The sequence below is a fragment of the Biomphalaria glabrata genome, chromosome 18 (assembly GCF_947242115.1).
Source record: "Biomphalaria glabrata chromosome 18, xgBioGlab47.1, whole genome shotgun sequence".
NCBI lineage: Eukaryota > Metazoa > Mollusca > Gastropoda > Planorbidae > Biomphalaria > Biomphalaria glabrata.
The window spans coordinates 23,238,622-23,310,710 of NC_074728.1; the positions used below are offsets into that span (position 1 = coordinate 23,238,622).

Below are 72,089 nucleotides of genomic sequence, written 5' to 3' on the forward strand. Positions count from 1 at the left end.
CTGGACTTTACGACTGCGTGTGTTTGTTCTGGCGTTTGGGGCGTAACTTTCAAATTTAATGTTCCTAGACTCAATGGCTGCGTACGTTTGTTTCGGCGTTTGGGGCGTAACCTGGGATGTGTGTTTATGGCCTACCTAGGTGTTTATATTCTTGCACTTCTTCCACGGTTTGGTTGATTATCTGAATTTCTGCCAGATGGCCTTTATGTTTTCTACAATCTATTACCATTTCTTTAGTTTTCTGAAAATTTAAAATTAGAAAGTTATCTATGCACCATAGGTAAAAGGTGTTAATTGTTGAATGGTACAGATTTTCGTCACCTGCAATAAGGCCAATGATTGCTGTGTCGTCACCAAATTTAATGATGGGAGTGTCATCTGATAGGATCTGAATGTCATTTGTGTATATGGTATGCAATACTGGTGACAAGCCCCCCGCAGTTAGCACTGTTCTCGACCACTTATAGCGAGTGGTATGAGAGCGGGGACGGTGCGCTGTGTACGCGGAACGGCCCGGTCTCGCCCAGTCAGCCGATATGGCCGCCTACCGTTGGGAGCCCTCAGACAAAGACAGGGGTGAAGAGCCCCATGTCCAGACCTGGTGGTTGGATAAAATCCTTTCTAACCATCAAATAACGTCTGTATTTTATAAGATAAGATAAGATAAGTGTTTTTTTTAGAGAGTCTTAGCAAATTATTAAGTGCATTTACATTAAAGCTTGGCGAGATTTGGAGCATCACAAAACTCCAGCTCGGGACCTCCACTTATTAAAATCCGGCACTAATATTACACTACTTTGCCCACCAAATGTTGGCACCTTTGTGCGCCGCAGCTAAAATAAAAAAAAACTTGTAGAGAGAAAATTGGAAGGGGATGGGGGAGATTCATTACTAGTAGAGGAGGAAAAGAAACTAATTATTCAAACAATGTAAACCTATCGTGAATATCGAATAATTGTAAACAGCTGTATATGGGACGGGAAGCTTAGGAGGCAGGACCATACCTCGGGTACGCTGTTCTGCCTCAACGTAGCACCCGGGTGGAAACGACCATTAGAGGAAGTGATTAGGCTAAATGAATGGCGAAACAAAACTCCCGTGGGAGTGTCAAAGGGAACACGAGAGTGGTCCCATTGCACGGAGCGGAGTTGAAAGAGAGATCCCATGTCCATGTCAATAATCCATGTGCCGTTCCTCAAGGGACAGTTATACTAATGACGAGTCCTGCACGGTTAGCTTGGTACAACATAGGAAAATGGCGGAGGTTCCCGGTGTACTCGGCCTTCGGCCATGCATTATAGTCCATGCGCCCGGAGTGCCAGATATATCGGAAATAGCAATGCTTTACATAGGCATTGATTTGAATCTCTTCCAGACAGAACGGTTGTTCAAACAGTTTTTTTTTTTTGTTCAAACCTAGAGCTAGAAGAGCCTTTGTCTCAGCTATTTGACGATCAAACGGTAGGGATCTACAGTAATTCGGTGACGGGTGCAGATTTAGCCAAGCTATGTAGGTTATTTAAAACAGAAAACTATGCAAAAAAGAAGAACTAGAATCTATTCAAGTTCTAAGATAATACAAAGTGAGTTGGGGGGGGGGGAAGGGGGAAAGAACGAAATAGCACTACATACCAAACATGTAAGACTTTCAACGGAAATGAAGGAACATCCGAAACATGTAAAACATTTTACAAACAAACATTTTACAAACACTAAATAGCAGGGCCGGACTTAAGCATTGTGGAGTCCTATGCGAAACGGATTTCGCAGGGCCAAGTTTGGGTAGGGAAGCGGATAATAAGTGAAATTTAAGAGTTTGTATAGAAAATAAATTCGTCTAAGCACTTTATTCATTCTTTACTACGTACAGAATTAGGCTACTTTACGAGCTTTAGTGTAGCAAAGTCATACAGTATATCATAATAATTCTGTTTCCTACATAGATCCCGCTCAATAGCAAAAATTACCAAATGTTTCAATCTATCTTTGAGAATTGTTAACCTCAAGTAATTCTTCATTAGTTTGAGGCCCGAGAAGCTTCTACCACCTGATTACACCATTAAGGCAGGCTTCGCCGCCGGTCTTCTAGTTAACTATAAAGCTTGTCTTCGAGTCAGAAGATTAATGAGGAGTGCAGTGTTTCCAGTGTCTACGCAGCCCAAGCTGTGACCTACATATTTTGCCACAGCCAGCGCATCCTTCTTATAAACTTAAAAAAAGGAAAACTTTCCAAAAAAAAAAAAGAAATAATTACCTTATTTCCTAAATTTCTCATTGTCATATTCTTTTCTGCAGGTCAGTAAATTTGTTTTCACTGCAAGTGGTCAAGGTCTCAATAAGTATTTTTTTCTGACCTACTTTGTTGACTGGACTGAATGTGCAGTGTAGCGTGAACGGCAGCATTGTCATTGTGTCTTCCGTGTGTTCCAAACAGAGAGAAATGGAGAACGACGGTCAACTGATCTTGTGTGGTGCCCCAAAATCTCAATATAAACCATTAAACAGTCCTAACCAGAGCTAGAGATTATTTCTAATGTAATGTACCAGTCAAATCTTTATACTTTTCATGAGTCTTCATTTTGATTATTTGAGTATCTTTTTTGTATATTATTATTATTATTATAGCTTTTATATAGCGCTACTTTCATGCTTATAGCATGCTCAGAGCGCTTTGGTCCAATATCATTTGTGGAACGGTGGGGGGGGGGGTATCTAGGAGTTGGCTTTCCGTGCTGCCTTTAGGCGCTCATTAAACACAACTCTGCCCGAGTCGGGTGTCGAACCTCGAGCCCCCTTCTAGGTAGCCAAGTTCAAGCGCACTTGGCCTCTCGACCACGCTTGCCACACTGTTAGTATGTGTAATGACTGCCTTTGTATCACTTGTGCTTTGTGGCAAAACAAATAAAATTGTTCAATTGGTCCAACAGACTGAGGCGAAGGCTCACAACTTCATGAATCTTTTCAAATGGCAGATTTTGTTTTTCAATCTTGCTATCTAACTGAACTGGGTGGTGAGGTTTTAGTTTTATTTCTATTTTAAGTCGCTGTTGCCCAAGAGAGCAGTTTCAAACTTGGAGTCCTGATGGATACGCGGACGTTTAGTCTAATGATGGATACGCGGACGTTTAGTCTAATGATGGATACGCGGACGTTTAGTCTAATGATGGATACGCGGACGTTTAGTCTAATGATGGATACGCGGACGTTTAGTCTAATGATGGATACGCGGACGTTTAGTCTAATGATGGATACGCGGACGTTTAGTCTAATGATGGATACCAGGACGTTTAGTCTAATGATGGATACGCGGACGTTTAGTCTAATGATGGATACGAGGACGTTTAGTCTAATGATGGATACGCGGACGTTTTGTCTAATGATGGATACGCGGACGTTTAGTTTAATGATGGATACGAGGACGTTTAGTCTAATGATGGATACGCGGACGTTTAGTCTAATGATGGATATGCGGACATTTAGTCTAATTGAATTTTTTTTTTCCACAAATGTTTTGTTTGTCAAATGTTTCAAACGTTTCGGATGTTCCTTCAGAGTTGAATTGAAGACAATCTACATCCTAGTCCAAACCTTCAAAAAGGACGACGCGGTATGGCAGCGGGCAGGCTTTGAACCCGGGGGCATCGAGTCGACTGTACCACAGCCCAGTGCGCATACCGCAAGACCTGGCAGCCACGTCTAACTTGGAGATGACAATCAACTGACGGTTGCCGTGTTACTATGAGTGTATGAGTGTGTGTGTGTGTGAGTGTGTTAGGATCCACGAATTAGTTATTTCTATGGATTGATCACAGTATCCTCCCTTTGCTTCTGCAACCCTTTGGGAAAAAAAAAACATAATAAAAGGACAAAAAATAATATATATATATATTTATTTATCTCGGTAATAGTTTACTTGACTGTCATCCCAAAACCTCAAACAACCATTTTTTTTTTCAAAGATTTAAAAAAAAACATTACAAATAGTTGCTATTCCATTTTTAAAAATAAGAAACATACTTAGAGATGCCTTCATAATGTGTAGTCTCTGTTGTGGAAATATATACATTTTTAGTTTCTATGTGTATCTCATAGATACTAGAGTCATGGTGTGCATTTGAGGTAATGTTTTATTCTTTTATTAACTGTGCTTAAATCCTCATAAACAGAGCCTGGAATATACAGGCCTATTTGCATGTTTAGTTGACATTTGCTTACTAAATAATGGCTTTTGGAAAAAAAAAGGGGTGGGGGTATCAGTTGTGTTGCTTTTTTTCAAGCACTATTTCTTTTTCAACTATGTAGTTTTCCTGGCCGAAATCACTTTTACGGACTTATACTTTTCCCATCTGCGTGCGAATTATCTTCACTGAATCTACCGTAAATCTAGACTCAAGATCTATAATTCTAAGTCACTAAAATTCGCGGACTTTTCACGATGTATTGAGATCATTAAATTGGCTAAAATTCACGGAGTTTTCTTGTTAGGTGCGAATTATTGAGTTACTAGATCTAAATTATATCTAAATCTAGATGCTATTTCTAGCTAGATGATTTACGGACTTTCCACGCGAAGTAACTCTTACTGTTACAACAAGATTATAAGTTAGGTAGGACCCCCGGGGGGGGGGGGGGGGTTGCCTACACATTACTAATTAGGGTGGTAATTGCGCTAATTATAGACACTAGTCACTACACACTAGATCTACGCTGCCTTGTGCCTTCACAAAAATGATACCAGGTGAGATGCTAGCTTGAGCCAAGGTCATCTTCAATCACGAGGTCGCGCTTCACAAGTGGGTGAAAGGCGGTGTAGACGCGTCACTGGTCAGCTCAATAACACAGCCAGCCCGTAACGTCATGCGATCAGAATACCTAGTTAGTTGTTGTTTCCCCCCCCCCCCCCCCCCATTTTTAGCAAGACATAAGCAAAATATATATTTTGTTAAAATATTGGGTGAAAATTTTAGGAGAGTGGACAAAATTTAAGGAGAATTCTGGCAATTTTTAGGAGAATTTTAGGATTTTTGGAGACTTTTCAATTTTTAGGAGCGCTACGAACCCTGTAAAAAATAGAAATGTCGAATTAAAAATAAGACAGGAAGTTACATGCGCTTATTTCCGGACTTTCGCTTTATTTCAAAAACGTCAACAAAATTTAGAAACAAATCGTATGGCCAAGGCCTAAGACGCCTAAAAGTAAGTAGATCTAAATCTAATTCCAATAAGTTTGATCTGCCGGCATAAGAACTTATCTTCTTAAAAAATCATTTTAAAATGTAGAAACAGAGTTTGAGTTTTTGGCCATGTCGTGCCTGTAAAATTAATTTATGAAGATAGGATTTTAATAAGTTCTTAAGGATTATCATCATAGTCATAGATTTAGAATTAGAATAGTCACAATGATTTGATAGACAGATTTGAGATTAATAAATAGATCTAGTCTACTCAGACTACTCTTTTGCTGGCAGATCAAACGCTACCACATCATGATGATCAATCATCAATGTCATGTTCTGAAAGACACAAAGATCAAGGCACATTCCTCCTATCTCCTTCTTCCCTAGTGCTATTTTAACTATTTAGAGCATGGAATGGGTGGCCTGAGCTAGCCAGGAAAACCAGTGACTTGGCAGAATTTAGGTCATTGGTTAATATGCATGACTAAATGCATGACGCGTAGGACGTAATCATCTTCTTTTTTGAAGTAACGTCTGTATTATATTTATAAGATGTTGAAGTTGAAAAGTTTTACAAATTTTAATTAAATTTTTTAGTTTGTTACTTAAAAAAAGTTAAATTAAACTACGATTTTAACTAAACGCTATTTTTTTCTAGTTAAACATTGGCCTTAATTATTTATTTTTTTTGTTAAACTAAAAGTTTCGCCCATCACTAGTGCAGAGGTCGCAACCTTTTGAGTCGAAAGAGCCAAAAATTACAATTTACAAAATTTTTAAGTTTTTAAAGAGCCACACACTTTTTTTTTCTTGCCAACAATAAATAGTAATTTTAATTTGTTCATATCTGGTTTTGTTGCCTAACGTACATAGTTTTTCTGGACCTCCAACTCTTCCAACTTGCTTTTCAACTCTTTAAATTTTCCAATCCACAGAGCTTTACTTTTTAAATTGAATTGCATTTCTAGAGATCTAGTATCAATTTCAAATGGATCAATGTGAATTTCCTTACTATTTGTCTTGAGAGCATTTACTATGAATGCTACAATGGTTTTGTTGATTTAAAATAGTTCAAATCTGTCAAGAAATGTATCTTTCATTTTTGCTTACAACTGAGATGAAGTAATTCCTGTCAAAAGTTGCACTGGTTTTATTGCAATACTGAAAAAGAAGTAACTTAGCAGTCTGAATATCTTCTGAAAAAAAGGATTGGTTTGTTTTTTAACATACCCATTCTTCTACCAAAACATAGATGGGTTTACCTTTCCTTGCAGTTTTAGATTCAGCTCATTTAATTTCTCTGTTGTATCCACCATAAAGTAAAATTTTTTGCAACCATTAGTTGTTCTCTAATTCAGTGTGATTAATGTCTTTTTTTCCATTTAGCAATGTATTTATTTCATTCAAGCACAAAGCAAAAGTTTCAACCTTTAGAAAGCCATCGCAGTTTATTGTGAAGAAGGAGCTCGGAATACTGGGTCTCTGTTTCGTTCTATAATTCTTGAAACTGACAATGGTAGAGTGCTTTTGACAAAATACTACTAACAATCTTGAGTACCAAATTCATGGCTTTACTATTTTGACCGGAAATATTTGGGCACAAAGCCCTTCTTGGCGTATTAGTCAGTAAAACGTAAGGATTTGTTTTGCTCCGAACAATCATTGTTGCCCTTTTATTTTTTTAGTCATACTTCAGGCTGCATCATTTGGTATTTAAACAATTTTATTTAAATCAATCTTATTGTCTTCAAGGTGTTTTAGCATGGCATACATCTTCCCTTCTTGTCTGTCACGAGAGCACTAGCAATCCTATGAGTTCTTCTTTTGGACCTTGCGAAGTCATATATCTGACAAAAGGGCAACTTGTGCGTGTCTTTTATGTCGCAAGACTCTCATCTATAGCAAGTGATAAAACATTTTAGCTATTCTCTCTTTCCTGTTTTAGTGGATAGTGGCAATTTTTTTGTAAAGATTTCTGGTTTGTTTATAAAATCATGAAGCAGTTCTTAAGATGCCGTAGGAAGCCATCTTTGAAATAGTCAACATCTGTGAATGGTTTGCCTTTTTGAGCAATTTCTAGTGGTACAAGAAAGCTTTCCAGATTAGCATTACTTGTAGATTGCTTCTATCTGTTAAAAGATTATTAACTTCCAACCTATTTACTTGAAAAAAAAAACTATACGTCACAGTCAAATCACTGGAGAAGATGCCATTTCGTCTTGTGTGGAAAGCGAATTAAAACCTACATAGAAACATCTGACGAAGGCCGAGAGCTTCCCACGAACTGACGACACATGTAATGTGGGAGGGCTGTGGTAAAAAAGCGAGTACAAGTGGCTAAGAGATAGATCGGTGCCTAATCCTGGTTAAACAATTCACAACTAGTGACATTTTTTTCGATAAAATAAATAGTATTTGCCTACGGAACTAAAGAGCCGCAGCTTCACATCCAAAGAGCCGCATGTGGCTCGCGATTCGCAGGTTGCCAACCCCGGCACTAGTGGACGGTAAGGCTTTCGGTAGTCGCACTGCCGTAAATCCGGAGCAACATGTACATATTATTATTTATGACTCATGAGCATACAAAAAAAGCGGGAACTTTTAATCACAACAATGTTGCCAGCCGACGTAAGATTCAAAGTGTAGGTGGTGAAAATGGGAATAAAATGTTTGAAAAAAAAAAGTTACTGACCCGTCATAATTCGGTTATATTTTATATGTTTCTATTTTTTTATGGAGTCTATAGCCCGGCCTGATCTCCCTTAAACCCGGCCCTGAAAACAGCCCTTACATCAGTGATGCCCAACCTACTTCAACCTGCGGGCCATTTTTATTTCCGACACTCGTATGGCGGACCATATGAACAAAAACGTGGGCCTACAAAAACGATATCGACCTGAAGCCCGTAGATCCTGTGCTTCATTCATTAATGGGATAGTTGAAATTTATCTTTTATCCCCGCGTCAGAAGATGGCTTCATTTCTCTACTTTAAATATGAGCAACATTGTAGCTAGCTTTACAACCGAGTCATTTTCCTGTCTCTTTTTGGTAAATGTTCCCATCAATCCTCCAATCTCTAGGCGTAGTTTAATAACAATCTTTTAATCGCGGCTCAAACCAAGAATGCCGTATTATTTGTTTCATAATGTCGTCTATATGTTGTTGTTTTTTAAATAGGCACACTTTCTGTAAAAAAAAAAATATGTTAGCTTATTATCATGTTCCACAAAAGTAAAGAACCGTTCACTTTTCACTGGCCGGATGGACTCACGTCGCTGGGATGAATCTGGCCCGCGACGTGAGTCCACCCGGCCCAGAAAAGTGAACGTTTTTTTTTTTAAATACTACCAATGAGTAGTTCCACAAAGTCAGTTTTTTTCCCCCAGTCTAATTATGCTTCCTAACGAGTTTCAATGTTTTTTTCTTTTGTTCTCCCGTTGTAACACAAACCAAGTTTAAACCTGACCTTGAACTCTCTGAGATCCAGCTAGGCGCCCACTATCTCGGGGACTTTAAACCAGTCGTGCAGACCGACCTCCGTCTCTGTTTCGTAGGTGTTGACCCGCACCCTCTTTTTTTTTTCCACACGCAACTGAAAAGATGGGGCGAGTGTGGATAAGTAGGCCTATTGCAACCGTGGGTTCTGTTCATTAGCAGCACGTCAATCTCTGGTCAGATGTGTTGTGGCAGCGAGCAGTGACCAAAGGTTACATCATACGTGATCACAGGCTGCTTGCTTCATAGTAACTTCATACATACTCATCTCTTTGCCTTTGATTCCGAAGAGCATGTGACTAAGGATGAATGACGTGGCCAAGCAGACCCAGCTGCGACCTGCATAATTTGCGACAGCTTATGCATAGAAAGCAGATTCTTTAGGGTCTAAGTTGTTTGTTTTTTTTCGTCGACTGCTCCTGTCTTATCTGATGAATTACAGACGTTACTTCAAAAGGAAATATAATTACGGCCTATGATAATCCAGTTAAGCTAGTTAATTAGTGATTTAGTATTTGCCAAGTCATAGATTTTCCTGGCTGATTCAGGCAACCCATACCATGCTATAATAGCACTAGGGAAGAAGGAGTACTTGAACACATTTGTCCTAGCATATGGAACGAGTAATATGCTTTACCCTTTTGTCTTTGTGAGTATTTTATTTTGTTTTATTTTCAGACAAGATATAGTATAACAATAGAGATGCAAATGCGAACACCATTCACACACGGAACACATACACCCTAACAACCAGCGTTTTAAAAGTTAGACTTCTATAGACTTCACAACCAGCGTTTTATAAATTAGATTTGTATAGACTTCACAACCAGCGTTTTAAAAGTTAGACTTGTATTGACTTCACAACCAGCGCTTTAAAAGTTAGACTTGTATGGACTTCACAACCAGCGTTTTATAAATTAGACTTGTATGGACTTCACAACCAGCGCTTTAAAAGTTAGACTTCTATAGACTTCACAACCAGCGTTTTATAAATTAGACTTGTATAGACTTCACAACCAGCGTTTTATAAATTAGACTTGTATTGACTTCACAACCAGCGCTTTAAAAGTTAGATTTCTATAGACTTCACAACCAGCGTTTTATAAATTAGACTTGTATAGACTTCACAACCAGCGCTTTATAAATTAGACTTGTATTGACTTCACAACCAGCGTTTTAAAAGTTAGACTTGTATGAACTTCTCGATGACGACAGATGACCTTTCGTGTTTGTAAACTATGGTACAGCTAGTGTTATGTAATATTGCTACTTTATTTTTTAGCCTTCTGAGTGATTTTGATCATTGTGCTACTCCAATCAAATGTGTTCTTTTTTTGGCAGTTGTTTTTCTCTGTCCGCTCTATCAAAATGGCGCCTCAGTTGATCTTTATAGCGCATGGGGAGGGGGGGGGGTCTCTGTTACGCCATCCTCCATTACGCTTGGATTAAAGATCGCATTTGGCGTGCAGTCATTCCAATACTCATAACGCAAATGTAATATCATAATTTTTGGATTATTTCCAACTAAATGACAAATGCGTGTTGTTATAACCGAGTGCTTAGAAGAAATAATCAAATTCCATTTAAAAAATGTTTAGATTTCAACAGCAGGACAGGTGAAAGAAATAAGTGTTTATATATAGGCCTATATTTGTGTTTTGTCTCGATTTTGAACGAAAACATTTATCTCGAGATTATTTATTAAGAATCACTTAGTGCGCAAACTATCCTGAAAGTACTTGAATTTTATCCAGTAATCTTTATCTTCGCACATTTTAAGAATTTTTAATTGAAGTACAGAGAGAGAGAGAGAGAGAATGTCTATGATTCAGATATTCTGCCCTATGACAAAGTTCGTTCGCACTTCTCGATGGTCCCTGGTTCAAACCCTGTCCACTCCCGTCGTCCTGCGGGAGGTTCGGACTAGGAAGTAAATTATCTTTAACTCTGAAGGAACATCCGAAACATGTCAAACATTTGACAAACATTTTACAATTATTGAGTGACAAAGACATTTTATTGCGCAATATTTTGTGTTCGACATGTCTATAAGTGTTATAGAATATGTCGGCACATCTGGGAAGCGTGGCCGAGAGGCCAAGTACGCTTGAACTTATCTCGGCTTGGCTACCTATGAAGAAGGCTCGAGGTTCGACACCCGGCTCCAGCAGAGTTGTGTTTACTGAGCGCCTCGTAGTGCGCAGAAAATAAAACAATACAAATTAAATCCTAGCCGGCCAAGTCCTGATTATGTCATTGCTAAATATGTTTTGGGGTTCTATAGGGCCTATAATAATGATAATAATAATAATAGCAATAATTTTATTTATAAATCGCTGTTAACAAACAAAAAATCAAGACGCTGGGATAGCATTACAAACATAAACACGAAAGCTAAAATGACAAACTAATTTTAAAAATGTTAAACAGATAGCTCTTAATGTTCTACTTCAATGTAGTGTAGCAGGTTGTCTGAGATCAATGGGGAGTGAGTTTTGGACCGTGCACAGAAAAAAGCCGCAGACCGTAGCTTTTGAGGGAGTTATAACATGTGTTGCCTATATGTAAATCCGGCCCTGGTATAATTACTAAGTTTAATTTGATATAGGACCCCAACCCAAAACACAGGTACCGGTAGTCGCGATATTGTACTTTAAAATCCTATATCTAATTATTTCAATGAAAATGTCTTCAGGGCTATTAACTCTGATCAAACTTCAATTTCGTATGTTTATATTTGTCTCTTTTGGATGACGAGTTTGCTGACCACTGGCTAGTAGATTGTGTGTATGTGTATTGCGGGGTCACGGGTCAGAGTAATTTAAGCGATCTATTGTGTCATTGCAACTAAACGTCAAAGTGTGTACAACTAGGCGTAGGTCTATCTAGTCCCGGATGTAGCACAAGCAATTTACATGTCTCAGAGAAACTGACCAATCAAAAGACTTTTAGATCCAATCTAGTCTAGATCGAGTTTTGGCACAGACGTCACTGGCGGTGAAAGTGAACAGAGCTCAGTGTGTTGCAAGCACGCTTCAAATATCTGTCTCGTTGTGTCCCTTGCGCGTCATCTAGATCTAGTCATAGTGTCATCTTTGTCTGCAGCCAGTGCAGGTCTGTTTGCTATTGCATCGTCTTCCAGCTAGATCTCATACCTACCATCTTACTATCTAGTCAATATTTAATCATTTATTTGCTTTATAGTAAAAATTAAATATTAAAACATGTTTCTAGATATATTTTCTTTGATCTGCTCGAACCTTCCACCAACCCGATCGAGCTTACTAACTGGGGAAAAATCCGCTCGAGGAAAAGTACGCTTGTCGATACTTACCCTACACCTCTTTGACTTCGTACTTAATTTTAACCAAGCCAGCGGGCTTAATGCGCTCGAACTTCGCACTTTACTATAGATCTAACTCTTTACTTTATGGTCATTTAATATTAGATCTAGATTATCTAGATCTAGATTCTGGATCTAACTCTAGTAACTCTAGACTATAGAAATAATAGATTTATCTGACTACATAGGACGTCTCTGCATTAGAATCTGGTTTAGATCTATCTAGATCTATAATTCTATTATATTAATCATCAAGATTCAAGATCTAGACTAGATGAGAAAGGCTTAGATCTAGAAATAGCTGTCTGCTCAAATTAACAACTCATTAAAAAATGTTATCCTTTGAAGGCTTTGTTAGTAAATCAGCTTTTGTGCTTAAACCAGCTCAGAGATTATGCAAAACTTGAAATTATTTATTATTCCTTGTTACAGTTAGGCTTGTTGACTTGTAGATTTCGATTAGATCTAGTCTATCGAGATCTTGAGATCTTATATGGCTTGCAACAATCTAGATCTTAATGATAAATGTGTAAACAAAAAAAAAGTTACTGAAAATTATTATAAAGCTTATTTGTGACTATTTGTGAAAAGAAAAATGCTGCCTTAATAGCATAACTAGATAGTTACTTAGTTTAGATTTTAGGTCCTAAGTTGTTCATTTGTGTCGAAATATGCATTACACAACTTGGTCTGCATAGTCGTGTGAAATACTGTAGGCTACACATTCTTAACATTTGTATTAAAGATGGTGTCACTCATCGATAACCTAGTATTAAAGATGGTGTCACTCACCCATAACCTAGTATTAAAGATGGTGTCACTCATCCATAACCTAGTATTAAAGATGGTGTCACTCATCCATAGCCTAGTATTAAAGATAGTGTCACTCACCCATAACCTAGTATTAAAGATAGTGTCACTCATCCATAACCTAGTATTAAAGATGGTGTCACTCATCCATAGCCTAGTATTAAAGATGGTGTCACTCACCCATAACCTAGTATTAAAGATGGTGTCACTCACCCATAACCTAGTATTAAAGATGGTGTCACTCATCCATAACCTAGTATTAAAGATGGTGTCACTCACCCATAGCCTAGTATTAAAGATGGTGTCACTTATCCATAACCTAGTATTAAAGATGGTGTCACTCACCCATAACCTATGTATTAAAGATGGTGTCACTCACCCATAACCTATGTATTAAAGATGGTGTCACTCACCCATAACCTTTGTATTAAAGATGGTGTCACTCACCCATAACCTATGTATTAAAGATGGTGTCACTCACCCATAACCTATGTATTAAAGATGGTGTCACTCACCCATAACCTATGTATTAAAGATGGTGTCACTCACCCATAACCTTTGTATTAAAGATGGTGTCACTCACCCATAACCTACTATTAAAGATGGTGTCACTCATCCATAACCTACTATTAAAGATGGTGTCACTCATCCATAACCTAGTATTAAAGATGGTGTCACTCACCCATAGCCTAGTATTAAAGATGGTGTCACTTATCCATAACCTAGTATTAAAGATAGTGTCACTCACCCATAGCCTAGTATTAAAGATGGTGTCACTCACCCATAACCTAGTATTAAAGATAGTGTAACTCATCCATAACCTATGTATTAAAGATAGTGTCACTCACCCATAGCCTAGTATTAAAGATGGTGTCACTCACCCATAACCTATGTATTAAAGATGGTGTCACTCACCCATAGCCTAGTATTAAAGATGGTGTCACTTATCCATAACCTAGTATTAAAGATGGTGTCACTCACCCATAACCGAGTATTAAAGATGGTCTCACTCATCCATAATCTTTGTATTAAAGATGGTCTCACTCATCCATAATCTTTGTATTAAAGATGGTGCCTACACATCCATAACCTTTGTATTAAAGACTGTGTCTACTTATCCATAACCTTCAAAGTCCTTTGTATAAAGATGGTGCCTTGTTAAGCTAGAAATATAACTTCCATCTAGTTCTTAAACAAAATTTAACAACCAATTATATTTTAAACAGGAGTGTTTTAATAATTAGTTTTTAACTTGCAGATTTTTTTTTTTTTTTTTTTCAGATGAAAACACAGATCTCTTCTTTGTAGTATAAAAAGGGGAACATCCTACAGATTGCTAGAAATTACTGTTGAGAAACAGACAAGAAATAAAAACACTATAAAAATTGGTGTATCAAGGATGCCAGCATTCTTTAAGGCAAGTAGTCATTCACAAAGCTAGAATTTAACTATTTTGAATTTAATGTCATTGTGTCATAACAATTTTCTTAATAAGCAAGGGCAAGCAATGAAACCACTGATCTAGCTAAGCAAGTATCTTTACAAGTTTCATTCTTTTTTTTTGTGTTATTGCATGCAAATTAAGCATGTTTTGTAATTAAAATTATTTAAGAATAATTACTAATTTTGCTTCATAAAGTGTTTATAGGTCTAGTTAAAAAAAATGTTTTAATATGTGAGTTGAAATTTTATCCTCAAAAGACTTAAACTCAACAACTCATAGACAAATGTTTTATGTACTCATTATCATAATTACATTTTGGAACATTTTCAGATCGTCTAGTTATCAGATGATTAGAGCCATCACTTGTGATGAGGAACTGGTCAGAAGTTGAAACATGTGTAAAGTGCTATGCCACAAAGTGTTATTTAAGGCAAGTAATCTATTCAATAGGATTTAGGCATTTTACATTTAATTTCATTGTTTCTTTTGATGTATGCTAATTAAGAACAGGAAAGCTTTGGAACTACTGATCTAGCAAGGCATGTATTTTTTTTTTGTAAGATTCAGTTGTTGTTTTTTTTGTTTTTTTTTTGCATGCAATTTGAGAATACATTTTCAATGCTTATATTTATGTGATGGAAAGTAGTCAAGATTAGATGATCTTTTTTTTTTTCAAAGACAAGTATTACTTCAAATGCTATGATTTTTATAATTTAGACTTAAGTTTCCTTTCATGCTTGTTTAATAAAGAATAGGCAGGCAATTGGTATATATCGATATAGAGCAGCACAGCAAGTAAGCTTTCAATAGAATAGTTATCTTTTTACTTTGTATTGTAACTGCATGCTAATTAAACCTGTTTTTAATATTAACATAACACTTCGTATATACTTTTCTGTTATCTTCGTTTTTGGAAATTAGTTTTAAATATATGCATATTAAAAAGCCTCATTATGATTGATGTATTATTTATTGAGATAGGTAAACTCAGGTTTAGCCTTATTAATTTAATAATAAAGTCAATATTTTCAAAATAAATTCTTTTTTTGCAGGGATAACATTCTATCCATATTCTTATATTTTATAACCTTTTCAGTTCCAAATACAGTTTACAGCCGAGTGATCAAGTAATGTAGCATGAATACAGATTATGAGAACTTTGACTAAGAGACATCTGAGAAATAAAAAGTGCATATAATCAGAACTGTAGCAAGCTTGTACCAAATTTTTCTTAAGGCAAGTGGTCCTTTCCAATGTTACATTTAACTTCTTCAAATTTAATTCATTTCTTTTCATTTATGTTAAATAAGAACCAGTTTCTTACTACAGATCTATCTAAGCAAGTATATTTTTTTCTATGTATTTGTATATTTTAATTGCTTTTTTTTTTATTGCATGCTAATTGAAAATGTTTTAAATATTTTCCTAACAATTTAAGAATACATGTTTCTGTTATCTCTTAGCCTTATGGTTATTAGTTTCAAATGTATACATAACAATAAAACTTATTTTCTTCACTTTAAAATTTAGAGAGCTAGATCCTATTGGGGATTATCCCATTATGAAGTTAGTCAAAATCCCACAATCTTCACTAAGACTTGTATTTCATTTATCAGCCTGTACACATTTTATTACAACTTTCAGGTTAAGATGCTGAGTACAGCTTAGTTCTCCTCAGATGTAGGTAATGAAAAGAACAACAAGTTATGAGGAACAGGAAAAAGCAGTGTAGCAAGCTTATCCAAAAGTTTTTTAAGTCAAGCCTATTCCATTCCTGTGGTTCTCTAGCCATTAAGAATTCTGGACCTGTTTCAAACTACTTTTCCATTCATCTATCTATTGAGCTTATAAGGCAAGTAGTTCATCTAAATGTTAAAGGTCAAGGCAAAGTTTATTCTCAATAAAACATCCTAATTAAAGCACAAATATTTCAAAACTATGAAACAACAGATATTGCCTTACTAAAGATATTTGAAGTATTTTTAAACTAGCTATCTTTTTCTATTTAACTTTTTTTTTTTTATCTATTTGTTTGTGTTAGATTTACATTTTTTAAAATTGGTTATTATTTTAAAAAAAAAATATTTAATCTCCTTTTGTTTAATAGGATAGCAAGTTGGAGCTGTTGGGTTGAAAACAAATAAATGAACTCACATTAGGCTGCATTACTTCCTAGAGAATTAAAGTAAGTAAGCAATTTGCTCCATTCTTCATGGTTCTTTTTTATATATAACCAAATGAAAACTTGAAAGTGATTCTTATTTTAAAAAATGCCCTTCATGTAAAGGTCATCTGTTTTTGTGGCCTATAGTTAACGAGGGTGTCCTGTGGCCAGCACAATGACCAACTGCCTTACTTTCCCCAACTGTCAGGTACACATTAGAGCTGGTTAGACTAAGAGGAGCCCAAAGGTCCCAAAATTTAAAATACCATGATTCGAACCTGGGACTTCCACTTTGGAAACTAAATGCTTTACCACTCAGCCACTATATCTTCTAGCAAAGAGAGATAATTGAAAAAAAAATTGACTTTAAAATACCATGGAGTCTCATAAATCTTTCTATTTTTCCATCAGACAGTGAGATATTATCAGGGTGTCGGCGGCCTCCTGAAATTCCAGGATGTCCTGGAATCTCCTGGAATTTCATAAAAACTCAAAAAGTCCAGGAAATCTCCTGGAATTTTAAAATCTCTCCTTATATGTCCTGGAATTTCGGCGATCAAAAAAAAAAAAATTCGGCACCAGCGGATGGGCCGTGGGGCGGAAATAAATTCAAAATTAGCACAGAATATGTTAACTGCTTCTTGACAATAGATAGATCTAATCTATTTATAGATTAGTATTGTTATCGTATCGATTTTTCCCTGAACACGTTGATTTCCATCCAAATAGGAACTACGTTACATATCTTTTTAGACCTAATTTTTATTGTTTCATTTTGTGTCCTTATACAGTCATGGGAATTCCGAAAATTTCTTCTGATCCGATTTTCTAACAAAAAATTCTGAAATTTGCCTGACATTTTTTTTCTTCATTTTTTTTTTATGATTATAATTTTTCATTTTCCCATTTTTGGAAGAATGTGAAATAAGATTTGACTTGTTTTGGGCATGTGCACATCCGGTCTTTTGACACAGTTAAAGTTGTATTTTTAAAAAATCTTGTGTTATCATATTGAATTAGATCTAGATCAATTATTTAGGTCTAGAGTGGTTTGAATCAGTCTAGATAGATGTATTCTAGATTAGTTTCTTTAATTTGAATACTTTTGATCTAGATTATCTAGATCTAGAGCGTCTAGACTTCAATGGGCTCAATGGCTGCTTGCCAGCTTTTGGAAAGTATCAAGAGTTGAGAGCATCATTATTGATCATAATGCCCGACCGCCTTTTGCTCTGTTGTTACGATGGCCCCTAGATTTTTAAAAATTTGAACCCTGCCTGCTGACTTCCATGAGTTCAAATGGGATTAGATTTAGACATCTAGATCTATTATAAGATCTAGATCTAGTATTATAGTTATAGACATAAGTCATAAGGCCTTATATGATAAGCCATAAGGCAGCGGTTCTCAACCTTTTAAGTTCGATGACCCCTTTTTACAATCCCCCACTCTGCCGCCACCCCACCCCCCACACACACACACATACAGCAATAGTAGAGTAGACAATAACAATCCATATTTTCGATGGTCTTAGGCGACCCCTGGGGGCTGAGAACCCCTGCCATAAGGTGATATGGATGTATTTTGTATACATAGTTAACATAGTGAGTTACTGAGTCTAAGTCTGATAGAATATAATACATGTAGATAAAAAATAGATAATAATAGTAATATATTGGATCTAGAGTGTCTAGAGATCTAGATCCGGGTTATTAGATTTAAGTAGATCTAGATTATAATACTATAGATAGATCTAGATTTCTAGATCTATAGTGAGAAATATATATTAAAGTTTTTTCTATTTAACTAATAACCAATCATTATTAATGCTTTAAAAGCATACTTTTTTGTAAACAATTTGTATCAGCATGTAAAAGAGTCACATTAGGAAGCCTCAATATGAAGTTTTAAACATTCTCTTCCTCTAGCATTGCTACTCCTCTGGTTGTTCTTGCTGTCTTGCTCAAGAACTCGGCAGAGATTCATCAGAAGTGTAGCTCCTACTTTTTAGTATTTCCAAAACTCAAGCATGTTTTGATTTTCAAACATGTTAATTCTTTATAGTTGTTTGAGAGAGAAGTTGTTACAATACCAGTAAAGCATTTATCTATTATAGTAGACTGCTCAGACTGCCTGGACCAAGATATAAGGCATCTGCAAATAGCTTTCTCCTCTCATCAATATGAACAAACAATAGTGCCTTGCATGCATTTTTGTGTGGAGTAAAGCCTATGCAGTGTAATTATTATGTAATACATTATTTAAAGAAAATATTAATTAATTTTACATGATTAAAAAAATTCAGCAACATCTTTTTTTAAGTCGCAGCGACAGGCCAGTTAAAAAAAGCGGGATTACAAAACTTCCTAAAATTTTTTCAAAGACTGTTCCCATTACTGCTTATATTTTCATTGGGCTACATTATTAGATCATATTATTTCTGTGCACTGGCACTGTCCAGTGACCTAGATCTGTGTGACCTGTGTCCTAGATTTAGATCTAGATCTAGTCAATCTAGTCTAGATATAATCGTAGTTTCTTATTGTGTGTGGCATTGTGTTCAATCTAAGTATAATTTTAAGCTAGATCTAGATCTAGTATCTAGTCTTATACAAGAATCGTATATCTAATCTAGGGTATTAGTTCAAATTTCTTATATTTTTAAGAATATGCAGAAGAAAAAACTTATTAGATCTATTCACAATTGATCACTATTCTATAGCCTAGTTTGTATTAAAATGCTTAAATGCGAGACATCGTTTAATGCACAGTGGGTCACTGTGCCAGACTGGCTTGAAAAAGATGTAGATCTAGATCTATTAAAATTTCTAGATCTACAAATCTTGGCTTCAGAAATCGTCCGTCAGTGACACTAAAGCTTTTTGTTGACATTATAAAAGCAAACAAAATTATCATTTCAATCATTGGTTAAGCAGCACTTAAATCGCATCTGAAATCCGATAAGCACAAGCGAGTCTGGTAACTCAGTTGGCTGCCTTATTTGTCATAAGGACTGTCAGTCTCAGTGACTGTCCCTTGTCCTACACCGACAGCCAATCCAGTAACCCAACAAATTCATAGTTTTATATTACTGCTAAGAAGGCAATCAACACAAAGTCTTTTGAGCACCTCAAAGGCTGTTTGCCAAAATTGAAAGCTTTATCTCAATTACAAATGTTTCGCAACCTTTTCTTTAAAAATATCAATCAGATGCACTATTGTTGGTTGCCCTTTAAGGCTTTATGGCCCAAGACCTCTTGAGCATGCTTCAGTCAGTTTCGCAAAAACTTAAAACACCAGCTGTTTTCAAAGAATGTACTTCTTTTGCAACACTGCTTATTGTAGATTTGACATGCACCAACAATCTTCTAAATTAAAAAAAAAAAAAACTAAAGCCAGCGCTCGTGATGTTTTAAATTTCTAGATGGAAAGCAGAAAGTTTCTGCTGACAACAGCTCTCAAACTTGTTGAAAAATCTCCATTGAAGAATGCTATTTGCCCAAATACCCTTTGCAAGATTTTGATAGCTCCTTAAATGATTTATATGCCACTTTGAGCATCTTGGTTCTACGAGTATGGTAATTTAATTATAAAACCTACATTAATCAACTTAATATTTTGGCGCAAATTTTATGTCCTGGAATTTAAAAATTTCTCCTGGAAAAGTCCTAGAAAACTCCTGGATTTCATATTGACTTTGGTGCAGAAACCCTTTATTATTCGAAAAAAAAATGACCATCACAAAAAACACATTCTCATTAAACATTAAGTCTTAGACAGAAAAAGCTTTTCTTGAATGAAAAATGTAGAAACTGCCACATATTAAAATGCACTAATTTTATCAATACTGCATTATATGTAATGCATTTAAATGTGATATATTTGTTTAACAGTGCATTTTTCTCAACTCACTTGTAGACGAAATGGTCAATTAAACATTGAGGTCAAGGAAAAAGGATGAACATTTCAAGGCTACAGGAGGAACATTAAACGTCTCTCTCACTGTGAAAAGATTCTATCGATCTACAACTGGTCAACATGTTTTATCTGAAGTTCATCTGCCGTTTCTTCAAATGGAGCCCTAGTCAGAATAAGGTAAGAAATATTCTTACTCTTCACAGCATTTATTTTTTGTAAAGCTATGATCCTGCATTAGTTGTATGTGGTATATGCATGGTTCCTGTATTTGTTTAGTATATTATGATGTCAGTAATTACTTCATAAACACATAACAACTTTCATACACAACTTTGTAAGTTCACCTGTCTAGTTAAAGAAATGTGTATTGTATTTGTTTTAATAGTTTCTAGTTGGCTAGTTTTCATTTGTTAAACTAAGTGATATACTATTTTCATTTCAGTTAATATATGTGGATGTTACTATTAATTTTTGCAGAAAAACTGAATAGCTCTGAAATATTCTAACTTTACAATTGTAAATATATTTCAACAAATAATAGAATTGAATTCTTTGTCATTTGGAATTCAATAGTAATGTCTTATAAATATGGAATTTAAACACAAAAATGAAAAAGTTATGCATCACCATCAACTTTCTCTTTGCCACTTGGAGATTGGGATGATTCAAGTTACTATTGTAGCTAAACATTATTTAGAAATGCAAGTATGTGATAATATGTATGGTCTTGTCACCCCAATACTTAATTGGACCAAAAAAAAAAAAGGATCTACAATTCGCAGTGATATGATGTACTATTACATAAACAAGTTGACTTGAATTCATATTATATATTAAGATCTTCAACTACATAAACTGTTTCAATTCTTCAGTGTGTGATAGTGTGACAAAAAAGTAATTATTTCTTGTGATTATGTGCAATATAATTGCATATTAAGTAGACTTGAATACTCTATAAACTGTTTCAATTCTTCAGTGTGTGATAGTGTGACAAAAAAGTAATTATTTCTTGTGATTATGTGCAATATAATTGCATATTAAGTAGACTTGAATACTCTATAAACTGTTTCAATTCTTCAGTGTGTGATAGTGTGACAAAAAAGTAATTATTTCTTGTGATTATGTGCAATATAATTGCATATTAAGTAGACTTGAATACTCTATAAACTGTTTCAATTCTTCAGTGTGTGATAGTGTGACAAAAATGTAATTATTTCTTGTGATTATGTGCAATATGATTGCATATTAAGTAGACTTGAATACTCTATAAACTGTTTCATTTCTAAGGTGTGTGATAGTGTGACAAAAAAGTAAATATTTCTTGTGATTATGTGCAATATGATTGCATATTAAGTAGACTTGAATACTCTATAAACTGTTTCATTTCTAAGGTGTGTTAAAATGCGCATTATATTTTCATGTTGGGGGTTAATGTGAGCCCAAAAAAAAATCTACTATTTCAAGTGTTTGGATATACAGTTGCATGCAAAAAGGTCCTAACCCTAACACACTCAATGAACAATCATTATAAACAATTCCACCAAAGGTGCATCTATTTATTCATCATCACTCCTTTGAGTTCCTCATGAAACATAGGGCCTCTACAAAAAGACGCCACTCTCCAGGGTCTCTTGCTAGTTTTTTTATGGTTTCCCAGCTCTTCCCAGTCTCTCTGCTTCTTCAAGTACACTGCGCAAGTCGCCATGTTCTTTTTGGTCTTCCTCTGCGTCTTGTTCCCTGGGGGTTCCAGTCTAAGGCCTGCCTAGCTCTGTTGCTGAGTGGTATCTTTTCTAATTGTGTGACCAATCCATGTCCACTTCCTCTCTAAGTTCTACACTTCTATATTTTTCTGTCCACTCATCTCTCACAGTTTGGTGTTTTCTACTTTGTCATACCAGTGTATTTTTAGGATATTTCTCAGGCGTCTGTTGATGAAGGTAATTTGTCATACTAGTGTATTTTTAGAATATTTCTCAGGCATCTGTTGATGAAGGTCAGTATTTTTTTTTGTTGTGGCTTCAGTTGTTCTCCATGTTTCAGAACCATACAGTAGGGCAGCCTTGACATTTGAGTTAAAGATTTTTAGTTTAGTCTTGTTTGAGATGTGAGGAGATTTCCAGGTTGGTTTTAGCTGTGTAAATGTTGATGCGCTAGATTTATATGGCGTTTAATGTCTTCATCTGTTCCACCTGATATACTGACTACACTCCCAAGGTATATAAAATTTTCTACTTGGTCTATTGTCTGAGAATCCAGTACTATGTCTCCAATTTGTTTATTGTTTACTTTAAGTACTTTAGTTTTTTGGTGGTTTATTTTAATGCCTACTCTTTTTCCTACTTTGCTTAAAGCTGTGACTTTTTCTTGCATATCCTGTAGCCTGTGTGATAATGGGGCTATGTCATCAGCGAATTCCAGATCTTCCAGCTTTTGTGTGAGAGTCTATTGGATTCCTTTTTCTGCGTTAGAGAAGGCTTCTTTTGTGACCCAATCCAATGCTAGAAGGAATAGGAGTGGTGAAAGAAGACATCCCTGTTTGACTCCTGTTGTGACTGGAAATTCCTCTGACAGCTTGCCACAGTGGGTTACTTAGCAGGTGAAACCATCATAAAGGTTCTTGATTATGGATATTATTTTATTGGGGATCCCATAATGTCTCATTACAGTCCAGATAGATTCTCTGTCGACACTGTCAAAAGCTTTTTCAAAGTCAACAAAAGTTGCATAGAGAGGAGATTGTCATTCGACACATTGTTCTACAATTATTCTGAGTGTTGCTATTTGGTCAGCACAAGATCTCCCTTTTCTGAATCCTGCCTGTTCTTCCCTAAGGTGTTCATTGCTTGCTCCCTTTATTCTGTTCAGTAGGATTCTGCTGAAAATCTTGCTTGGTACTGACAACAAAGTAATGCCTCACCATTTCTCACATTGTGATAGATCTCCACTCTTTGTTTTTTTTATTAGCAAGCCCTTTTTCCACTCACCTGGAGGTGTTTCTGTTAACCAAATTTTGTTGAATAGTTTGTGCATTTGGTCAACTATTTCACTTCCTCCTTCTTTAAGAACTTTGGGTGATAAGTTGTCAATTCCAGACGCTTTACCTGTCTTCATTTTGTTTGAGTGCATTCCTTATTTCTTCTATTTATTGGGCTCCAGATATTCAACTGATGCACATTTGCCCAAAAAAAAAAAAAAAAGATTTAATCCATGTGCAGGTACAGTTGGGATTGTCATTTGTATCACACTCATCTCATTCATTGAGACTCTGCACTTAATGTGGTGATCAAAATGTATTTGCAATTCCCAGTGAAATCATTCTTTGAGTGCTTAAAAAAGAAATTCGTACAGATGTATAACTGTGTTAGACGTCTTTATTTATATTCCGATTGAACGTTTGTAACAATAATTAAGTCACACTCAATGAACATATGAACGTGTCCATCAAAGGAAATATCGCCGCTCGTGATGCAACTCACACTACTCAACATTTGCACTTGCAGACCAACCAAATAGTTGCGGAGAAAACACATTTAATTGATGACTTTACTAAGTATAGATTAGGACTTTCCAAAAGCGAAGACCGGACTCTTTAGCCATCTTCGTGTTTATAGGAATGATTAAGGGAGGACTTTTAAAAGCGAAGACTGGACTCCTTAGCCATCTTCGTGTTTATAGGAATGATTAACGGAGGAATTTTAAAAGCGAAGACTGGACTCCTTAGCCATCTTCGTGTTTATAGGAATGATTAATGGAGGAATTTTAAAAGCGAAGACTGGGCTCCTTAGCCATCTTCGTGTTCATAGGAATGATTATGGAGGAATTTTAAAAGTGAAGACTGGGCCCTGCAGCCATCTTCATGTTTAAAGGATGTAGTTGAGGACTTTTTTTCAAAGAAGATCGGTCTCCATGACCATCTTCGTTATTATAGGAAAGGATATTGTATTAATTTTTGAAAAATTGAGGATTTTTAGCTGAGGACTAGATGTAGTAATATAGTCATCAATTGAATTGTTGATCCAAGACGAAATAGTTGGTTATGGCTGTGCATTTGTAGACAACCCAGCAGTGCACATCCTTTTTCTTGTTTTGCTTTTTTTCACGTGCTACAATGCCTTGGACAAAGCATCATCATAACTTGGAATGTTAAAAGGCATTAAAAAAAAAACTCATAGAAGAATGAGTTTGTAAAATAACCGGTTCTTTCGGTTCAGTTGAATAATAGTTGGGACATAATTAGTTGAGTGCAAGCTTTGATGCTGTCAACCTCTCAACATTAGTTGAGGCCGAAGGTTTGTGAAGCTGATTTAGCCCTCAAACATTTCACTTGTAGACCACCTTCAAATACAGTAAAGCGCGACGTATTCGTTGAAAGCACGCTACGCTCAGTTCACAGCTTGATGAACGAGCGGTCAACAAGTGGCCAAACAGGAGTCAGTCGGCAGCTGATTCAGCCTCCAACATTAGTTGGAGCCGAAGTTTGTGAGGCTAATTTAGCCCTCAAACGGGCTACTTGTTAGACCACCTTCAAATACTAGTTTGAACCTGATGCCTTCGTGTGGTCCCGTTATGCTCCGTGTAGCTTGATGATTGGTCGGTCAACAAGTGCGATGGTTGTCAGTGAAAAAGGCGAGCATGAAACTTTTTTTGGGCTCCAGCTATTCAACTGATGCACGTTTGCAAAACAAAAGTTAAAAAAAGGATGAAAATATAAGCTATCAGATATATGATGATTGTGCAGGAACAGTTGGGATTGTCGTTTGTATCACGTTTATCTCTTATCCATTGAGACACTGTGAAGTGATGTAACTAGTGAGGTTTTGTAACAACTTTATTGAATTGTAATCTACAAACATTTGTGTACAAATGTGTGATAATCAGCAGGTCTTTGACCTCTGCATTTAATGTGGTGATCAAAATGTATTTGCAATTCCCAGTGAAATCATTCTTTGAGTGCTTAAAAAAGAAATTCGTACAGATGTATAACTGTGTTAGACGTCTTTATTTATATTCCGATTGAACGTTTGTAACAATAATTAAGTCACACTCAATGAACATATGAACGTGTCCATCAAAGGAAATATCGCCGCTCGTGATGCAACTCACACTACTCAACATTTGCACTTGCAGACCAACCAAATAGTTGCGGAGAAAACACATTTAATTGATGACTTTACTAAGTATAGCTTAGGACTTTCCAAAAGCGAAGACCGGACTCTTTAGCCATCTTCGTGTTTATAGGAATGATTAAGGGAGGACTTTTAAAAGCGAAGACTGGACTCCTTAGCCATCTTCGTGTTTATAGGAATGATTAACGGAGGAATTTTAAAAGCGAAGACTGGACTCCTTAGCCATCTTCGTGTTTATAGGAATGATTAATGGAGGAATTTTAAAAGCGAAGACTGGGCTCCTTAGCCATCTTCGTGTTCATAGGAATGATTATGGAGGAATTTTAAAAGTGAAGACTGGGCCCTGCAGCCATCTTCATGTTTAAAGGATGTAGTTGAGGACTTTTTTTCAAAGAAGATCGGTCTCCATGACCATCTTCGTTATTATAGGAAAGGATATTGTATTAATTTTTGAAAAATTGAGGATTTTTAGCTGAGGACTAGATGTAGTAATATAGTCATCAATTGAATTGTTGATCCAAGACGAAATAGTTGGTTATATCTGTGCATTTGTAGACAACCCAGTAGTGCTCATCCTTTTTCTTGTTTTGCTTTTTTTCACGTGCTACAATGCCTTGGACAAAGCATCATCATAACTTGGAATGCTAAAAGGCATTTAAAAAAAAATCAAAGAAGAATGAGTTTGTAAAATAACCGGTTCTTTCATTTCAGTTGAATAATAGTTGGGACATAATTAGTTGAGTGCAAGCTTTGATGCTGTCAACCTCTCAACATTAGTTGAGGTCGAAGGTTTGTGAAGCTGATTTAGCCCTCAAACATTTCACTTGTAGACCACCTTCAAATACAGTAAAGCGCGACGTATTCGTTGAAAGCACGCTACGCTCAGTTCACAGCTTGATGAACGAGTGGTCAACAAGTGGCCAAACAGGAGTCAGTCGGCAGCTGATTCAGCCTCCAACATTAGTTGGAGCCGAAGTTTGTGAGGCTAATTTAGCCCTCAAACGGGCTACTTGTTAGACCACCTTCAAATACTAGTTTGAACCTGATGCCTTCGTGCGGTCCCGTTATGCTCCGTGTAGCTTGATGATTGGTCGGTCAACAAGTGCGATGGTTGTCAGTGAAAAAGGCGAGCATGAAACTTTTTTTGGGCTCCAGCTATTCAACTGATGCACGTTTGCAAAACAAAAGTTAAAAAAAGGATGAAAATATAAGCTATCAGATATATGATGATTGTGCAGGAACAGTTGGGATTGTCGTTTGTATCACGGTTATCTCTTATCCATTGAGACACTGTGAAGTGATGTAACTAGTGAGGTTTTGTAACAACTTTATTGAATTGTAATCTACAAACATTTGTGTACAAATGTGTGATAATCAGCAGGTCTTTGACCTCTGCACTTAATGTGGTGATCAAAATGTATTTGCAATTCCCAGTGAAATCATTCTTTGAGTGCTTAAAAAAGAAATTCGTACAGATGTATGACTGTGTTAGACGTCTTTATTTATATTCCGATTGAACGTTTGTAACAATAATTAAGTCACACTCAATGAACATATGAACGTGTCCATCAAAGGAAATATCGCCGCTCGTGATGCAACTCACACTACTCAACATTTGCACTTGCAGACCAACCAAATAGTTGCGGAGAAAACACATTTAATTGATGACTTTACTAAGTATAGCTTAGGACTTTCCAAAAGCGAAGACCGGACTCTTTAGCCATCTTCGTGTTTATAGGAATGATTAAGGGAGGACTTTTAAAAGCGAAGACTGGACTCCTTAGCCATCTTCGTGTTTATAGGAATGATTAACGGAGGAATTTTAAAAGCGAAGACTGGGCTCCTTAGCCATCTTCGTGTTTATAGGAATGATTAATGGAGGAATTTTAAAAGCGAAGACTGGGCTCCTTAGCCATCTTCGTGTTCATAGGAATGATTATGGAGGAATTTTAAAAGTGAAGACTGGGCCCTGCAGCCATCTTCATGTTTAAAGGATGTAGTTGAGGACTTTTTTTCAAAGAAGATCGGTCTCCATGACCATCTTCGTTATTATAGGAAAGGATATTGTATTAATTTTTAAAAAAAAATTGAGGATTTTTAGCTGAGGACTAGATGTAGTAATATAGTCATCAATTGAATTGTTGATCCAAGACGAAATAGTTGGTTATATCTGTGCATTTGTAGACAACCCAGTAGTGCTCATCCTTTTTCTTGTTTTGCTTTTTTTCACGTGCTACAATGCCTTGGACAAAGCATCATCATAACTTGGAATGCTAAAAGGCATTTAAAAAAAAATCAAAGAAGAATGAGTTTGTAAAATAACCGGTTCTTTCATTTCAGTTGAATAATAGTTGGGACATAATTAGTTGAGTGCAAGCTTTGATGCTGTCAACCTCTCAACATTAGTTGAGGTCGAAGGTTTGTGAAGCTGATTTAGCCCTCAAACATTTCACTTGTAGACCACCTTCAAATACAGTAAAGCGCGACGTATTCGTTGAAAGCACGCTACGCTCAGTTCACAGCTTGATGAACGAGCGGTCAACAATTGGCCAAACAGGAGTCAGTCGGCAGCTGATTCAGCCTCCAACATTAGTTGGAGCCGAAGTTTGTGAGGCTAATTTAGCCCTCAAACGGGCTACTTGTTAGACCACCTTCAAATACTAGTTTGAACCTGATGCCTTCGTGCGGTCCCGTTATGCTCCGTGTAGCTTGATGATTGGTCGGTCAACAAGTGCGATGGTTGTCAGTGAAAAAGGCGAGCATGAAACTTTTTTTGGGCTCCAGCTATTCAACTGATGCACGTTTGCAAAACAAAAGTTAAAAAAAGGATGAAAATATAAGCTATCAGATATATGATGATTGTGCAGGAACAGTTGGGATTGTCGTTTGTATCACGGTTATCTCTTATCCATTGAGACACTGTGAAGTGATGTAACTAGTGAGGTTTTGTAACAACTTTATTGAATTGTAATCTACAAACATTTGTGTACAAATGTGTGATAATCAGCAGGTCTTTGACCTCTGCACTTAATGTGGTGATCAAAATGTATTTGCAATTCCCAGTGAAATCATTCTTTGAGTGCTTAAAAAAGAAATTCGTACAGATGTATAACTGTGTTAGACGTCTTTATTTATATTCCGATTGAACGTTTGTAACAATAATTAAGTCACACTCAATGAACATATGAACGTGTCCATCAAAGGAAATATCGCCGCTCGTGATGCAACTCACACTACTCAACATTTGCACTTGCAGACCAACCAAATAGTTGCGGAGAAAACACATTTAATTGATGACTTTACTAAGTATAGCTTAGGACTTTCCAAAAGCGAAGACCGGACTCTTTAGCCATCTTCGTGTTTATAGGAATGATTAAGGGAGGACTTTTAAAAGCGAAGACTGGACTCCTTAGCCATCTTCGTGTTTATAGGAATGATTAACGGAGGAATTTTAAAAGCGAAGACTGGACTCCTTAGCCATCTTCGTGTTTATAGGAATGATTAATGGAGGAATTTTAAAAGCGAAGACTGGGCTCCTTAGCCATCTTCGTGTTCATAGGAATGATTATGGAGGAATTTTAAAAGTGAAGACTGGGCCCTGCAGCCATCTTCATGTTTAAAGGATGTAGTTGAGGACTTTTTTTCAAAGAAGATCGGTCTCCATGACCATCTTCGTTATTATAGGAAAGGATATTGTATTAATTTTTGAAAAATTGAGGATTTTTAGCTGAGGACTAGATGTAGTAATATAGTCATCAATTGAATTGTTGATCCAAGACGAAATAGTTGGTTATATCTGTGCATTTGTAGACAACCCAGTAGTGCTCATCCTTTTTCTTGTTTTGCTTTTTTTCACGTGCTACAATGCCTTGGACAAAGCATCATCATAACTTGGAATGCTAAAAGGCATTTAAAAAAAAATCAAAGAAGAATGAGTTTGTAAAATAACCGGTTCTTTCATTTCAGTTGAATAATAGTTGGGACATAATTAGTTGAGTGCAAGCTTTGATGCTGTCAACCTCTCAACATTAGTTGAGGTCGAAGGTTTGTGAAGCTGATTTAGCCCTCAAACATTTCACTTGTAGACCACCTTCAAATACAGTAAAGCGCGACGTATTCGTTGAAAGCACGCTACGCTCAGTTCACAGCTTGATGAACGAGTGGTCAACAAGTGGCCAAACAGGAGTCAGTCGGCAGCTGATTCAGCCTCCAACATTAGTTGGAGCCGAAGTTTGTGAGGCTAATTTAGCCCTCAAACGGGCTACTTGTTAGACCACCTTCAAATACTAGTTTGAACCTGATGCCTTCGTGCGGTCCCGTTATGCTCCGTGTAGCTTGATGATTGGTCGGTCAACAAGTGCGATGGTTGTCAGTGAAAAAGGCGAGCATGAAACTTTTTTTGGGCTCCAGCTATTCAACTGATGCACGTTTGCAAAACAAAAGTTAAAAAAAGGATGAAAATATAAGCTATCAGATATATGATGATTGTGCAGGAACAGTTGGGATTGTCGTTTGTATCACGGTTATCTCTTATCCATTGAGACACTGTGAAGTGATGTAACTAGTGAGGTTTTGTAACAACTTTATTGAATTGTAATCTACAAACATTTGTGTACAAATGTGTGATAATCAGCAGGTCTTTGACCTCTGCACTTAATGTGGTGATCAAAATGTATTTGCAATTCCCAGTGAAATCATTCTTTGAGTGCTTAAAAAAGAAATTCGTACAGATGTATAACTGTGTTAGACGTCTTTATTTATATTCCGATTGAACGTTTGTAACAATAATTAAGTCACACTCAATGAACATATGAACGTGTCCATCAAAGGAAATATCGCCGCTCGTGATGCAACTCACACTACTCAACATTTGCACTTGCAGACCAACCAAATAGTTGCGGAGAAAACACATTTAATTGATGACTTTACTAAGTATAGCTTAGGACTTTCCAAAAGCGAAGACCGGACTCTTTAGCCATCTTCGTGTTTATAGGAATGATTAAGGGAGGACTTTTAAAAGCGAAGACTGGACTCCTTAGCCATCTTCGTGTTTATAGGAATGATTAACGGAGGAATTTTAAAAGCGAAGACTGGACTCCTTAGCCATCTTCGTGTTTATAGGAATGATTAATGGAGGAATTTTAAAAGCGAAGACTGGGCTCCTTAGCCATCTTCGTGTTCATAGGAATGATTATGGAGGAATTTTAAAAGTGAAGACTGGGCCCTGCAGCCATCTTCATGTTTAAAGGATGTAGTTGAGGACTTTTTTTCAAAGAAGATCGGTCTCCATGACCATCTTCGTTATTATAGGAAAGGATATTGTATTAATTTTTGAAAAATTGAGGATTTTTAGCTGAGGACTAGATGTAGTAATATAGTCATCAATTGAATTGTTGATCCAAGACGAAATAGTTGGTTATATCTGTGCATTTGTAGACAACCCAGTAGTGCTCATCCTTTTTCTTGTTTTGCTTTTTTTCACGTGCTACAATGCCTTGGACAAAGCATCATCATAACTTGGAATGCTAAAAGGCATTTAAAAAAAAATCAAAGAAGAATGAGTTTGTAAAATAACCGGTTCTTTCATTTCAGTTGAATAATAGTTGGGACATAATTAGTTGAGTGCAAGCTTTGATGCTGTCAACCTCTCAACATTAGTTGAGGTCGAAGGTTTGTGAAGCTGATTTAGCCCTCAAACATTTCACTTGTAGACCACCTTCAAATACAGTAAAGCGCGACGTATTCGTTGAAAGCACGCTACGCTCAGTTCACAGCTTGATGAACGAGTGGTCAACAAGTGGCCAAACAGGAGTCAGTCGGCAGCTGATTCAGCCTCCAACATTAGTTGGAGCCGAAGTTTGTGAGGCTAATTTAGCCCTCAAACGGGCTACTTGTTAGACCACCTTCAAATACTAGTTTGAACCTGATGCCTTCGTGCGGTCCCGTTATGCTCCGTGTAGCTTGATGATTGGTCGGTCAACAAGTGCGATGGTTGTCAGTGAAAAAGGCGAGCATGAAACTTTTTTTGGGCTCCAGCTATTCAACTGATGCACGTTTGCAAAACAAAAGTTAAAAAAAGGATGAAAATATAAGCTATCAGATATATGATGATTGTGCAGGAACAGTTGGGATTGTCGTTTGTATCACGGTTATCTCTTATCCATTGAGACACTGTGAAGTGATGTAACTAGTGAGGTTTTGTAACAACTTTATTGAATTGTAATCTACAAACATTTGTGTACAAATGTGTGATAATCAGCAGGTCTTTGACCTCTGCACTTAATGTGGTGATCAAAATGTATTTGCAATTCCCAGTGAAATCATTCTTTGAGTGCTTAAAAAAGAAATTCGTACAGATGTATGACTGTGTTAGACGTCTTTATTTATATTCCGATTGAACGTTTGTAACAATAATTAAGTCACACTCAATGAACATATGAACGTGTCCATCAAAGGAAATATCGCCGCTCGTGATGCAACTCACACTACTCAACATTTGCACTTGCAGACCAACCAAATAGTTGCGGAGAAAACACATTTAATTGATGACTTTACTAAGTAGAGCTTAGGACTTTCCAAAAGCGAAGACCGGACTCTTTAGCCATCTTCGTGTTTATAGGAATGATTAAGGGAGGACTTTTAAAAGCGAAGACTGGACTCCTTAGCCATCTTCGTGTTTATAGGAATGATTAACGGAGGAATTTTAAAAGCGAAGACTGGGCTCCTTAGCCATCTTCGTGTTTATAGGAATGATTAATGGAGGAATTTTAAAAGCGAAGACTGGGCTCCTTAGCCATCTTCGTGTTCATAGGAATGATTATGGAGGAATTTTAAAAGTGAAGACTGGGCCCTGCAGCCATCTTCATGTTTAAAGGATGTAGTTGAGGACTTTTTTTCAAAGAAGATCGGTCTCCATGACCATCTTCGTTATTATAGGAAAGGATATTGTATTAATTTTTGAAAAATTGAGGATTTTTAGCTGAGGACTAGATGTAGTAATATAGTCATCAATTGAATTGTTGATCCAAGACGAAATAGTTGGTTATATCTGTGCATTTGTAGACAACCCAGTAGTGCTCATCCTTTTTCTTGTTTTGCTTTTTTTCACGTGCTACAATGCCTTGGACAAAGCATCATCATAACTTGGAATGCTAAAAGGCATTTAAAAAAAAATCAAAGAAGAATGAGTTTGTAAAATAACCGGTTCTTTCATTTCAGTTGAATAATAGTTGGGACATAATTAGTTGAGTGCAAGCTTTGATGCTGTCAACCTCTCAACATTAGTTGAGGTCGAAGGTTTGTGAAGCTGATTTAGCCCTCAAACATTTCACTTGTAGACCACCTTCAAATACAGTAAAGCGCGACGTATTCGTTGAAAGCACGCTACGCTCAGTTCACAGCTTGATGAACGAGCGGTCAACAAGTGGCCAAACAGGAGTCAGTCGGCAGCTGATTCAGCCTCCAACATTAGTTGGAGCCGAAGTTTGTGAGGCTAATTTAGCCCTCAAACGGGCTACTTGTTAGACCACCTTCAAATACTAGTTTGAACCTGATGCCTTCGTGCGGTCCCGTTATGCTCCGTGTAGCTTGATGATTGGTCGGTCAACAAGTGCGATGGTTGTCAGTGAAAAAGGCGAGCATGAAACTTTTTTTGGGCTCCAGCTATTCAACTGATGCACGTTTGCAAAACAAAAGTTAAAAAAAGGATGAAAATATAAGCTATCAGATATATGATGATTGTGCAGGAACAGTTGGGATTGTCGTTTGTATCACGGTTATCTCTTATCCATTGAGACACTGTGAAGTGATGTAACTAGTGAGGTTTTGTAACAACTTTATTGAATTGTAATCTACAAACATTTGTGTACAAATGTGTGATAATCAGCAGGTCTTTGACCTCTGCACTTAATGTGGTGATCAAAATGTATTTGCAATTCCCAGTGAAATCATTCTTTGAGTGCTTAAAAAAGAAATTCGTACAGATGTATAACTGTGTTAGACGTCTTTATTTATATTCCGATTGAACGTTTGTAACAATAATTAAGTCACACTCAATGAACATATGAACGTGTCCATCAAAGGAAATATCGCCGCTCGTGATGCAACTCACACTACTCAACATTTGCACTTGCAGACCAACCAAATAGTTGCGGAGAAAACACATTTAATTGATGACTTTACTAAGTATAGCTTAGGACTTTCCAAAAGCGAAGACCGGACTCTTTAGCCATCTTCGTGTTTATAGGAATGATTAAGGGAGGACTTTTAAAAGCGAAGACTGGACTCCTTAGCCATCTTCGTGTTTATAGGAATGATTAACGGAGGAATTTTAAAAGCGAAGACTGGACTCCTTAGCCATCTTCGTGTTTATAGGAATGATTAATGGAGGAATTTTAAAAGCGAAGACTGGGCTCCTTAGCCATCTTCGTGTTCATAGGAATGATTATGGAGGAATTTTAAAAGTGAAGACTGGGCCCTGCAGCCATCTTCATGTTTAAAGGATGTAGTTGAGGACTTTTTTTCAAAGAAGATCGGTCTCCATGACCATCTTCGTTATTATAGGAAAGGATATTGTATTAATTTTTGAAAAATTGAGGATTTTTAGCTGAGGACTAGATGTAGTAATATAGTCATCAATTGAATTGTTGATCCAAGACGAAATAGTTGGTTATATCTGTGCATTTGTAGACAACCCAGTAGTGCTCATCCTTTTTCTTGTTTTGCTTTTTTTCACGTGCTACAATGCCTTGGACAAAGCATCATCATAACTTGGAATGCTAAAAGGCATTTAAAAAAAAATCAAAGAAGAATGAGTTTGTAAAATAACCGGTTCTTTCATTTCAGTTGAATAATAGTTGGGACATAATTAGTTGAGTGCAAGCTTTGATGCTGTCAACCTCTCAACATTAGTTGAGGTCGAAGGTTTGTGAAGCTGATTTAGCCCTCAAACATTTCACTTGTAGACCACCTTCAAATACAGTAAAGCGCGACGTATTCGTTGAAAGCACGCTACGCTCAGTTCACAGCTTGATGAACGAGTGGTCAACAAGTGGCCAAACAGGAGTCAGTCGGCAGCTGATTCAGCCTCCAACATTAGTTGGAGCCGAAGTTTGTGAGGCTAATTTAGCCCTCAAACGGGCTACTTGTTAGACCACCTTCAAATACTAGTTTGAACCTGATGCCTTCGTGCGGTCCCGTTATGCTCCGTGTAGCTTGATGATTGGTCGGTCAACAAGTGCGATGGTTGTCAGTGAAAAAGGCGAGCATGAAACTTTTTTTGGGCTCCAGCTATTCAACTGATGCACGTTTGCAAAACAAAAGTTAAAAAAAGGATGAAAATATAAGCTATCAGATATATGATGATTGTGCAGGAACAGTTGGGATTGTCGTTTGTATCACGGTTATCTCTTATCCATTGAGACACTGTGAAGTGATGTAACTAGTGAGGTTTTGTAACAACTTTATTGAATTGTAATCTACAAACATTTGTGTACAAATGTGTGATAATCAGCAGGTCTTTGACCTCTGCACTTAATGTGGTGATCAAAATGTATTTGCAATTCCCAGTGAAATCATTCTTTGAGTGCTTAAAAAAGAAATTCGTACAGATGTATAACTGTGTTAGACGTCTTTATTTATATTCCGATTGAACGTTTGTAACAATAATTAAGTCACACTCAATGAACATATGAACGTGTCCATCAAAGGAAATATCGCCGCTCGTGATGCAACTCACACTACTCAACATTTGCACTTGCAGACCAACCAAATAGTTGCGGAGAAAACACATTTAATTGATGACTTTACTAAGTATAGCTTAGGACTTTCCAAAAGCGAAGACCGGACTCTTTAGCCATCTTCGTGTTTATAGGAATGATTAAGGGAGGACTTTTAAAAGCGAAGACTGGACTCCTTAGCCATCTTCGTGTTTATAGGAATGATTAACGGAGGAATTTTAAAAGCGAAGACTGGACTCCTTAGCCATCTTCGTGTTTATAGGAATGATTAATGGAGGAATTTTAAAAGCGAAGACTGGGCTCCTTAGCCATCTTCGTGTTCATAGGAATGATTATGGAGGAATTTTAAAAGTGAAGACTGGGCCCTGCAGCCATCTTCATGTTTAAAGGATGTAGTTGAGGACTTTTTTTCAAAGAAGATCGGTCTCCATGACCATCTTCGTTATTATAGGAAAGGATATTGTATTAATTTTTGAAAAATTGAGGATTTTTAGCTGAGGACTAGATGTAGTAATATAGTCATCAATTGAATTGTTGATCCAAGACGAAATAGTTGGTTATATCTGTGCATTTGTAGACAACCCAGTAGTGCTCATCCTTTTTCTTGTTTTGCTTTTTTTCACGTGCTACAATGCCTTGGACAAAGCATCATCATAACTTGGAATGCTAAAAGGCATTTAAAAAAAAATCAAAGAAGAATGAGTTTGTAAAATAACCGGTTCTTTCATTTCAGTTGAATAATAGTTGGGACATAATTAGTTGAGTGCAAGCTTTGATGCTGTCAACCTCTCAACATTAGTTGAGGTCGAAGGTTTGTGAAGCTGATTTAGCCCTCAAACATTTCACTTGTAGACCACCTTCAAATACAGTAAAGCGCGACGTATTCGTTGAAAGCACGCTACGCTCAGTTCACAGCTTGATGAACGAGTGGTCAACAAGTGGCCAAACAGGAGTCAGTCGGCAGCTGATTCAGCCTCCAACATTAGTTGGAGCCGAAGTTTGTGAGGCTAATTTAGCCCTCAAACGGGCTACTTGTTAGACCACCTTCAAATACTAGTTTGAACCTGATGCCTTCGTGCGGTCCCGTTATGCTCCGTGTAGCTTGATGATTGGTCGGTCAACAAGTGCGATGGTTGTCAGTGAAAAAGGCGAGCATGAAACTTTTTTTGGGCTCCAGCTATTCAACTGATGCACGTTTGCAAAACAAAAGTTAAAAAAAGGATGAAAATATAAGCTATCAGATATATGATGATTGTGCAGGAACAGTTGGGATTGTCGTTTGTATCACGGTTATCTCTTATCCATTGAGACACTGTGAAGTGATGTAACTAGTGAGGTTTTGTAACAACTTTATTGAATTGTAATCTACAAACATTTGTGTACAAATGTGTGATAATCAGCAGGTCTTTGACCTCTGCACTTAATGTGGTGATCAAAATGTATTTGCAATTCCCAGTGAAATCATTCTTTGAGTGCTTAAAAAAGAAATTCGTACAGATGTATGACTGTGTTAGACGTCTTTATTTATATTCCGATTGAACGTTTGTAACAATAATTAAGTCACACTCAATGAACATATGAACGTGTCCATCAAAGGAAATATCGCCGCTCGTGATGCAACTCACACTACTCAACATTTGCACTTGCAGACCAACCAAATAGTTGCGGAGAAAACACATTTAATTGATGACTTTACTAAGTATAGCTTAGGACTTTCCAAAAGCGAAGACCGGACTCTTTAGCCATCTTCGTGTTTATAGGAATGATTAAGGGAGGACTTTTAAAAGCGAAGACTGGACTCCTTAGCCATCTTCGTGTTTATAGGAATGATTAACGGAGGAATTTTAAAAGCGAAGACTGGACTCCTTAGCCATCTTCGTGTTTATAGGAATGATTAATGGAGGAATTTTAAAAGCGAAGACTGGGCTCCTTAGCCATCTTCGTGTTCATAGGAATGATTATGGAGGAATTTTAAAAGTGAAGACTGGGCCCTGCAGCCATCTTCATGTTTAAAGGATGTAGTTGAGGACTTTTTTTCAAAGAAGATCGGTCTCCATGACCATCTTCGTTATTATAGGAAAGGATATTGTATTAATTTTTGAAAAATTGAGGATTTTTAGCTGAGGACTAGATGTAGTAATATAGTCATCAATTGAATTGTTGATCCAAGATGAAATAGTTGGTTATATCTGTGCATTTGTAGACAACCCAGTAGTGCTCATCCTTTTTCTTGTTTTGCTTTTTTTCACGTGCTACAATGCCTTGGACAAAGCATCATCATAACTTGGAATGCTAAAAGGCATTTAAAAAAAAATCAAAGAAGAATGAGTTTGTAAAATAACCGGTTCTTTCATTTCAGTTGAATAATAGTTGGGACATAATTAGTTTTACCTGTCATATTTTTTTATTTTTACCTGTCATATTTTCTTAGTTTTACCTGTCATATTTTCTTAGTTTAACATGTCATATTTTCTTAGTTAAGCCTGTCATATTTTCTTTATTATTCCTTTTATATTTTCTTAGTTTTACCTGTCATATTTTCATAGTATTACCTGTCATATTTTCTTAGTTTTACATGTTAATTATCTTAGTTAAGCCTGGCATTTTTTCTTAGTTATACCTGTCATAGTATCTTGTGTAGCATGTTTATCATTTGTAATGACTGGTATATTTTACTAGTACACCATTAACATATGCTGGAAAAAATTCCAGTTCTACTTCAATGTTATATACTGTAGCTTGAACTTCATTTGTATTAACATTATTACTTTGTTACCTATTCTGATTTCCGATTCCTTATCTATTTCTTGGTACATTATATTTTTGGAGAATTAGATTCTTGTCTTTGATGTTGATAATAAATTTCTCTTTGGGGATCTAGATTCCAATAATATTGCTTTTAACAGGATGCATTTCTTTCTTTGTTCTTCTATAAATGAGTTAATAACACTCAAAGTCTTGCCACTTAGTTTACAGGTGAATATATTAGAACAAATATCTTCATTGTAATTGCAAGTTTTACAGATAGTCTGAAAATAACTATGTATGTCATTAGTATCTTTTAAGTCCCTCATTTTTTGCCTATAGATAGTCTCTTTATGTTCACGCTTGGTAGTTTCTGTTTTGTCACCCTTGTTTCGACTTGCAGCTTTTATTTTTCAGTTGTTTTTTTTTTGAACTTCTAATTCTTTGTCTGGTTTTGCTTTCTTTTAATTTCTTTCAGCTAGTTGCATTTCTCTCTTCTTTTTGTGCTCTCGCCAACTCTTTCAATATCAGCTTACTTTTCTTTCCATTTATGTCAAAACATCTTTTTCTTCATCTTTAAGACCAAACAAGTCAGCAACTTTCTTTAGTTCAATATATCCATCCATGTATCTATTACTACTTATCAAATGTACCAATGCATTCTGTACTCTTTTATAGATAATTATGATATCTAATAACTTTTATAGTTTACAATCACTGACAATATTATCAAGCCAATACTATTGTGATTAACATAACACACTCAATTGTCAACAATCTGATAATCAATGTCACAATCAATTATGTTTTTACAATATATTATTTTTTCATATAATTGTCCTAACAAGGAGAAAACAAAATTAATAAAATATTATAATAAAAAAAAATGTAACAAAATGTATACCAAAATTTTACAATTATATAAATGATGATATGATGGTGACTGAGTGTCCTTGCACTGAAAACTTTCACTAAATTGAGGAGGATTTAAGCAACACATTGACCTCACTCTCTTACCCTAAAGCACATCCTGTTCCAAAAGCAAGATTAGGTCTATATATAAAAACAAACCAGCACAGCAGGAAAAAGACAGAGAAAATTTTTAAGAAATACTACATATACTTGCAAATATCAATAACAATGACTTAAAGACCCCAAGAAATTGTGCACAATATTAATACAATGTAAACATTAAACAAAACAATAGTCTAAACACAAAAATCTACTAGTGTTAAATCTGTGACCTCTAAAACCTTAATTTCTGATCATAAATATATATATAACACATTTAAGAAAAACAAAATGTAACAAGGACACAACATCAGTGATACCAAATTTTGACAAGAACACTACTGTCACCAGCTTTCTAAATATAGAACATATACAAATTAAAAATGGAAATCAAAATTATCAGTAATATATTTCAATACTGATTATCTTCCTGTAATGTCATTGAATACTAGCACTGATATAGCTCATCACTTTGAAGAGTGCTTCTTAATCTTTTCACTGTCCAACTTCAATAGTATGTGTATATATATATATATACTTTTACTGCACAAAATTACTGACTGTTACTTGAGATATATAATATACATCAGCACAAAATTACTGCCTGTGTCAAAATTTACAATTACTGTCCAACTTTAATACAATATGTGTACTTGTACTGCACAAAATTACTATTATTTGATGAGATATATAATATACACAAATTTACTGTCTACCTATGTCAAAATTTACAATTACAGTTCAACTTCAGTACAATATATATACTTGTACTGCACAAAATTACTGACTTTACATTATGAGAGATATAATATATATTGACACAAATTTACTATTATCCTGTCTGAAAATGTACAATTACAGTTCTTATTGTTACAGAATAATACGGCTAAATTGAAAACTTGGGCTCCAAAACATTTTAATGAGTGTAATCAACAATGAGAAATAAACAATTAAAAACGTAACAATTAGCAGCAGTCAATATCTGAATATCACAGCTTTACACAACTTGTACTTCAATCTGGTTCTCACCTTAACTCTGCTGGCCCTCTACTGTGTCGGCCTGGCTTGACCCAACTGTGTTAAAAAACAGTCCAAAGTCAGCTAACCATATCACCATTGACCTACTTGGGGATTGTTTACATCAGTCTTTTTTAAGAATACAGGCCTGTGTCACATGTGTTGGTTGATTACACAGAGCTACAGTGACCAGCCTCACAGTTAAAACATTACTTTCATAGCTGGAGTATGCCTATATTCTTCAGCACATACAAGCTCATATATTGCTTGTACTGTTCACACCAACAGTATTCTCAAAACCCAAGACCCAACATTATTCTTACCATGTGATTTAACTCGTGTTACCTACTTAGAATCTTTTTCAAATATATTATTACAATTAGATCAAATTCATATAATAAGTCAATAATTTATAATAATTTGATAATAATATCTATGTTATAGTCATATTAATTGTTGGTGCACCTTCAACTGTTTACGAGTGTTTGATTTATGATAGGGCAAAGCAATTGTGAATATATAATATTTAAAATGGATTTTTATTAATTTATGTACATTTTTACTATTTGCACCATCTGAGCTGTGAATGAATCTTGTCTTTAATGACCCAACTTTATAAAATTTAGCTCTTGAGCTTTGAAGGGGGAATAACCCTTGAGGGATTTAGGGCACGACATGGCCTTAATTGTGCTGATGTGCCAAAAATCCAAAATATCAATACCTTCCAACTGTTGGGCATCTATATGGTGATCAATTGTTGGAATACTTCATCCCTCATACCAACTGTTGGGCACCTCAAGTGTGTCCTGTCAGCTATTGGGGCACCACAAGTGTCCTAATGACTGTTTGGGCACCTCAAATATCCTTTTCTCTGTTGAGGCACCTTAGGTATCGTATCTATTGTTGAAGCACTTCAAATGTCCTATCATTTGTTAGGGCATCTCATTTATCCTAACAACTGTTGGGTACCTCAATAATCTTATTTTTGGGGCACTCCAAGTGTTCTGACAATTGTTAGGCACCTCATCCATCATACCGACTGTTGTTCACCTCAAGTCTGTCCAATCAGCTTTTGGGGCACCATAAGTGTCCCAGCACCTTTTTAGGCACCTCGAATGTCTGTTGGGGCACCTCAATATCCTATCAATTGGTAGGGCACCTTAAGTATCCTATCAATTGGTATTGCACCTCTAGTGTCCTATTGATTTGTAGGGCACCTCATGTGTCCTATTGTGTGGAGGGGCACCTCAAGTGTCCTATCAGTAGGTAATGCACCTCTTCTCTCCTACCAATCATTTGGGCACCACAAGTGTCCTAATAACTGTTAGGGCACCACAATTTTTATTAAAGTTGGGGTACCTTAAGTTTGCTATCAATTGTTGGGCATCTCATCCATATTACCAACTGTTGTTCACCTCATGTATGTCTGTTCAGTCAATGGGGTACCACAAGTGTCCTAACAACTGCTTGTCCTTTTAACTTCAAGTGTCCTATCGGCTGTTCGGGCATCTCAAGTATTCTGTTACTTCTCTCTTTCTCTCTTTATATATATATATATGTGTATATATATATATATATAGAGAGAGAGAGAGAAAGAGAGAGAGAGAGAGAGAGAGAGAGATTTATATATATTATATACACACACACATGTATATAATATTATATATACACACACACGTATATAATATTATATATATATATACACACACACACACATGTATATAATATTATATATACACACACACATGTATATAATATTATATACACACACACCGACACATGTATATAATATTATATACACACACACACATGTATATAATATTATATATACACACACACATATGTAATATTATATATATATACACACATGTATATAATATTATATATATACATACACATGTATATAATATTATATATATACACACACACATATGTAATATTATATATACACACACATATATATATATAATATATATTATATATATATATATATAAACACAAACACACACATACATATATATATATATACATACACATGTGTATATATATATATATATGGTGATTGCAAAGTCTAACATAGGGACAAGTAGGATGCTTGGGGTTTGATTCAGTGAAAGAATGTTGGACAAGCAGAAGTGTTATGGAGTGTGTGTGTTTCTTTGGTGACTGTGGAAAGAGGTTAGCGATTGGATGTGAATGATGCAAAAGTGGCATTGTCTGTCGTCACTGGGTCTTAGTTAGGGGAGACGACTCCAGAATGTCAGACTGAAATGTTGTTATTGTAGTGAGTTAGATTGTAAGAAATGTTATTACTCAAGTCTACTACATTTATTTCATGTGATCATAAGTATTATAAATGTTATATTTAGTTTCGTTCACAAGGAAGTTGTTCAAGTTCTTATTAGCTAAGATCTATTATGCCTTCAACAGTTTGTCTACCAGCAGTTTGGTGCTACAAGTCAACGACACTCAGCAACAACATGACTAAATTAAATAAAGCCGTGTCTATTTCTACATCATTTTGTTCCTACTAACCTGGTGTTACTAACAACTAACTTGAAATGGGAGAGGTGAGTTATTATCTAAATCATGCTTAACTCCTCAAATTCTATAGAATTGCAGAGAACTGACATAAAACATAAAATGTGTATTCTAATTGTAACTTTTCCTGAACTTTGCATTTTTTCTCCTAGATTTTCATTTTTTCCTGAAGTCATTTCAGTTCTCTATTATGTTGTGCAACAAGTTACAAGAACAAATTCAAGCGAGAGAGGTCACTACACTAAGACTTTGTGTCTTCTCATAAGAATGGATGGCTGCCTGGTCATGTGGTATGTGCGCTGGACTAACGAGAGAGGTCACTGCACTAAGACTTTGTCTTCTCATAAGAATGGATGGCTGCCTGGTCATGTGGTATGTGCGCTGGACTGTTGTGGGGTCATCTTGATGCTCATATCTTGCCTAATGCCATTTATTCTGCTGGACGTTTGGTCAAGGAAATAGATTCTCTTCAACTCTCAAGGAACAATCAAAACAGGTCAAACATTTGACAAGAATATCAAGCAAGTGCAGTGTACATGTAAGTAATGTTGAAACATTATCTGATCTCATTTATGCATTCTTGAAGACAATCTGCATCCACTAAATCAGTTACCTCAGATCTGGACAAAGTGGTCGCCCCCTCTTCATTAAGGCTAGAACAGAAAGAGTTTATAACTCTTTTACTCCACTTTCTGTCAGGTGTTTTATGATCATTTGTCACATCACAAAGAAGCTTAGTTTATTAAGCACTGGTTGTGTATGACTTTGTGTGTGAATGTTGCTCCTGTTTACTTCTATATTGTCATTACTATAGTAGTAATCCTGAGGATAATGGTAATCAAACTGAATTTCCATATGTTTTAATCTTGACTAGTGGGCATTTTAAACTTGGTAATCTGCTCATTGCTTACATTTTCATTTTTTTTTAAGTACATTCTCAAAGAAATACAATACATTAGGATAGAAAAAGAAGAGCACACAATATGGAGATTGGCTGGAGCCATATAAAGAAACTGAAATCAAATTAAAAAAAAAATATCAAGAAGAACATTAAAAAGCCATTTTGAAAAGACAATAACTCCATTATTGACCGATTTATTTTTTCGCTTAATATGAATGAATGCTGGATTAAAAAAATTAATGGAACATTTTCTGAACCTGCCTCTCCCTCCTTCTCCTGGTCAAGCAAATGTATAGATCCAATACACTTTGTAGTAGGTTCCAATGAGCTTTTATTTTAGAGTAATCTTCCATTAAAAACATTAATTTCTTCAACTCTTGAATCAGTAACGCCTTACGTTAGAAATTCCTGTACACGATTATTTCAAAATCAATGTTATATCTAGAATCCTAGATATAGATCTCTAACTAAATTTAAATTTACAGTTTTCCCCATGTGGCCAATGAGCTAGTAATTCTTTTTTCAAGTGTTAAATTTATAGGAAAATCGTTTGTCGTTTAAGATCAGCTGTCAGGGTTCCCACGATCCAGGTTCCATGAATGATAGAACTGAATAGAGGTGTTGTAAAAAGAATACGTGTAGAGAGATTTTGAAACGATATAAACAGTCTCTGCAGCTCTCTGGAAATATTGCTGTTGCCAACAAAACCAATGAGTTTGGTCTACATGCAAAATAGCTTAGAAAGTTGGGATTCAATTTGTCTAGAAATACACAAACTTTAGAGCAGAATTTTCACTCTAAATATTCAAGCTTTCTGTATTCTGTACACCAGATCCACTAACTAGCTAGTTATTTCTAGTTTTCTGGCATAATTGAAAATCTCCAATAAATTCCTTAGACTATTATGGCTTAATAAACCTTGCAATGTTTTTTTCACTTAATTTGGGTTCTTTGCTGCTGAATTAGATGTCTTGGGTGTATTTTTTTCCTTTAAAGTTTGTTCATAAAATACTAAGTTAAAACATAAATTCAAAGCTGCATCATCATAATAGTTTTATTTAACATGAAAAGAAAAGCAATCCAAGAATTATTTTTTTTTTCCTTTTCAAGGCAAACGTTTTTCTTATTTATTTTCTTATTCTTATTTAGATCAACATGATGAAGGTGTAGACCAACATGATGAAGGTGTAGACCAACATGAAGATGTAGACCAACATGATGAAGGTGTAGACCAACATGAAGATGTAGACCAACATGATGAAGGTGTAGACCAACATGATGAAGGTGTAGACCAACATGATGAAGATGTAGACCAACATGGTGAAGATGAAGGCTGACATGATGAAGATGTAGACCAACATGATGAAGATGTAGATCAACATGATGAAGATGTAGACCAACATGATGAAGATGTAGACCAACATGATGAAGATGTAGACCAGCATGATGAAGATGTAGACCAACATGATGAAGATGTAGACCAACATGAAGATGAAATGTAAACCAAACTATTGATCAAGAGATGTAGGGAATAAAATGGTAAGCAATGCTGTGTATATCAATTTATATTTTCTTTATACTAAACCCCTAAGAAAAGCTTTGCCAAGTTTTGTGTTTCACTATGAAAATGTTTTGATCAATTTTCGTTCTCATTTACAGTGAACATCTTGAGAAGTAAAACAATTCCTAGAGGCCAAGACACAGACACAGTAGATACATTAGAGATTGTTTCCTTGTGCTCTAAGGGAACCTGGGTCTGAAAGAAATGAACATTTCCCCAATGCTACTTCAAATCCAGACCTTCTCAAGACAATCTTAGTGACCAATACAGGACCCAGTAGGAAACAATGAAGAATCTTCCCAACCTCAGGTTGAGTACCCATGCTCACCTACTAGAGTGGCAGCGCATACTTCTACACCCACAGTTAGACATCCTGAACCCTGTAACCCAACCTCACAACATGGTTACATTACCGGAAGTAGTTAAGAAGTCAGAAAACCTAACAGATACAATGAATAGAACAATCATTTCTGATACAGGTACAAGTACTCAAATAATGTACTTTGTAAGAAATAATTAGTTGGAATTACCATAATTGATTTCTATCTTGTTCTATATTTAGGTATATCTTGACAATCAGTCCAGTCATTGTTCATTTTGTTTTTAATATTCCTTTTGTTCCCTCAATCTTCATGTTCTTTCAGTTAAGGTTTTTATCTCTTTTTGTTTTTTGGAGGAGGGAGGGGCTGTGGTATATTATTATTATTATTATTGAAGTCACACTGTGGTATATTATTATTATTATTATTGAAGTCACAACACCAAAGCCTTGCTACATTATGCTTTTAATACCTTTTATTATCTCCCCTGCTTTTGTGTGCTATCATATTAATGTTCATTAGTGTCACACTTTGTTCTATGCTTTTTTATAGTGTAAATAGTGACTTGACATTATTTAGATCTATCATAATATGTTATATTGTATTATTATATTTAAAATAAAACTGTTAACATTTTCTACGCTGCTATAAATATGAATGTTTTCCTGTGCTGCTATGAATGCAGTTTTGAGTTTTAGTCCAAAATCATAGATGAGAAATTGTTCCATAAAGAGAGAGTCTATTAATAACTACTATTTGGTATTGTCAGTCATCACTAAAGCATTGAGTTCATCCCCATAGTCTATTTAAAACTTTCAAATACTAATTCACTTTGTCTTATCTGATGGTGATCATAAGGTATCCACTTTGTCATCTCCAAAGTCTCTGGTGTGAACACTCACTGTCCTGTTGGAATTTAGGGCTAGGATGTAATCTCTATTTCTGATGGAGCACATGTAAAACCAACAAAACAAACAGTAGACCTAGACTTTATTAACAGGTCATGCAAACATTTTTTATAATTGTGAACTGACGCTCCCAGAGCCATTTTTATGTATTATTATTTTTGCTACTTTTGTAGACTAGTGCTAAGCTGTATGCTTATAATTCCGCCTATTATTATATGGGTTAAGGCGATGCTGTTTACTGTACTGTTGATCAGTGGTGTGAGTGTCGGTTTTAATTATTCTGTACTTGGGACTGCCAGTAAGTTTCAGAATTATTTTTATTTTTTTAAATTTACTATATGTAAATCTACTTTGTATTTTAATTATATATGGTACATTATTTTTCAAAATAATTGGCAGTTTGTTTTTCAAAGTTTGTTTTAAAAAGCTGGCCACTTCTAATGTATATGTACTAGATCTTGTCCTTATGTATCTGTATTTTTATCTGCAGTGTTTTGTAACTGCTGCTTGAGTCATTGAAATTAAAGTATCATTTTTTTGTATTTCTTCTCTTGACTTTTTTTTTTATCAAGCCCCTTAGTCATAGATTGAGGTGCACAGACACAACCCACCCAGTAGCTTTATTATCTGGCAACTGTAACTTCTTTTTAGCCCAGGCTAGACATGATCTTGGGGCCCGCCACGCTAACATAATACTAATACACAATTACCTTGTTTTAGTTGTAGAATGAAAGTTGGGCAATTAGTTAAAAGCTTCTATAGAATTCACTTGGAGGTGAGGTGGCTGAGCAGTAAAGTACTTGGCTTCAAAACATGGACCCAGGGATTGAATCTTTTCTTTTAGTACTGGTGATTGGACAATATCAGTTATATAGCTCTAGGACATCCATACAACTTTTAAAAAATAAAATCACATCAGACTTCATTTGAGTGGCAGCCTGAAAGACTGAAATACTCTCTAGCCAATACAGTGGACTGAAACCCAGCAGTAGTGCTTCCTAGATCTGTTGAGATAGACATCAGCAAGTCTGGAGTAGCAAACGTTAATGAGGCATGGTTTCCTCTTTCTACCTGCACTGGGGTCGCTGTGAGGTTCAAATTAGGCCTGCAAACTGCATGAAATGATATCTGGCATAAACCACTGTCCAGGGGGCTTGAGTTCAAATCCAGGCTGATTTGTTTTTGCTGAGCAAAGAAATGCCAAAAATACCATTTCCCCCCATATAGGCAAAAGTAATTTGAACAAAAAATATTTAACACAAACCAGTTACAATAAAAAAAAATTTTTAATGAAGGCCACTGTAATAACAAATGAAGTTGAATAAGAAACTATTCTATTTCAAAGTCACACAAAACTAAACACTATGAAGTCCAAATACTTTTTACTATGACTAAGTAATAGTAGTAATCAATATCAGGCCCAATTACGTCTTACTTTGACTATTGATGAAATCAACATGACATCAAACATAAAGACAGAACCAAGTAGAAGAAGGTGAAGAAACTGTAGTAATACACAGATAAGTCTCAAGGAGGACTCAAACCTTGGACCTCAGAACCATCCCTATCTCATAGCTGTAACCAGATGCAAGTTAAACTTTCTGACTAGTACCCCGAAAGACGAGCAACAAATCCTGTAAGATGCCCCAACAAACTAAGATATAGGCAATCAACAAATCTTGTAAGATGCCCCAACAAACTAAGAGATAGGTGATCAACAAATCTTGTAAGATGCCCCAACAAACTAAGAGATAGGTGATCAACAAATCTTGTAAGATGCCCCAACAAACTAAGATATAGTTGATCAACAAATCCTGTAAGATGCCCCGACAAACTAAGATATAGTTGATCAACAAATCCTGTAAGATGCCCCAACAAACTAAGATATAGTTGATCAACAAATCCTGTAAGATGCCCAACAAACTAAGATATAGTTGATCAACAAATCCTGTAAGATGCCCCAACAAACTAAGATATAGGCGATCAACAAATCCTGTAAGATGCCCCAACAAACTAAGAGATAGGTGATCAACAAATCTTGTAAGATGACCCAACAAACTAAGATATAGGCGATCAACAAATTCTTTAAGATGCCCCAACAAATAAAGGGATAAGTGATCATCAAATCCTGTAAGATGCCCCAAAAAGTAAAGGGATAAGTGATCATCAAATCCTGTAAGATGCCCCAAAAAATAAAGGGATAGGCGATCAACAAATCCTGTAAGATGCCCCAACAAATAATGGGATAGGTGATCAACAAATCCTGTAAGATGCCCCAACAAATAAAGGGATAAGTGATCAACAAATCCTGTAAGATGCCCCAACAAATAAAGGGATAGGTGATCATCAAATCCTGTAAGATGCCCCAAAAAATAAAGGGATAAGTGATCAACAAATCCTGTAAGATGCCCCAACAAACTAAGATATAGGCGATCAACAAATTCTTTAAGATGCCCCAACAAATAAAGGGATAGGCGATCAACAAATCCTGTAAGATGCCCCAACAAACTAAGATATAGGTGATCAACAAATCCTGTAAGATGCCCCAACAAACTAAGATATAGGCGATCAACAAATCCTGTAAGATGCCCCAACAAACTAAGATATAGGTGATCAACAAATCCTGTAAGATGCCCCAACAAACTAAGATATAGGCGATCAACAAATCCTGTAAGATGCCCCAACAAACTAAGATATAGTTGATCAACAAATCTTGTAAGATTCCCCAACAAACTAAGATATAGGCGATCAACAAATTCTTTAAGATGCCCCAACAAATAAAGGGATAGGCGATCAACAAATCCTGTAAGATGCCCCAACAAACTAAGATATAGGTGATCGACAAATCCTGTAAGATGCCCCAACAAACTAAGATATAGGCGATCAACAAATCCTGTAAGATGCCCCAACAAACTAAGATATAGGTGATCAACAAATCCTGTAAGATGCCCCAACAAACTAAGATATAGGCGATCAACAAATCCTGTAAGATGCCCCAACAAACTAAGATATAGTTGATCAACAAATCTTGTAAGATTCCCCAACAAACTAAGATATAGGCGATCAACAAATCCTGTAAGATGCCCCAACAAACTAAGATATAGGTGATAAACAAATCCTGTAAGATGCCCCAACAAACTAAGATATAGGTGATCAACAAATCTTGTAAGATGCCCCAACAAACTAAGATATAGGCGATCAACAAATCCTTTAAGATGCCCCAAACAATAATGGGATAGGTGATCAACAAATCCTGTAAGATGCCCCAAACAATAAAGGGATAGGTGATCAACAAATCCTGTAAGATGCCCCAACAAATAAAGGGATAGGTGATCAACAAATCCTTTAAGATGCCCCAAACAATAAAGGGATAGGTGATCAACAAATCCTGTAAGATACCCCCAAAAATAAAGGGATAGGTGATCAACAAATCCTGTAAGATGCCCCAACAAATAGAGGGATAAGTGATCAACAAATCCTGTAAGATGCCCCAAACAATAAAGGGATAGGTGATCAACAAATCCTGTAAGATGCCCCAACAAATAATCGGATAGGTGATCAACAAATCCTGTAAGATACCCCAACAAATAAAGGGATAGGTGATCAACAAATTCTGTAAGATGCCCCAACAAATAATCGGATAGGTGATCAACAAATCCTGTAAGATGCCCCAACAAATAAAGGGATAAGTGATCAACAAATCCTGTAAGATGCCCCAACAAATAATGGGATAGGTTATCAACAAATCCTGTAAGATGCCCCAACAAATAATGGGATAGGTGATCAACAAATCCTGTAAGATGCCCCAACAAATAATGGGATAGGTGATAAAAAAATCCTGTAAGATGCCCCAACAAATAAAGGGATAGGTGATCAACAAATCCTGTAAGATACCCTAACAAACTAAGGGCAATAAAGGGATAGGCAGGGGCGGACTGGCTATATGGGCAAACGGGCAAATGGGCCAGTCTGGTCGCGACCAAAGAAATTTTTTTTTTTCAATGAAGACAATTTAAAAAAAAAATGTGACAACCGTGAGACATAGATGTTCGAACACGTTTTATTAATATTTATTTTTATTATTATTACACTTAATTTTTTTTTTAAGAATATCAAACAATTTTCACTTTACACTGTAGCCTACGCATTATCATTCGCAAAACGTTAGACCGTACTTTTTGCTATGCACGAGCGGAATGAACTTCACACTGCTTTGATGTCTTCGAGGTTGTGTTTGGCCTAATCATTTTGCTGGTCGGCATGAATGTTTGATGGCACTCCCACTTGTTTTTGCACCTCCCCCCCCTTTGATGGTTCTATTGTCAGTTAACGAAAAAAGAGGGATGGGAGAGGTTAAGTTAGAAAACATTGATATAACGCAGAAAAGAAAAAAAAGGGGCGATAATGAGCTCTTTAACAGATACAACGGATACCAGCACATATAGAACTAGAAGGAAATGAGAAGGCTGACACACTCGCCAAGAGTGGCAGAACAAACTCACAATTAAACATTGCACTCTATACTGTAGAAATGAAAAAAACAAATAATAAATAAAATAAATGAGAAATGGACAAGCTCTCATCCGAATCACAAGAAAGATAATGCCTATTATAAGATATCCAGACTAGATCAACGTCTAATCTTTCAACTAAAGACCGGACACAACAGAATGAGACGACATATGCACCGGAAGCTCAAAATTGGAACCATTGAAATCTGCCCATGTGTAGTGTCACCAGAGAATGCTGACCATGTCCTTCGAAACTGTTCTCTTGTTCCATGAGGCCCGCACAAGACACTGGCCCCCAAAACACCCCCAATAGAAAGAAAACTATATGGAGAGCTCCCTGAATTGGAAACCACTGCGCAGTTCATCTCATATATCGGTCTAGTCATCTGAACGCTCCAACATAAAAATGAGAACGAGGAAGAAGAAGAAGGAGCTCTTTAACAATACTTAATCGGACTTAACTTTAACACACACACAGCCGCCAAACTGCAAACCACACAACTTATTCACAACTCTATATGGGTATAGAGTTCTTTCTGAGATTTGTACAGAAAAGTAAGTTTTTTTTGTTTATTTTTAATAACATTGATATAAAAATACTACAATTAACTCTTTCTCTCCTATCTGACGATACCAGCGTTGATCCTAGCAGAATGTGGTAAATAATTAAGGAGAGAAAGAGATAAGGATTAAAAAAAAATATTGCTTAATTATAAAAAAGACAACCTAGATTTAAATCAATTTTGTTTTACTATTATAATTAATGGCAAATATATGCTCAGTATGCTTAGTATAAAGTCATTAATGATGGAAATTCTTATAATAATTATAATACTTTATAGGCCTATAGCGCTGTCACATCCAATATTTAATGAAAGGAGATTTATATTTATTTATTTTTATAGATTACGATGTATTCATATACAATTCGCCTTTTTGAGAATGTACTTGTAAGTGCCCGCTAACCGTTTTGCATTCTCTTATTTTTTAATGGAATGGGTTGCCTGGTTCAGCCTAGAAAACCAATGACTAAGCATATTTTAATCACAGAACAACAAGCATGACTAGATTGACACATGAAATGCGCAGGACGTAGCTATCTTATTTTTGAAGAAACGTCTGTAATCTATAAGTAATACCAAAAAGCTTCAAACTCATTATGGCTGCTATTGTATTGTTTATAGTTTTCAGACTACATACATGTATAAATAAAATACAATATGTAATCCTACGCAAGCATACATCCAGTCTTCGATGCGTTATCAAACTGTATATATTTTGTAGTGAATTAGGCTTACACCAATAATGTGACACATGGGCGTAGCCTGGAGGAGGGGGATTCAAGTGTCGGGACGTTCCGGGAAGTGCCGGGACGTCTCGGGACGTGCCAAACAAAAAATGTCGGGAAGTGTCGGGAAGTGCCAAAAAGTGTCGGGAAGTGTCGGGAAGTGCCGGGACGTCTCGGGACGTGCCAAAAAGTGTCGGGATGTGTCGGGAAGTGCCGGGACGTCTCGGGACGTGCCAAAAAGTGTCGGGAAGTGTCGGGAAGTGCCAAAAAGTGTCGGGAAGTGTCGGGAAGTGCAGGGACGTCTCGGGACGTGCCAAAAAGTGTCGGGAAGTGTCGGGAAGTGCCGGGACGTCTCGGGACGTGCCAAAAAGTGTCGGGAAGTGCCGGGACGTCTCGGGACGTGCCAAAAAGTGTCGGGAAGTGTCGGAACGTGCCGAAAAGTGTTGGGAAGTGCCGGGAAGTGTCGGGAGGTTTCGGGACGTCTCGGGACGTGCCGAAAAGTGTTGGGACATGTCGGGACGTGCTGACGTGTAACAGACATACAAGTGTTATGGTGTGTGTGTGTGTTTCCTAGGTGACGATAATAAGAGGCTAGGCTGCTGCGCTGTGTACAATGATGAAAGAGGAGCTGATTTATCGTAATGCAGATGTTTACAGGCTGACAATCTTGAGACATGAAAGAGTAACGACGTGTTTTGTTGTGAGTTAGATTTTATTGAAATATTATTTCTATTCATTACTATTAGATCTGTATCTCATCTCAAGTTCAATCTGTGAATATTTTAATAAAAATAAATAATGAATTTTGTGTTCACAAGAGAGGTTCAAGTTATATAAGCTTATTGATTAATGATATAGTATGCCTACATCAATTCTTTTGTATTAGCTGTTTGAAGCCTTAAGCCAACAACCGACCACAACAATGAGACAGTAGAAGAAATGTGTTTGTAACGGCCATTATAGTCGTTAGATTCTCTTCGTGTTCAGCAAGATGGCTCTGTTCAAGCACAAGATGTTGACAGACAAAAAGTGTTGAAGAATCGCACTGGCGTGGACGTAATAAAATAATAACTTATCAGAGCGCTTTCTCAACCCATCTTGTTCTAGACGCCTCGTATGAAAAAAAAACGAGATGTCCTATGATAAGATGAGACGCCGTCATTAATATTTGAATTTTTTAAACATTGGACATATTTGTTTTTTTACTTGATGTAATCAAAAATATGGAATTATTACTGAAAGAGAAATAAAACATAATTGTTTCGTTCCTGTTATAAATACAAAATAAATAAATTTGTCTTTGGGCCCTTACAACATGGCTAATACATAGCTTTCCTGTTTAGGGGGAGGGGGCGATTCAAGTAAATACTTTATAAATAACTGTATAGATAAGTTATTGTCTATCTATAAATTAATTCATTTCATGGTATAGTTAGCAAGAAGTAAGCATGTCTAAATATTATCGAATTGCTTTCTCGTAATTAGTAATCGTGATTAATTTACGACTTCTATATCCGATTATTTTGTCTAGTTCTATAGATGTAGACAATGTATCGACATAATTGGGTATCGAAGTAACGGCTATTCACTGTAGTCTTCTCCTTTGTCTGCTAATTTGATTTTTTTAGTTGTTTCAGGTTTAAACGTTCTGTACATAATCATTACTTCCGTATTAAAAAGCTTGCATTAGCCCCATTTTAAATCTACAATGAGCCGCGGTGGCTGAGTGGTAAAGTGCTTTGCGTACAAACCGGGGGGTCACGGGCTCGAATCCTGGTGATGGATGGTATTTTTAATTTCGGGATTTCTGGGCGCCTCTAAGTCCAACCAGCTCTAATGGGGACCTGAAACTAGAGGCGAAAAGTAAAGGCGGTTGGTCGTTGTGCTGGCCACATGACATCCCTCGTTAAGCGTGGGTCACAGAAACAGATGACCTTTAAAACATCTGCCATATAGAACGCAAGGTCTGAAAGGAGAACTTTATCAATTTTTTTTTTAAATCTACAAAAGCTTCACATTTATGTAAGGAGTATTTAGTTGGGCTGTCTGTCTTGACGTTTAATTTTTTCATACTGTAATATCATCGTAGTACTATTTTATGCATGCTATTAACTCATTTACTGCTGTAACCTAATTGAGTGTCTGGACACTGAATGGTATTTGCTCAAAGCCAAAATGCAGCACAGCAATGTTCACTTGAATTCCCTTATAAAATAGACTGATTCCCCACTCACTTCACCTTTACCTATCCCTTAGTCCAGCGGTTCTCAACCCCTTTTTACAATTCCCTCTCTGCCCCCCCCCCCCCACACTATCAGCAATAGAAGAATAAACAATAACAATCCATATTTTCGATGGTCTTAGGCGACCCTGGAAAATCCTCCATCGACCCCCATGGGGGTCGCGACCCACAGGTTGAGAACCCCTGCCGTAGTCTGTTAAGTGGTTGGGGCACCACACCAGATCTTTTGATCGTCTTTCTCCATTCCTCTCTGGTCTATTACCTTCATTATTCTTCCCTTCAATAACATGGCTATCCATTCTTTCATGTTGTCTTCCCATAGCTTTCTCTGTCTGCCTCTTCTTCTTCTTTCTCCTGTTACTGTTCTCTGAAGGAAGGTCTTCGCGTGCCCTGAAGACGTTGTGGTAAGGCCATAGAGTTTAAGTTTGCACACTAATCATACTAGAGTAGCACAGAGACCAAAGCTCACCAAGTAAGCTAAAATAGTAACGAGTGTAGATACACAAATAAAATTAAATGTTTTCCTAAAATTCCTCTTTCTTTATATTGTTTTTAAACAGTTCACAATTCATTAATCTATTTTAAAAATACATAAAAATCTTTCACGGTAAAACTTTGACTTTTTTTTTTTCAGATCATGTCATGGAGTGTCATCGGCACCCAGGCAGTTGGTTCAATCTCTTCACTCTTCAATGCCACCTCAACAGTAACGACAGCACCTTCTAACTACGACAAGGATTCCATTACCTTGTTCTACAAGATCTTCGCACCGGTGTTGGTCTCCTTTTTCACCGGCGGCTCCATCTCTCAGCAATGTTTTGGCATTATCGGTGCCGCTGCTGATCCGTGGCTGCAGGCGTTTCTTACCTTTTTCTTTAGCCTGGTCGATACTAACCACGACGGTGTTCTGACCCCTGCAGATACATCTCCACTCGGAATTTTTATAGTTTTTATTGAATTTCTCATTATGGGTGCAGATACAGGGAATGACTATTCTATATCTCTGGCCGAGTTCACGGTTTAAACATGGCGCCGTTCCAGCCAAACGATGTCTACAAGAATGCTCTTCTGGTGATGTTCTCAGCTCTGGATCTTGACCATGACCAGAAACTAAGCTTCTTGGACATCGTTCCTGTCAACATCTTAGGATGTGAGGTCAGAGGTGAGTGTCCATATATGTTTTAGTTTCGGTTGAGGTGTTGTTGTTTTAACAAAGCTTCTATCAACTCGCTCTGTCTGTCTGTCTGTCTGGTAAAAAGATTGCACACGCTTTCTCTCCCACATCGTTTTCGGATGAAGTTGAAACTTGGTGTAAATATTCATTGGCTTTAGTTTCATACCAACAAAGGGAAGTAATCCTTTAGTATTTACATATAGGGCTAAATATGTAGGGTTTTGTTCACCTATGTAATTATTCGTAGGGACTCCATATCCTTATTTTTGAATGAAAATAAAACTTATAACCGTTAGTTATTGTAACTTATACATAGTTCTTTGGCATTCCAAAAAAGAAATAAAAAATAGTTAATTTATCTATGGTAATTAACAATTTTTTTCTGCTATGGTATCAGTGAAATACATTTTAAAATATTAAGAGATATAGTTGTAAGTGCGGAGTTGTTCCCCTAAGAAAAGTTTTTTTGTTTTTTTTAAAAAGATTAATTTTTACATTTGGCGCTTTTCGCTATTCCAAAGACTCGTGTACTGTATGTTGGACACACAGGTAAAAATTCATGCTAAATTGTGGGCCTTAGTTTTAATTGCTGGGATTTGACTATTATCAATGTTGTAAGAGACTTGTATGAAAGTACTGTATGTTTGTATGTGTGTACTTTAACATGTTTATGTTGTTTTTCTCTATCTGAGTACATTAACTCTTTTTCTCCTAATTGACTATATGCCATCCATTGTTGCTTTGACCCTATTAAATTAATTTTTTTTTTATAAACATTAAATTGTTTTTTTTTTTCTAAAGAGCATGCATTCACCTTTAATTCTATAACAAAATATTTTCTGATAACAAAATTATGAAATTTTAATTAGTACACTACATCATAATATAAATATATATATAATATCTATATTATATATATATAATATATACAAATAAATAATTCCGCCAGATCATCATCATCATCATCATCACTCCTTTGAGTTCCTCATGGAACATAAGGCCTCGACAAAAACACGCCACTCTCCACGGGCTCGTGTGCTAGTTTTTTATGGTTTCCCAGCTCTTCCCGGTCTTCTTTGCTTCTTCAAGTACACTGCGTCGCCATGTTCTTTTTGGTCTTCCTCTGCGTCTTGTTCCCTGGGGGTTCCACTCTAAGGCCTGCCTAGCTCTGTTGCTGGTATCTTTTCTAAGGGTGTCACCAATCCATCTCCACTTCCTCTCTAAAATCTGCAGCTCTATATTTTTCTGTCCACTCATCTCCCACAGTTTGGTGTTTTCTACTTTGTCATACCAGTGTATATTTAGGATATTTCTCAGACATCTGTTGATGAAGGTCTGTACTTTTTTTTTGTGGCTTCAGTTGTTCTCCATGTTTCAGAACCATACAGTAGGACAGCCTTGACATTAGAGTTAAAGATTCTTAGTTTAGTCTTGTTTGAGATGTAAGGAGATTTCCAGGTTGGTTTTAGCTGTGTAAATGTCTGACGCGCTAGATTTATACGGCGTTTAATGTCTTCATCTGTTCCACCTGATATACTGACTACACTCCCAAGGTATATAAAATTTTCAAATTGGTATATTGTCTGAGAATCATGAAATGGGAATATAGAATCTACTTGGAAAAGTGAACGGATCTTTACTTTCTTGTAGAACATGATACCATTGCTATTAAAACAAGAATAACAAAATATAAGCAAAACTTACGCCATTTTTTTTTAAAGTGTAAAGAGAAAAAAATTTAAATATCCGAGTATTTCATTATAAGTACTAGATCATTGGGTTGAAATAATAAAAAAGTTTAGTCTTATCAACTCTATCTTTATTTTTTGTATCAATAGTATTTCAGCTATATTTCTCAAATATATATATATATCTATATATAAATTAAATATTTAAAAATATTTAAAGCGACTCGATACCCGTAGGATGGGACAGACTTGGACGATTTAGTAGCGTTAGTTTAGGCGTAAAGCCAGCTCAGCTTATATAGAGTAGAGTGTTGGGGCAGTCGGGATACAGCGCCATGTAGTGTTAGCAGGGGCGTGTGTCGTGTGCTAGGCGTTCTCTGGTGAACGACACATACAGACATTGGGAGCAAGTCGCCGAGGTTGGCTCGCGATCTTGGCTCCAAGAGGTGTGAGTTGTTTGCCAGAGACAACATGTAGGAACTAATTCTTAGGGACCAGGGTAAGAAGAAATGTTTTTATTAGTTATATATCTAGCTTTAGATGTTAGTCGATTATGAATAAATTGAATGGCGCTTTAGCGAGTTGTTAGCGATATTTTTTGATTATTTGTCTATTTAGAGTGACAGTCTTAATGACAGTCTGAGTGACACGCAGTTCGTAGTCAGAGTCAATGTCAGTCACAGTCCGAAGGCAGTAGATGGCAGTCTGGGTGGCAGTCTTGAGCGTGGGGAAGTCTAAGCGTCGAGACGCAGAATAGATGTTAGCGACAGTGGCGTAGTCAGCAAGACAATGAGCGACATCAGATGACATGGACAGCGGTACTGAACTCATATGCAGTCTGCGGCGCTGGGTCCAGGGCATGGAGGATGGAGTAGCCGTGGTGGTCTGATTGGCATGGGTGATTAATTCCTGTTTTGTTGATTATGTCTTTATTGTTTATTATGTTAACAGATACAAGTTTCATTGGTATATAATATTGAATCCACTTGTCTTATGTTATCATTTTATGTTATTAATAATCTATATTTGCAATTATTAATTCATTCATCAATCAATCTTTACATTTATTACATGATTTTAAAGTGGCCATCGATGCCCTATGTAGAATATTAAATATTAGTTTTAATGAGAGAGTTTGACTTTATTATGAGTATTCGTTATGTGGTCTTTTATGTTGTGACATTGTTGTCATCATTTTAATTTATATACATTCAAAGTAATTACACGCACCAAGAGTGAGAATCATTGCTAGATGAAAAGAATGGAATACTACTGGTACATATATATATTAAAGGGAGGTAAAATGAAGTAGTAACGAGAGAGAGGAGGAGTCTGGGTCGTGACACTAACAACTAGCTAAAGCGCTAATTCTATTTGGTCTTAATCAACTACCTTCCAATGCAATAACTAATACAAATCATTTTCTTACCCTGGTCCTTTAGTACTACTTCCTACATGCTACAGCATCTCAAGCACGACACACGCCCCTGTTGACAGCAAATGGCGTTGTGTCCCGGTCTGCCCCAAACAACTCTGTATATAGGCTGAGTATCTAGCCCACGCCTAAAACTAACATTAATAATTGTCTGTGCCTGTCCAGATCCACATATCAGTCTCTCTACCAGACAAACACCTGACACTGCCATAACCTTTCTCTGGTGTCTGTCAAGTCTATCAGTGAGCCTTGATAACACCTATGAAACTAAGTAATAACTTTCACACACTCAACACTGTGACACGTGTGTATTACAAATGTATTACTAATGAATTACAAAATGGAATACAAATGTATTACAAATATATTACAAATGTATTACAAATTTAATAGAAATGTATTACAAATGTATAACAAATTCATTACAATTGTATTACAAATATATTACAGATGTACTACAAATGTATTACAAATGTATTACAAATATATTACAGATGTATTACAAATGTATTACAAATGTATTACAAATTTAATACAAATGTATTACAAATGTATTACTAATTTAATACAAATGCATTACAAATGTATTACAAATGTATTACTAATTTAATACAAATGCATTACAAATGTATTACAAATGTATTACAAATGTATTACAAATCTATTACAAATTAAATACAAATGTAATACAAATGTATTACAAATGTATTACACATGTATTACTAATTTAATACAAATGTATTACAAATGTATTACAAATGCTTATTTTAGAAATAGACGTCAGAGAGTTTATACTTAGTTGTAAAGAGAAGTTTGAATCAGTTCTCAGGGCGTCGTCTTCTCTGTCACCAAAAGTCAAAGAACAAAAAACTTGTGAATGTTTGGGTCAAGTTGAACAAGTCACCAAAAAACCAAGAAAAACCTAATCACAGGTTATATGAAATGCAATTCTTATTGTAAAAACCAAAGTAGGATACCAGCACCAAAGCATAACAGACGAGGAGAGAGAAAGAGAGAGAAAGAGAGAGAGGAAGTGGAAAAGAGAGGGAGAGAGAGAGGGAACGAGAGATTGTTAGCTTAAACAATACACTTATAAGCTTAATATTGCACTAAGGAACACTGAATTCTGTAAGCGACGCCAACACTAGACGCTGGATACATCAAACTCTTTAATAACACACTCTCACATAACACAGGTTACACACAACACTATATGAGCTTTCATACTAAGTGGAATAACAACAAACACATACACATAAACACAATGTCAACGGAGAGAGAGAGAGAACGACAGAATAAAAGAGAGATAATGAGATAGAGAGAAATAGAGAAAGAAAATAGAGAAAAGAAGGGAGGATACTAGGATCAATCCATAGAAATGGTTAATTCGTGGATTATTTACCCTGTCGGTTTACAGTGTTTAACTAATCTCCATCGTTTGAAGATCAACGTGCTCCAGAGAGTCTACTCCCCTTATCTAACAAAGGGAAATGTAAAATATCTCAATTTTAGAATAACTTTGTTTTAAATCACTTTTTACTTTATGAAGCTGATATTGATGTCTAGATGGCACACTGTACAGCGTTCGGGGGCCATATGCGGCCCGCGTTCACTTTGCATGCGGCCCGCTAAAAAATTATCAAAAATAATGTTAAACTATTACGCTGGAAAATAAGAGATGACAAGCTACTGGAATTGCAAAATAGTTTCTGTTACACCGAGATTGAGTCTGCAGTGAAAGCCAGCTACATTTTGTCAAACTTAATTGCAAGCCATAGCAAATCATTTAGTGAAAGGGATTTTATGAAGGAGTGTGTCGTTAAAGCTGCCGAAGTAATTAGTCCAGAAAAGTTGAAAGTATTCAAAGAAATAGCGTTAACTAGGATCAGTGTGGCAGATTAAATAAATGACATGTCAGTGAACTTGCGTGAATAGTTGATTTTGAATTCTTTTCGTTGGCTCTAGATGAGTCTACTGATGTAACGGGTGTAGTCGTAATGTCGTAAGGCTCCTCTATGTCGTAAGGCCCCTCTCTGTTGTAAGGCTCCTCTATGTCGTAAGGCCCCTCTCTGTTGTAAGGCCCCTCTATGTCGTAAGGCTCCTCTATGTCGTAAGGCCCCTCTATGTCGTAAGGCCCCTCTCTGTTGTAAGGCTCCTCTATGTCGTAAGGCCCCTCTCTGTTGTAAGGCTCCTCTATGTCGTAAGGCCCCTCTCTGTTGTAAGGCTCCTCTATGTCGTAAGGCTCCTCTATGTCGTAAGGCCCCTCTCTGTTGTAAGGCTCCTCTATGTCGTAAGGCTCCTCTATGTCGTAAGGCCCCTCTATGTCGTAAGGCTCCTCTATGTCGTAAGGCCCCTCTATGTCGTAAGGCTCCTCTATGTCGTAAGGCTCCTCTATGTCGTAAGGCCCCTCTATGTCGTAAGGCCCCTCTATGTCGTAAGGCCCCTCTATGTCGTAAGGCTCCTCTATGTCGTAAGGCCCCTCTATGTCGTAAGGCCCCTCTCTGTTGTAAGGCTCCTCTATTTCGTAAGGCCCCTCTATGTCGTAAGGCCCCTCTATGTCGTAAGGCTCTTCTATGTCGTAAGGCCCCTCTATGTCGTAAGGCTCCTCTATTTCGTAAGGCCCCTCTATGTCGTAAGGCCCCTCTATGTTGTAAGGCTCCTCTATGTTGTAAGGCTCCTCTATGTCGTAAGGCCCCTCTATGTCGTAAGGCTCCTCTATGTCGTAAGGCCCCTCTATGTTGTAAGGCTCCTCTATGTCGTAAGGCTCCTCTATGTCGTAAGGCCCCTCTATGTCGTAAGGCTCCTCTATGTCGTAAGGCCCCTCTATGTCGTAAGGCCCCTCTGTGTCGTAAGGCCCCTCTATGTCGTAAGGCTCCACTGTGTCGTAAGGCTCCTCTGTGTCGTAAGGCCCCTCTGTGTTGTAAGGCCCCTCTATGTCGCGGGGCTTGGTGTGGCTGCCACAGTCGCTACACCTTAAAGCCGGCTCTGTTCTGCTTTGGTATCATGTTAGAACGGTGCATTTATTTCTTTTGGTGCCGATAAAAATTATCCCACGGAGACATGGATTAAAACATTATTTACTTTGTCTTGAAAGTCTTACATGTTTGTGTTGTATAATTACCCCTCTCTTCTTTCCATACACACCTTGTATTATCTGAGAAATTGAATAGATTCTAGTTCTTCTTATTTGCATAGTTTTCTGTTTTAAATGGCCTACCATAGCTTGGCTAAATCTGAACCCGTCACCGAATTAATGTTTATTTCTACCTCCTTCGCCTCCAGTCCCATATACAGCTGTTTACAATTCTTTGATATTCGCGCTTAGTTTACATTGTTTGAATAATTAGTTCCTCTTCCTCCTCCTCTACTAGTAACGAAACTCCCCCTCCCTCCCCTTTCAATTTCCTCTCTTTAAATTTTTTTTTTTTAGCATTTGTGCACAAAGGTGCCAAAATTTGGTGGGTGAGATAGGGAAATATTAGTGCCGGACTTTCATAAGTGGAGGCCCCGAGCTGGAGTTTTGTGATGCTTCTAATTTCGTAATGATGCCTTGATTAACACTTGAGATGTCTGTCTCCTCTTTCCGTCATTACTAAACTATCTAAAAAAGTAATCAACCTTCTTCTAATCTATCGCCATATTCTTCTTCTTGTTCGCCTAGTCTACTACGTCATTCGTGTGTCTGACTACGTCACTACTTTACTGTCACTAAAAACAATACACAATATATTTATCTAGCGAAACTAACATACTCTCTAACTAAATTAGAACACAACAATGTATGTATGTATGTATGTATGTATGTATGCATGTATGTATGTATGTATGCATCTATCTATCTATCTATCTATCTATCTATTTATCTATCTATCTATCTATCTATCTATCTATCTATCTATCTATCTATCTATCTATCTATTTATCTATTTATCTATCTATCTATCTATCTATCTATTTATCTATCTATCTATCTATCTATCTATCTATCTATCTATCTATCTATCTATCTATCTATCTATCTATCTATCTATTTATCTATCTATCTATTTATCTATCTATCTATCTATTTCTATCTATCTATCTATCTATCTATCTATCTATCTATCTATTTATATCTATCTATTTATATCTATCTATTTATATCTATCTATCTATCTATCCATCTATCTATTTATATCTATCTATTTATATCTATCTATCTATCTATTTTTATCTATCTATCTATCTATCTATCTATCTATTTATATCTATCTATCTATCTATTTATATCTATCTATTTATATCTATCTATCTATCTATCTTTCTATCTATCTATCTATTTTTATCTATCTATCTATCTATCTATCTATCTATCTATCTATCTATCTATCTATCTATCTATCTATCTATCTATCTATCTATCTATTTATTTATATCTATCTATCTATCTATCTATCTATCTATCTATTTATATCTATCTATCTATCTATCTATCTATTTATATTTATCTATTTATATCTATCTATCTATCTATCTATCTATCTATCTGTCTATCTATCTGTCTATACAAAAAAGCACACATTAGCGAACATCCTCAGCACACTGACACGAACAAAGGAAGTCTCCATTATTTTTTAAAACATTTCCGGATCATTTCATAGAATTGAGGTGAGTGCCTGGGCATTAGCTATGGTCGGAACCGTGTCGCCGAACTAACAGTTCATCGGGTTTAGTGTCGAATATTCCCTCAACGCTGCGGAAGTTTGGATTCAGGGTTTTTTCTTCCCTTTGGTGGGTAGCCAGCCAGGCCTAAAGAACTCTTTCTCCACAATGCTTGCAACTTAAGGCGCCAGATGCTCGCCTTGGCACATTCTCCTATCAGTGATCTGACCCAATATCTGAGTCGCTGCTGAAGGCCAGGTTTTGGACTAGTGGTGATGGGCTATTTAGGACGCAGGGTATTGGAGGTAGCAATCGCAACCTTACGAGACCACAGACACACGTTCACGTTAGAATTACCTATTTTATATTTGCGACGATTTACAAAATTTTCAATAAGTATTAATATGTAATAAGGATCTCTTTATGTAAAGAGTAATGCACACACTTACAGTAATTACTCTTAATTATTTAGACTAAAATTGACACATTAGAAACCAATCGAAACAAGGTAGATATAATTATGTATTTCTAAACGCTAGATAATAGCGCATAAAAATGCTATTCTATACCCTATTATCCAGTTTTTATAGACATAACAATTTTGGATACTTGTTACAAATCAAGATATAGAGTTTGCGTCAAAATACCGTTGTAATTGTTGGGTTACTTCCCTTGAATGAGAGAAATTATTTTTTCATTTTACGATCTTACGCCCACCCCTTTGAAACCGTAAACCATATCCTCTTTGAATGCCCCTCCCTAATCCACCTAAGGCAGACCCTACTTCCACTACCGCCCAACATCACCAACACCATGTATGGCAGTGCTGAACAACTGAAGAAAACAGCACACTTTTTTTCCTTGGCATAGTCTTCAAAAGAGCTCACAGCTCAGCAGCAATAAAGCTGGCTAGAAGAAGAAGAAGAAGAAGAAGAATATCTACATTTTAAAGTTTACATTTTAGATCCTATCTAGTTGATTTCAATTTTTTTTTTTCAAATGAAGATATTTACAATTTTAGAATTAGTCTATAGATCTTGTAGGAATACTTTTTGTTTATCTTTTAGATTTTATATAGATGTATTAACTTTTATTTAAATCTAAGTAGGCCTATATTTAAACTCTAAATATGGATATATCATTAAACTAGATGTAGTATGAATACAATTGTACACATATGCAGACTAGAAGCTAATGTGAATTTAGATGTAGATATATATTTTCTACATTACCTAAGATCTAATTAGTTATGGTAGTTTATATAGGATCTACACCAGAGTCTAACTTTTAGATTTAAATTTACCGTTGTAGCTAAAGTTATTTAAATAGCACAAATGTTAATTTAAAAAAGAAAATTATAATCTATTCATTTCAAGTGTCAATCTAGACATGCTTGTTAATCATTGACTTAAACTCTTATAAGTCTTTGGTTTTTCAGGCTAAGTCAGGCAACCTATTCCATTCTTTACTGACACTAGGAAATGAGCACTTATAGATGATCGTTGTGCTGGTCACAAGACACCCTCGTTAACTGTAGGCCACAGAAAAAGATGACCGTTAATAACATCGTCTGCCCTACATTTCTTAAATGCAGGGTCTGAAAGGAATACTTTTTACAAGATATACAAGTCTCTTAACACTAGATAGATCTATTTATAGACCTATACTGATTATGGATCTAGTAGAATATTATCTAAACCTATATCTATCATAAGATCATCTATAAATTGATTAGATAGGGGACATCTAGATCTACTCTAGATCTATTATAGCAAATTTGAACTATTATTTAATAGATATTAAATCGAAGTCTAATTTAATAAAAATTGGAACAATTGATTCTTGTCTTTTTTTAATATGCATTTGTAACATTTTGATGTGGATATCGCAGTGGTGTAGGTAGGGTGGGGGGGGGGGGGAGGATGTGACCACATTTGAAAATCCTTCCGGGCCCACTTTTGAAGGGCCCCCCCAAATGAGTGTTTTAAAATTTTTACATTAAATATTATGCCAACGCCATGTTATCACGCTATTCATGTTTGTTATGTAAATTAGTAACCATGTTGCATATATTCCACACAATTGACTATATTTATTAAGTATATTATCTCATGTAGAGAAGCAGGGGCCCCTAAAGAGGTCAAGGCCAACTATCTTCCTAAATCCTAAATTTCACACGTTTGACTATATTTATAAAGTACATTATTTCATGTAAAGATGTAGGGGCGACATTATCTCATGTAAAGATGTAGGGGCCCCTAAAGAGGCCAAGGTCACCTATCTTCCTAAATCCTAAATTCCACACAATTGACTATATTTATTAAGTACATTATCTCGTGTAAAGATACAGGGGCCCCTAAAAGGCCACCTATCTTCCTAAATCCTAAATTCCAGACAATTGACTATATTTATTAAGTACATTATCTCATATAGAGATGCAGGGGCCCCTAAAGAGGTCAAGGCCACCTGGCTTCCTAAATCCTAAATTCCACACAATTGACTATATTTATTAAGTACATTATCTCATGTAGAGATGCAGGGGCCCCTAAAGAGGTCAAGGCCACCTGGCTTCCTAAATCCCGATATGAGGAGAAGAATTTGAAACAAAATAAAATAAGGGGAGACAACAATTGCGAACTTGGCATATTGGCTTTTGGTCAAACGCCCGGTGTGCTGGTACACAAAGGGGTCGATAGGGCCACCGAAATGGAACGCGTCAACCACCATAGCACATAACAAATGTTTAAAGGTTTTATTATATTCTCTTATAAAAAGGACCTGTGAGTGGCGTGTTTTAAAAAAAAAATCACAGACTCTGCACTTTAATACTAATTTAATTTAACACATTTCTCGATTAATGTAACAGCATTCATCTGTAGACAGTACACCTAGTAGACTTCATCCTTTTAGGGCCTACAAACTTACCGATTAGAAAGCAACATAAGGCCTATATTTCGTATAAACATATAGAGGTCACTGGATGGGTGCATATCGATACAATATCAAACTTAACATAATGATTTCTGAGACAGGTAAACCTAGAATTGGATGCCCATCATAATGATATATATATATTGTGGGCCGCATTGTCTAACAATGCCCGGGACCGATTTTGACACCCAATCCGCCCCTGCTGGACAATGTTAATGAAAGTAGCTATATTAAAATAAAAACACCGAGCTGAACACTTACATGACATACAAGGTCATTGTGTTCTCATTACACGCTGATCAAGCTACCAAAACATATAGATCACTTGACCAGTACACTCTAATCGTGCTAAAATACATATAGGTAACGCTGTAATTATATATGAATCACGCTGCTTAAACATATAGATCAATCTAACAACATACATAGATCAGACTTTCAATACATGCAATCCCTTATCAAAAACATATAGATCATCAAATCATTACATAAGGATCGTTCTACAAAATACATTTCGATCAAGCTACCAATTTATATCGACTATCAAAACATATCAATCACTCTAGCATTACACATATATCAGCAATAAGTACATATATATATCGAGTAACCAAAAGTATATAGATGGCACCATATACATAGATCACGTGATCAGTACATAAAGAGCACTTTCTAAATCAGCTGTTCTCAACCTTTTATGCTCGGTGACCCCTTTTTACAATCCCCCACTCTGATGCGACCCCCCCCCACACACACACATACATACAACAATAGAAGAATAGACAAAAACAATCCATATTGGCGATCCCTGGCAAATCGTCAATCGACCCCCAAAGGGGTCGCGACCCACAGGCTGAGAACCCCTGTTCTAAATGAATCTGTCTTTTAACATTGTCACTCAAAAGACGAAAAAAAAAAAAAAAAAGATTACTTTTATAATCGTAACCTAACAGGACGTCTTTGAGAAAGTTATTCTTGCGAAGTTTACGAGGACATCCAAAAGAAATGATTAAGATTTTTTAAATAGTGCTTCATCATCAGTCCACCAACCACATACCTTACAAAAAAAAACAAGAAAAAAAAAACACAAAATAAATAAACATATACCTTAGATTCATGGTATACGCCTGGTCGTGCGGTATGTGAACTGGACTGTCAATTGGCTATCAGAATTGTCCAGATAATGTTCGTAGCCCACTGCCATAAGGAAATTTGTCTTATAATTTGTGCATTACACTAAACAAAACATTATAGCTATAGAAAACCTAAATTTACATTCACACCAGACTCACTCATAATTTACATGTGGCAAAGTTTATACCAGATTGTTCCTATTTAATGATTTGATTGCCAGGGGAACAAAAGAGTTTTTGTGTCTGTTTGTCTTTGCTAGTTTGAATAAGAATTGTCCTAATGAAAGTATTTGTAGTCAAAAATAATAGAAAAATAATTCTGTTGTAATTACTATCATCTCGTGTTACATCGTTCTTTTCATATAAAATCACTAAATTTAAAAATCCTTCAGGACAGAAGACTCAAAAGTAAAGTAGCAATTATACATAAAACACTTCAAATACAAAAACGTTTTTAATAAAATACTCAGAAAGACACAAAAAATAATAGCACATTTCTCGTGCCATATGCAAGGACAAATTTGTACAGATACTCCTTCTTCCCTAGTGCTATTAGGGCATGGAATGGGTTGCCTGAGCTAGCCAGGAAAACCAGTGACTTGACAGGAGGCCAATTCAAGGAAAGCGCAAACAGGGACGTTCTCGTATAACTTGACGACACACTTTCACGAGGACCTCAGAACAGTGAAGAATAGATGGGAAGAGGCTTCGGGCATTGCTAGTGACAGAGACATCTCGCCGCCCAATATGCAATAGATCAGCGGTTCTCAACCTTTTATGATCGGCGACCCCTTTTTACAATCCCCCACTCTTCAGCGACCCCCCCCCCACACTCACACACATACAGCAATAGAAGAATAGACAATAACAATTTTTAACAATTAATAATTTTCGATGGTCTTAGGCGACCCCTGGCAAATCGTCAATCGACCCCCAAGGGGTCGGGACCCACAGGTTGAGAACCCCTGCAATAGATGAAAATCTCTTATCAGATGCGTTTACAATCTCAATCAAGTAGGACTTCACTTCTACACGCTGAATGGGGAAATATATGAAGTTGTTGTCATCTGTGCACAATAACAAGAAACTGTTGAACAAATGTAAAAACAAAACCAAAAGATTTTATAAACAAATGATTTAGTCTATAAAGTTTTTTAAGAAAAAATATTTAATCTAGATCCAATGTAACTAGTATTTTACAAAATAAAAACAATAACATTTTTACTTGTCTGAATAGTGTTTATCTTATTATGTGCTTGAGTCTAGACATGACGAAGGTAGTAAGTAGTTGGAACGTACTCTACATTTACTCTTGTCTTGGTAAGTATCATTACATATTGTCCACGAGTTCGAAGATTTCTTTAAAAAGTGCAGTGTATCACTTGACCCAGAATCGACCTACATATTTTGTCACAAAAGATGCGAACAAATCATTTGTTAAGTTAATATATGTTGTCTTGTATTTGTCTGCACACATTTTTTGGTTAGTATTTTCCTTGGGGTTTCCAATGTGTCATGCAAACTTTGTAAGCGTATTTTAACTGGCTATTTCAAAGGTCCATTTGCATAATCTTCAAATAGAAAAAAAGAAAACCTAATAAAACACTCAGAAAGACACAAATGTAAAGCCACATTTCTTTACCATATGCTATTAGCTATTAGAGCATGAAATGGATTGCCTGAGTCAGCCAGGAAAAACAATGATTTGGCAGAATTTAATTCATTGGTTAACATGCATGATTAGATTGACCTAGGAACACGCGTTGGACGCAATTATATTTTTTGAAGTAACGTCTGTATTTGATTTTTTACCTTTACCTATCCCTTAGACTGTTGGACCGTTGGGGCACCAAGCAAGATTTGTCGACCATCTTTTTCCATTCCTCTCTTTCCTTTGCCCTGTTTAGAACCTCTTTCAATGGCAGGCTCGTCCATTCTTTAATGTTGTCCTCCCATCGCTTTCTCTGTCAGCCTCTTCTTTTTCCTGGTACTGTTCCCTGAAGGAAGGTCTTTGCGAGCCCCGAAGATCTTGTAATATGGCCATAGATTCGATAAGATGAGTAAATCTCATCTATGTCCCTGAAAGTAAACAGGCAAACTGACGAAGATGGTGTAAGCACACCTCTGTTACCCCGTCCTCCTAGCGACTTGCCAAAAATGATCCCCTTTGAAAATCGTTATCCTCCGTCCGGGATAAGTGCCCGACCCAACGCAGCTGTCGGAATAAATCCCTAGGTGAGTACTGCTTCTACTCTGTCCTCATGGCTGGATTTAAGTGAGAGGCAGGAGAAACAATTGCTCCGTGGCCTCCACAAGAGAGGATCCTCCACAAAATACGTTTTAAAAAAATCTGAATTTTGACAGGTCATAAACTATGACATTTTTGTAAACATTTTTTTTTTTAGCATTACAGTAAAAATACTTTAAATCTTACGGATGACAACACTGTTCGCTTGTAAAAAGATAGTGAAGTTCACCCTTCAGACTTTGTGGCCTATAGGGCAGATGATGTAAAGGTCAATCTGATTATATGGCCTACGTCTCTCCTTTTATTATGCTTTATATTTATTTAACACCACTTCTGGTGTTTAGTAAAGTGTCTGCTGAGTGATAATTAAACATCTACTCTTTACTTGACTTGATGTCGCGTAAGTCTACTACTGAGTACTAGGACTATGTATACAATAGCACAACAAACATTCAACGAGGGTTTCAAGATTCAACGAGAGTTTCATGTGGCCAGCACAACGACCAACCGCCTTTTTTTTCCCCCAACTAATGTCAGGTACCCATAAGAGCTGAGTGGACTCAGAAGCGACCAAAGATCCCGGAATTAAAGATCCCAGTCTTCATCAGGGCTCGAACCCGGGACCCAGTTTGGAAAGCCAAACGCTTTACCGCTCAGCCACTCAGTCTAAATATAATTAAAAAGTAATGTTAGCTTTAGTGCATTTTAGTATTTCGGTATATCCGCATATGTTGTAATTTTCCTTTTATGTTTTCAGTTAGACATGACATTGCCAGTAATGGAGTTGGAAATATAGGTATGGTAAATATGTATATTTTTTTGAAAAATGTTTTTTAAAAAAATGTTGATTTATTTTTTTTGTAAATAATAAAATTCCCTTGCAGACCTATCGATCTATATGACAGATGATGTAAGGGTCTTTGGCCCACGGTTAACAAGGGTGTCATGTGGCCAGCACAACGACCAACCACCTTTACTTTCCCGGACTGTCAGGTACCCAAGCCCCCAATTTAAAATATACCCATAGATCAATGAGTTCTGTCTGAGGCGTTAAAGGATCTGACAGAACAGAGGTAGCATTGCCACGTCATCCTCTAGATAAGCTACTCTATACTTCGTCTTAAGCAGAGAAAGGTAGCTTTGTGACGTCATTTGAGCAGCTCTTTCTGTTTCCTTTTGATAGAAACCGAACTCTGCATTGCTCGTCCACAAGTGCGGAGGGCAATAGTTCCAATCAAGCATTACATTTCTGTGGGGTGCATCAGGAATGTGGATTTAATTTGTAGTGCGATTCCCATTAGAGGAATTAATTCGTGTGATTGCATCTTTTGTGTTCAGTGACTTGGGTCTTCTCTGTGGCAATGATAAGGTGTTGATGATATTGGAAAGAAAGGGCGTTTATTTTATGTATATTTTAAAAAAAATTTTATACTTGTATATTGAACAAGTAAGAGCAGTTCCATTCGTTAGCTACATGTTTTGCTTGTGCAATTGTGTACATGTTTTGGATGTTGCTTCGGAGTTGAGGATAATCTGCTTCCTGGTCCGGGTCTCCCACAGGGTCGGGAGGCATGGTAGCGGGCAGGATACGATCATGGTACCATGTACACACCCACACGACACTCTGTGGGTTGCGATGGTGTGAGTACTAATGTGGTATTGCAAATCATTTTTAAAGATAATTTTCATGTTGTTTTTTTGGTAGCTGGCTCATCGACTTTTGGGAAGACCTACGCAATAGCCTTGCCCTGCATTAAGAACGCCGAGACCCAAGTGCACTTTCATCTGATGACTATCACTTATGAGACATTTTACGTAAGTCAAGTTCAAGGTTAGTTAAGTCCTTAACAAATACCACTCTCTGTCACACACGCACTGTGCATAATTACTGATTTGCATGAGTTATATAATAAACATTAATATAGGGTAATTAGTTGTTACCTACTTTGAGTTTGTTACAGTAATAGAGATGTTGCATTTTTTTGTTCTTCCATGTCGGCAGGACTCACCATTTAAATATTATGGCCTTATTCATTTTATTGTTATTAATATGTAAAAAATGTTCTAGATCTATACATCTTGAATCAATAGAAAATGTTACCATAAAAATAATTCATTTAAGGCTATGGCTGTTTTAGAAGATGTACTATATCTAGGACTAAATCTAAGATGTCTAGATCAAGTACTAGATGCTCTAGATCTAGATTGTCGTCTTATTATAGGGAAATATAGCCATTGTTCTATTTGTAAGACCATAGCCACGTGACTTAGCTTAAAGTAGGTCATATTTATTTATGTATTTATTTATTTATCTCCCTGTAACACGCTTGTTCTCCACCACCTTCAGGTCTCGGATCATGTTGAAATTTTGCTTATTTATTCCTAGTCCATGACAATACCATGGCTGCCTGGTCGGGATGGCTGCCTGGTCGTGCGGTTTGCGCGCTGGTCTGTCGTTCGGATTTATCGACGGTCGAGGGTTCAAACCCTGCCCGCTCCCATCCCCCGTCGTCCTGCGGGAGGTTTGGACTAGGAAGTCAACTATCTTCAACTCTGAAGGAACATCCGAAACATGTAAA

General features: G+C 36.4%; 1 protein-coding gene and 1 long non-coding RNA gene across 7 annotated transcripts in view; both read left to right on the forward strand.

Annotated features, from left to right (window-relative positions):
- The first annotated feature begins 16,375 nt into the window (after positions 1 to 16,375).
- On the forward strand, positions 16,376 to 46,770 carry LOC106067695 (uncharacterized). 5 transcript variants are annotated; one of them, XR_008775954.1, is made up of 6 exons: positions 16,376 to 16,455; positions 20,353 to 20,529; positions 42,419 to 42,558; positions 42,682 to 43,067; positions 44,784 to 44,969; positions 45,090 to 46,770. It is a non-coding gene; the product is annotated as an uncharacterized LOC106067695 (long non-coding RNA). The 5 variants fall into 5 exon arrangements; XR_008775957.1 differs by having other exon boundaries at positions 42,702 to 43,067; XR_008775955.1 differs by having other exon boundaries at positions 42,419 to 43,067; positions 44,721 to 44,969.
- A 21,624-nt stretch (positions 46,771 to 68,394) lies between these two features.
- Positions 68,395 to 72,089, forward strand: part of LOC106079134 (uncharacterized) — a 54,989-nt gene continuing 51,294 nt past the window's right edge. For both annotated transcript variants that reach the window (XM_056017894.1, XM_056017895.1), the window contains exons 1-3: positions 68,395 to 68,582; positions 70,268 to 70,306; positions 71,216 to 71,325. In XM_056017894.1, coding sequence (XP_055873869.1) covers positions 68,513 to 68,582; positions 70,268 to 70,306; positions 71,216 to 71,325 — 219 coding nt within the window. In that variant the 5' untranslated portion in view covers positions 68,395 to 68,512. The remainder of the gene's footprint in view (positions 68,583 to 70,267; positions 70,307 to 71,215; positions 71,326 to 72,089) is intronic.